Raw genomic sequence first — 71,410 nt, forward strand, 5'->3', positions numbered from 1 at the left:
ACACACCATCCCACACACACACACACCATCCCACACACACACCATCCCACACACACACACCATCCCACACACACACACACACACACCATCCCCCACACACACACCATCCCACACACACACACACACACACCATCCCCCACACACACACACCATCCCACACACACACACCATCCCACACACACACACACACCATCCCACACACACCAACCATCCCACACACACCAACCATCCCACACACACACACATCAACCATCCCACACACACAAACCATCCCCCACACACACACACGCACAACACCAACCATCCCACACATACACCAACCATCCCACAAACACACACACACACCCCAACCATCCCACGTACACACAAACCATCCTCCCACCCACACACACACCATCTCCACACCCACACACACACCATCCCCCCACCCACACACACACCATCCCACCCACACACACACCATCCCACCCACACACACACCATCCCACCCACACACACCATCCCACACACACACACACCATCCCACACACACACACACCATCCCACACACATCAACCATCCCACACACACACACACACATTCCCCCCCACACCCACACCATCCCACACACACCAACCATCCCACACACACATGCACACACCAACCATCCCACACACACATACACACACCAACCATCCCACACACACATACACACACCAACCATCCCACACACACATACACACACCAACCATCCCACACACATACACACACCAACCATCCCACACACACATACACACAAACACCAACCATCCCACACACACATACACACAAACACCAACCATCCCACACACACACACACACACAAACACCAACCATCCCACACACACCAACCATCCCACACATACATACACACAAACACCAACCATCCCACACACACAAACACCAACCATCCCACACACACACACACAAACACCAACCATCCCACACACACAAACACCAACCATCCCACACACACACACACAAACACCAACCATCCCACACACACCAACCATCCCACACACACACACACAAACCATCCCACACACACACACACAAACCATCCCACACACACACAAGCATCCCACACACACACACACAACCATCCCACACACACAAGCATCCCACACACACAACCATCCCACACACACAACCATCCCACACACACAACCATCCCACACACACAACCATCCCACACACACACACTCATCCCGGCCAGGACCTACTCCGTTAATGGTAGGGCGTTGGGGAGAGTTATAGAACAAAGAGATCTAGGAGTACAGGTTCATAGCTGCTTGAAAGTGGAGTCTCAGGTGGATAGGGTGGTGAAGAAGGCATTCGGCATGCTTGGTTTCATTGGTCAGAACATTAAATACAGGAGTTGGGATGTCTTGTTGAAGTTGTACAAGACATTAGTAAGGCCACACTTGGAATACTGTGTACAGTTCTGGTCACCCTATTATAGAAAGGATATTATTAAACTAGAACGAGTGCAGAAAAGATTTACTAGGATGCTACCGGGACTTGATGGTTTGACTTATAGGGAGAGGTTGGATAGACTGAGACTTTTTTCCCTGGAGAGTAGGAGGTTTAGGGGTGATCTTATAGAAGTCTATAAAATAATGAGGGGCATAGATAAGGTAGATCGTCAAAATCTTTTCCCAAAGGTAGGGGAGTCTATAACGAGGGGACATAGATTTAAGGTGAGAGGGGAGAGATACAAAAGGGTCCAGAGGGGCAATTTTTTCACTCAAAGGGTGGTGAGTGTCTGGAACGAGCTGCCAGAGGCAGTAGTAGAGGCGGGTACAATTTTGTCTTTTAAAAAGCATTTGGACAGTTACATGGGTAAGATGGGTATAGAGGGATATGGGCCAAGTGCAGGAAATTGGGACTAGCTTAGTGGTATAAACTGGGCGACATGGACATGTTGGGCCGAAGGGCCTGTTTCCATGTTGTAAACTTCTATGATTCTATTCTATGATTCTATAAACACCAACCATCCCACACACACACACACCAACCATCCCACACACACACACACACCATCCCCCCCCCCCACACACACACACCATCCCCCCCCCACACACACACACCATCCCCCCCCCACACACACACACCATCCCACACACACACACACACAATCCCCCCCCCCACACACACTCACCATCCCACACACACACACACCATCACCCCCCCCACACACACCAACCATCCCACACACACACACCAACCATCCCACACACACACACAAACCATCCCACACACACACACAAACCATCCCACACACACACACCAACAATCCCACACACACACACACCAACCATCCCACACACACACCAACCATCCCACACACACACCAACCATCCCACACACATACACACACCAACCATCCCACACACATACACACACCAACCATCCCACACACATACACACACCAACCATCCCACACACACACACCAACCATCCCACACACACACACACCAACAATCCCACACACACACACACCAACAATCCCACACACACACACACACCAACAATCCCACACACACACACACACCAACAATCCCACACACACACACACCAACAATCCCACACACACACACACCAACAATCCCACACACATACACACACCAACAATCCCACACACACACACACACCAACCATCCCACACACACACACACCAACCATCCCACACACACACACACCAACCATCCCACACACACACACACCAACCATGCCACACACACACACACCAACAATCCCACACACACACACACCAACAATCCCACACACACACACACCAACAATCCCACACACATACACACACCAACAATCCCACACACATACACACACCAACCATCCCACACACACACACACACACCAACCATCCCACACACACACACACCAACCATCCCACACGCACACACACCAACCATCCCACACACACACACACCAACCATCCCACACACACACCAACCATCCCACACACACACCAACAATCCCACACACACACCATCACACACACACAACACCAACCATCCCACACACACAATCCCCCCCACCACACACACAAACCATCACACACACACACACAAACCATCCCACACACACACACAAACCATCCCACAAACACACACGCACAACACCAACCATCCCACACACACACACACACCAACCATCCCACACACACAACCATCACACACACACATACAACGCCAACCATCACACACACACACACACACAACCATCACACACGCACAAACCATCCCCCACGCACACACCATCCCCCACGCACACACACCATCCCACACGCACACACACCATCGCACACACACACACACCATCCCACACACACACACAATCCCACACACACACACACACCATCCCACACACACACACACCACCCCACACACACACACCATCCCACACACACACACACACACACCATCCCACACACACACACACACACACCATCCCACACACACACACACCATCCCCCACACACACACCATCCCACACACACACACCATCCCACACACACACACCATCCCACACACACACACACCATCCCACACACACACACACACACCATCCCACACACACACACCATCCCACACACACACCATCCCACACACACCAACCATCCCACACACACACACATCAACCATCCCACACACACAAACCATCCCACACACACACACACGCACAACACCAACCATCCCACACACACACCAACCATCCCACAAACACACACACACACACCAACCATCCCACATACACACAAACCATCCTCCCACCCACACACACACCATCCCCCCACCCACACACACACCATCCCCCCACCCACACACACACCATCCCCCCACCCACACACACACCATCCCACCCACACACACACCATCCCACCCACACACACACCATCCCACCCACACACACACCATCCCACACACACACACACACATTCCCCCCCACACCCACACCATCCCACACACACCAACCATCCCACACACACATGCACACACCAACCATCCCACACACACACCAACCATCCCACACACACATACACACACCAACCATCCCACACACACACACACACAAACACCAACCATCCCACACACACACACACACAAACACCAACCATCCCACACACACCAACCATCCCACACATACATACACACAAACACCAACCATCCCACACACACAAACACCAACCATCCCACACACACACACACACAAACACCAACCATCCCACACACACACACACACACACACAAACACCAACCATCCCACACACACCAACCATCCCACACACACACACACAAACCATCCCACACACACACAAGCATCCCACACACACACAACCATCCCACACACACACAACCATCCCACACACAAGCATCCCACACACACAACCATCCCACACACACAACCATCCCACACACACAACCATCCCACACACACAACCATCCCACACACACAACCATCCCACACACACACACTCATCCCTGCCAGGACCTACTCCGTTAATGGTAGGGCGTTGGGGAGAGTTATAGAACAAAGAGATCTAGGAGTACAGGTTCATAGCTGCTTGAAAGTGGAGTCACAGGTGGATAGGGTGGTGAAGAAGGCATTCGGCATGCTTGGTTTCATTGGTCAGAACATTAAATACAGGAGTTGGGATGTCTTGTTGAAGTTGTACAAGACATTAGTAAGGCCACACTTGGAATACTGTGTACAGTTCTGGTCACCCTATTATAGAAAGGATATTATTAAACTAGAACGAGTGCAGAAAAGATTTACTAGGATGCTACCGGGACTTGATGGTTTGACTTATAGGGAGAGGTTGGATAGACTGAGACTTTTTTCCCTGGAGAGTAGGAGGTTTAGGGGTGATCTTATAGAAGTCTATAAAATAATGAGGGGCATAGATAAGGTAGATCGTCAAAATCTTTTCCCAAAGGTAGGGGAGTCTATAACGAGGGGACATAGATTTAAGGTGAGAGGGGAGAGATACAAAAGGGTCCAGAGGGGCAATTTTTTCACTCAAAGGGTGGTGAGTGTCTGGAACGAGCTGCCAGAGGCAGTAGTAGAGGCGGGTACAATTTTGTCTTTCAAAAAGCATTTGGACAGTTACATGGGTAAGATGGGTATAGAGGGATATGGGCCAAGTGCAGGAAATTGGGACTAGCTTAGTGGTATAAACTGGGCGACATGGACATGTTGGGCCGAAGGGCCTGTTTCCATGTTGTAAACTTCTATGATTCTATTCTATGATTCTATAAACACCAACCATCCCACACACACACACACCAACCATGCCACACACACACACACCAACAATCCCACACACACACACACCAACAATCCCACACACACACACACCAACAATCCCACACACATACACACACCAACAATCCCACACACATACACACACCAACCATCCCACACACACACACACACACCAACCATCCCACACACACACACACCAACCATCCCACACGCACACACACCAACCATCCCACACACACACACACCAACCATCCCACACACACACCAACCATCCCACACACACACCAACAATCCCACACACACACCATCACACACACACAACACCAACCATCCCACACACACAATCCCCCCCACCACACACACAAACCATCACACACACACACACAAACCATCCCACACACACACACAAACCATCCCACAAACACACACGCACAACACCAACCATCCCACACACACACACACACCAACCATCCCACACACACAACCATCACACACACACATACAACGCCAACCATCACACACACACACACACACAACCATCACACACGCACAAACCATCCCCCACGCACACACCATCCCCCACGCACACACACCATCCCACACGCACACACACCATCGCACACACACACACACCATCCCACACACACACACACCATCCCACACACACACACACACCATCCCACACACACACACACCACCCCACACACACACACCATCCCACACACACACACCATCCCACACACACACACACACCATCCCACACACACACACACACACACCATCCCACACACACACACACCATCCCCCACACACACACCATCCCACACACACACACACCATCCCACACACACACACACACACCATCCCACACACACACACCATCCCACACACACACCATCCCACACACACCAACCATCCCACACACACACACATCAACCATCCCACACACACAAACCATCCCACACACACACACACGCACAACACCAACCATCCCACACACACACCAACCATCCCACAAACACACACACACACACCAACCATCCCACATACACACAAACCATCCTCCCACCCACACACACACCATCCCCCCACCCACACACACACCATCCCCCCACCCACACACACACCATCCCCCCACCCACACACACACCATCCCACCCACACACACACCATCCCACCCACACACACACCATCCCACCCACACACACACCATCCCACACACACACACACACATTCCCCCCCACACCCACACCATCCCACACACACCAACCATCCCACACACACATGCACACACCAACCATCCCACACACACACCAACCATCCCACACACACATACACACACCAACCATCCCACACACACACACACACAAACACCAACCATCCCACACACACACACACACACAAACACCAACCATCCCACACACACCAACCATCCCACACATACATACACACAAACACCAACCATCCCACACACACAAACACCAACCATCCCACACACACACACACACAAACACCAACCATCCCACACACACACACACACACACACAAACACCAACCATCCCACACACACCAACCATCCCACACACACACACACAAACCATCCCACACACACACAAGCATCCCACACACACACAACCATCCCACACACACACAACCATCCCACACACAAGCATCCCACACACACAACCATCCCACACACACAACCATCCCACACACACAACCATCCCACACACACAACCATCCCACACACACAACCATCCCACACACACACACTCATCCCTGCCAGGACCTACTCCGTTAATGGTAGGGCGTTGGGGAGAGTTATAGAACAAAGAGATCTAGGAGTACAGGTTCATAGCTGCTTGAAAGTGGAGTCACAGGTGGATAGGGTGGTGAAGAAGGCATTCGGCATGCTTGGTTTCATTGGTCAGAACATTAAATACAGGAGTTGGGATGTCTTGTTGAAGTTGTACAAGACATTAGTAAGGCCACACTTGGAATACTGTGTACAGTTCTGGTCACCCTATTATAGAAAGGATATTATTAAACTAGAACGAGTGCAGAAAAGATTTACTAGGATGCTACCGGGACTTGATGGTTTGACTTATAGGGAGAGGTTGGATAGACTGAGACTTTTTTCCCTGGAGAGTAGGAGGTTAAGGGGTGATCTTATAGAAGTCTATAAAATAATGAGGGGCATAGATAAGGTAGATCGTCAAAATCTTTTCCCAAAGGTAGGGGAGTCTATAACGAGGGGACATAGATTTAAGGTGAGAGGGGAGAGATACAAAAGGGTCCAGAGGGGCAATTTTTTCACTCAAAGGGTGGTGAGTGTCTGGAACGAGCTGCCAGAGGCAGTAGTAGAGGCGGGTACAATTTTGTCTTTCAAAAAGCATTTGGACAGTTACATGGGTAAGATGGGTATAGAGGGATATGGGCCAAGTGCAGGAAATTGGGACTAGCTTAGTGGTATAAACTGGGCGACATGGACATGTTGGGCCGAAGGGCCTGTTTCCATGTTGTAAACTTCTATGATTCTATTCTATGATTCTATAAACACCAACCATCCCACACACACACACACCAACCATCCCACACACACACACACACCATCCCCCCCCCCCCCCACACACACACACCATCCCCCCCCCCACACACTCACACCATCCCACACACACACACACACAATCCCCCCCCCCACACACACTCACCATCCCACACACACACACACCATCACCCCCCCACACACACCAACCATCCCACACACACACACCAACCATCCCACACACACACACAAACCATCCCACACACACACACAAACCATCCCACACAACACACACCAACAATCCCACACACACACACACCAACCATCCCACACACACACCAACCATCCCACACACACACCAACCATCCCACACACACACCAACCATCCCACACACATACACACACCAACCATCCCACACACACACACCAACCATCCCACACACACACACACCAACAATCCCACACACATACACACACCAACAATCCCACACACACACACACACCAACAATCCCACACACACACACACCAACAATCCCACACACACACACACACCAACAATCCCACACACACACACACCAACCATCCCACAAACACACACACACACACCAACCATCCCACATACACACAAACCATCCTCCCACCCACACACACACCATCCCCCCACCCACACACACACCATCCCCCCACCCACACACACACCATCCCCCCACCCACACACACACCATCCCACCCACACACACACCATCCCACCCACACACACACCATCCCACCCACACACACACCATCCCACACACACACACACACATTCCCCCCCACACCCACACCATCCCACACACACCAACCATCCCACACACACATGCACACACCAACCATCCCACACACACACCAACCATCCCACACACACATACACACACCAACCATCCCACACACACACACACACAAACACCAACCATCCCACACACACACACACACAAACACCAACCATCCCACACACACCAACCATCCCACACATACATACACACAAACACCAACCATCCCACACACACAAACACCAACCATCCCACACACACACACACACAAACACCAACCATCCCACACACACACACACACACAAACACCAACCATCCCACACACACACACACAAACCATCCCACACACACACAAGCATCCCACACACACACAACCATCCCACACACACACAACCATCCCACACACAAGCATCCCACACACACAACCATCCCACACACACAACCATCCCACACACACAACCATCCCACACACACAACCATCCCACACACACAACCATCCCACACACACACACTCATCCCTGCCAGGACCTACTCCGTTAATGGTAGGGCGTTGGGGAGAGTTATAGAACAAAGAGATCTAGGAGTACAGGTTCATAGCTGCTTGAAAGTGGAGTCACAGGTGGATAGGGTGGTGAAGAAGGCATTCGGCATGCTTGGTTTCATTGGTCAGAACATTAAATACAGGAGTTGGGATGTCTTGTTGAAGTTGTACAAGACATTAGTAAGGCCACACTTGGAATACTGTGTACAGTTCTGGTCACCCTATTATAGAAAGGATATTATTAAACTAGAACGAGTGCAGAAAAGATTTACTAGGATGCTACCGGGACTTGATGGTTTGACTTATAGGGAGAGGTTGGATAGACTGAGACTTTTTTCCCTGGAGAGTAGGAGGTTTAGGGGTGATCTTATAGAAGTCTATAAAATAATGAGGGGCATAGATAAGGTAGATCGTCAAAATCTTTTCCCAAAGGTAGGGGAGTCTATAACGAGGGGACATAGATTTAAGGTGAGAGGGGAGAGATACAAAAGGGTCCAGAGGGGCAATTTTTTCACTCAAAGGGTGGTGAGTGTCTGGAACGAGCTGCCAGAGGCAGTAGTAGAGGCGGGTACAATTTTGTCTTTCAAAAAGCATTTGGACAGTTACATGGGTAAGATGGGTATAGAGGGATATGGGCCAAGTGCAGGAAATTGGGACTAGCTTAGTGGTATAAACTGGGCGACATGGACATGTTGGGCCGAAGGGCCTGTTTCCATGTTGTAAACTTCTATGATTCTATTCTATGATTCTATAAACACCAACCATCCCACACACACACACACCAACCATCCCACAAACACACACACACACACCAACCATCCCACATACACACAAACCATCCTCCCACCCACACACACACCATCCCCCCACCCACACACACACCATCCCCCCACCCACACACACACCATCCCCCCACCCACACACACACCATCCCACCCACACACACACCATCCCACCCACACACACACCATCCCACCCACACACACACCATCCCACACACACACACACACATTCCCCCCCACACCCACACCATCCCACACACACCAACCATCCCACACACACATGCACACACCAACCATCCCACACACACACCAACCATCCCACACACACATACACACACCAACCATCCCACACACACACACACACAAACACCAACCATCCCACACACACACACACACAAACACCAACCATCCCACACACACCAACCATCCCACACATACATACACACAAACACCAACCATCCCACACACACAAACACCAACCATCCCACACACACACACACACAAACACCAACCATCCCACACACACACACACACACACACAAACACCAACCATCCCACACACACCAACCATCCCACACACACACACACAAACCATCCCACACACACACAAGCATCCCACACACACACAACCATCCCACACACACACAACCATCCCACACACAAGCATCCCACACACACAACCATCCCACACACACAACCATCCCACACACACAACCATCCCACACACACAACCATCCCACACACACAACCATCCCACACACACACACTCATCCCTGCCAGGACCTACTCCGTTAATGGTAGGGCGTTGGGGAGAGTTATAGAACAAAGAGATCTAGGAGTACAGGTTCATAGCTGCTTGAAAGTGGAGTCACAGGTGGATAGGGTGGTGAAGAAGGCATTCGGCATGCTTGGTTTCATTGGTCAGAACATTAAATACAGGAGTTGGGATGTCTTGTTGAAGTTGTACAAGACATTAGTAAGGCCACACTTGGAATACTGTGTACAGTTCTGGTCACCCTATTATAGAAAGGATATTATTAAACTAGAACGAGTGCAGAAAAGATTTACTAGGATGCTACCGGGACTTGATGGTTTGACTTATAGGGAGAGGTTGGATAGACTGAGACTTTTTTCCCTGGAGAGTAGGAGGTTTAGGGGTGATCTTATAGAAGTCTATAAAATAATGAGGGGCATAGATAAGGTAGATCGTCAAAATCTTTTCCCAAAGGTAGGGGAGTCTATAACGAGGGGACATAGATTTAAGGTGAGAGGGGAGAGATACAAAAGGGTCCAGAGGGGCAATTTTTTCACTCAAAGGGTGGTGAGTGTCTGGAACGAGCTGCCAGAGGCAGTAGTAGAGGCGGGTACAATTTTGTCTTTCAAAAAGCATTTGGACAGTTACATGGGTAAGATGGGTATAGAGGGATATGGGCCAAGTGCAGGAAATTGGGACTAGCTTAGTGGTATAAACTGGGCGACATGGACATGTTGGGCCGAAGGGCCTGTTTCCATGTTGTAAACTTCTATGATTCTATTCTATGATTCTATAAACACCAACCATCCCACACACACACACACCAACCATCCCACACACACACACACACCATCCCCCCCCCCCACACACACACACCATCCCCCCCCCACACACACACACCATCCCACACACACACACACACAATCCCCCCCCCCACACACACTCACCATCCCACACACACACACACCATCACCCCCCCCACACACACCAACCATCCCACACACACACACCAACCATCCCACACACACACACAAACCATCCCACACACACACACAAACCATCCCACACAACACACACCAACAATCCCACACACACACACACCAACCATCCCACACACACACCAACCATCCCACACACACACCAACCATCCCACACACACACCAACCATCCCACACACACACCAACCATCCCACACACATACACACACCAACCATCCCACACACACACACCAACCATCCCACACACACACACACCAACAATCCCACACACATACACACACCAACAATCCCACACACACACACACACCAACAATCCCACACACACACACACCAACAATCCCACACACACACACACACCAACAATCCCACACACACACACACCAACAATCCCACACACATACACACACCAACAATCCCACACACACACACACCAACAATCCCACACACATACACACACCAACAATCCCACACACACACACACACACCAACCATCCCACACACACACACACCAACCATCCCACACACACACACACCAACCATCCCACACACACACCAACCATCCCACACACACACCAACAATCCCACACACACACCATCACACACACACAACACCAACCATCCCACACACACAATCCCCCCCACCACACACACAAACCATCACACACACACACACAAACCATCCCACACACACACACAAACCATCCCACAAACACACACGCACAACACCAACCATCCCACACACACACACACACCAACCATCCCACACACACAACCATCACACACACACATACAACGCCAACCATCACACACACACACACACACAACCATCACACACGCACAAACCATCCCCCACGCACACACCATCCCCCACGCACACACACCATCCCACACGCACACACACCATCCCACACACACACACACCATCCCACACACACACACACACCATCCCACACACACACACACCACCCCACATACACCCACACCATCCCACACACACACACACACACCCACACCATCCCACACACACACACACACACCATCCCACACACACACACACACACCATCCCACACACACACACCATCCCACACACACACCATCCCACACACACACACACACACACCATCCCACACACACACACACACACACCATCCCACACACACACACACCATCCCCCACACACACACCATCCCACACACACACACACCATCCCACACACACACACACACACCATCCCACACACACACACACACACCATCCCACACACACACACCATCCCACACACACACCATCCCACACACACCAACCATCCCACACACACACACATCAACCATCCCACACACACAAACCATCCCACACACACACACACGCACAACACCAACCATCCCACACACACACCAACCATCCCACAAACACACACACACACACCAACCATCCCACATACACACAAACCATCCTCCCACCCACACACACACCATCCCCCCACCCACACACACACCATCCCCCCACCCACACACACACCATCCCCCCACCCACACACACACCATCCCACCCACACACACACCATCCCACCCACACACACACCATCCCACACACACACACACACATTCCCCCCCACACCCACACCATCCCACACACACCAACCATCCCACACACACATGCACACACCAACCATCCCACACACACACCAACCATCCCACACACACATACACACACCAACCATCCCACACACACACCAACCATCCCACACACACATACACACACCAACCATCCCACACACACACACACACAAACACCAACCATCCCACACACACACACACACAAACACCAACCATCCCACACACACCAACCATCCCACACATACATACACACAAACACCAACCATCCCACACACACAAACACCAACCATCCCACACACACACACACACAAACACCAACCATCCCACACACACACACACACACACACAAACACCAACCATCCCACACACACCAACCATCCCACACACACACACACAAACCATCCCACACACACACAAGCATCCCACACACACACAACCATCCCACACACACACAACCATCCCACACACAAGCATCCCACACACACAACCATCCCACACACACAACCATCCCACACACACACACTCATCCCTGCCAGGACCTACTCCGTTAATGGTAGGGCGTTGGGGAGAGTTATAGAACAAAGAGATCTAGGAGTACAGGTTCATAGCTGCTTGAAAGTGGAGTCACAGGTGGATAGGGTGGTGAAGAAGGCATTCGGCATGCTTGGTTTCATTGGTCAGAACATTAAATACAGGAGTTGGGATGTCTTGTTGAAGTTGTACAAGACATTAGTAAGGCCACACTTGGAATACTGTGTACAGTTCTGGTCACCCTATTATAGAAAGGATATTATTAAACTAGAACGAGTGCAGAAAAGATTTACTAGGATGCTATCGGGACTTGATGGTTTGACTTATAGGGAGAGGTTGGATAGACTGAGACTTTTTTCCCTGGAGAGTAGGAGGTTTAGGGGTGATCTTATAGAAGTCTATAAAATAATGAGGGGCATAGATAAGGTAGATCGTCAAAATCTTTTCCCAAAGGTAGGGGAGTCTATAACGAGGGGACATAGATTTAAGGTGAGAGGGGAGAGATACAAAAGGGTCCAGAGGGGCAATTTTTTCACTCAAAGGGTGGTGAGTGTCTGGAACGAGCTGCCAGAGGCAGTAGTAGAGGCGGGTACAATTTTGTCTTTTAAAAAGCATTTGGACAGTTACATGGGTAAGATGGGTATAGAGGGATATGGGCCAAGTGCAGGCAATTGGGACTAGCTTAGTGGTATAAACTGGGCGACATGGACATGTTGGGCCGAAGGGCCTGTTTCCATGTTGTAAACTTCTATGATTCTATTCTATGATTCTATAAACACCAACCATCCCACACACACACACACACCAACCATCCCACACACACACACACCATCCCCCCCCCCACACACACACCATCCCCCCCACACACACACCATCCCACACACACACACAATCCCCCCCGCACACACACTCACACCATCCCACACACACACAATCCCACACACACACCATCCCCCCCCACAACCAACCATCCCACACACTCACAAACCATCCCACACACACACACACACACCAACCATCCCACACACAACCAACCATCCCACACACACACACCAACCATCCCACACACACCCCCACACTAACCACCCCACCCACACACTAACCACCCCACCACTCCAGCCCACACCTCACCCATACCAACCCCACACCTGCACTCCACCCCCACACAAATCCCACGCACATCTAAACACCTCCCCCTCACACCCACCCCCTTCACACCTACCCTTCTCACTGATCCCCTCACACCCATTAACAAACCATGAGCACCCTCCCCACACACCAGCCCTAGTTTATCGGACGGGGACGGACTCCAGTCACTTACTTGCTGCGGGACTGAGGCGGCAACAGCGAATTCGGACAATAGCCAACCGAGCGGGTCACCGAACCCAAATTATAATTAATAAAAGTAACTGATTACTCTTCTCATAAATATCCCTCTGGCTGTACTCGGGCGAATCGAAGTGTTTTTGAACGGATTTTATTTTTGGGGAGGGAAGGTGAGAGAGTGACGGTTATTTTTTAAACCTGAATTTGTATGAGCACGCGGGGAGGGGGTGGGATTAGAGCACGTGATGGGGGAGCGGGAGCGAGGTGGCGGGGTTAGGCGAGGGGCGGTTTTGGAGCACGCGAGGAGCCGGTGAGAGGGGGCGTGGTTAGGAGAGGGGTAGGGTTGGAGCGCGCGGTGAGCGGGTGGGAGGGGGCAGGGTTAGGTGAGGGGCGGGGTTAGAGCGCCCAGTGAGCGGGTGAGAGGGGGCTGGGTTAGATGAGGGGCGGGGAGCCGGTGAGAGGGGGCGGGGTTAGATGAGGGGCGGGGTTAGAGCCTGGGGAGCCGGTGAGGGGGGCGGGGTTAGGGCGCGAGGCGAGCCGGAGAGAGGGGGGGGGGTGATGTTAGGTGAGGGGCAGGGTGAGGGCGCGAGGGGAGCCGGTGAGAAGGGGCGGGGTGAGGGGACGGGGCGTGGTTAGAGCGCGCCGCGAGCCGCTGAGGGGGCGGGGTTAAGTGAGGGGCGGGTTTGGAGCACGCGGGGAGCCGGTGAGAGGGGGCGGGGTAAGGTTAGGGGCGGGATTAGGGCGAGCGGGGAGCCGGTGAGGGGCGGGTTTAGGGCGCGCGGGGAGCCGGTGAGAGGGGGCGGGGTTAGGTGAGGGGCGGGGTTAGGCACGCGGGGAGCCGGTGAGAGGGGCTAGGTATGATGGTGGTGGGGTGAGGGGGTTGGAGAGGGATATGTGCAATTGACGTCAATCGGCGGACCCCCTCCCCCTATTAAAAGCCGTGACGCAGCCGCTTTCCGCCCGTCTCCCGAGCGCGCGTGGAGCAGGTAAGGTCGGAGGGAAGCGCATCGCGTCCCGGGCCGGCCCCTAACTCGACGCGTCCTCACCCCCCGCCCCTTCCTGAGGGGTTAAACCCCCTCTTTTACCTCCTATTTCGGAGGTAGGTGAGGTATAAAAGGGAACGGTCGGTGCTGCAGCGCCCGGGTTGTGACGGTCCACGGTGACTGGAGAAGGTGCTAAGTACTGAAGGAGGCCCCGGGCTGCACCCCGTTAGATGACGGTGTGTGTGGGGGGGGGGGGGGGATATAATCTCGCCGATCCTTTTATAACCGATCCCCCTCCCCTCCGGTCTGTGCGGTGAGGAGTGTCGGACTGCAGTGTGTGGGGTGTGCTGCGTTGCGTAGCGCAGTGTGTGCGGAGAGCGCGGCCGCGATGATCGGGCGGTGGATGCGGGGCGATCGGGGGGCTTCTCCCCGCAATGCGGGACCTGCTCGCGGCCAACAGGTGGATTCGGCGGCGAGTTGCGGATTTTGTGAATATTTCCCTGAGAATTTTTCTTTTAAAGGCCGGTGGCTTTTTATTTTAATATTAATAATAAAATCTGAGCACGAGCACCTGCCCCTCCCCGCCCGACCGGAGGCGCGGGGATTGATTCCCAGGCCGGAGCCGGTCCTCGGATTTATTTGGTAGCCCGTTAGTCAAAAAATGGCCGGTGTCTCGGAGTCGGGGATGGGCGTTTTGTCCCAGTCAAAATGGAGGAGAGGGCGATAGTGGGGTGGGAGAGAGATCGATAGTGGGGTGGCGGAGAGGGAGGGAGAGATGTGGCGGAGAGATGGCAGAGAGCGGGGGAGCGATAGTGGGGTTTCAGAGAGAGAGAGAGGGGGAGCGATAGTGGGGTTTCAGAGAGAGGGGGAGCGATAGTGGGGTGGCAGAGAGAGAGAGAGAGGGGGAGCGATAGTGGGAGCGATAGTGGGGTTTCAGAGAGAGGGGGAGCGATAGTGGGGTTTCAGAGAGAGGGGGAGCGATAGTGGGGTTTCAGAGAGAGGGGGAGCGATAGTGGGGTTTCAGAGAGAGGGGGAGCGATAGTGGGGTGGCAGAGAGAGAGGGGGAGCGATAGTGGGGTTTCAGAGAGAGGGGGAGCGATAGTGGGGTTTCAGAGAGAGAGAGGGGGAGCGATAGTGGGGTTTCAGAGAGAGAGAGGGGGAGCGATAGTGGGGTGGCAGAGAGGGGGAGCGATAGTGGGGTTTCAGAGAGAGAGAGAGAGGGGGGGAGCGATAGTGGGGTTTCAGAGAGAGGGGGAGCGATAGTGGGGTTTCAGAGAGAGAGAGAGAGAGGGGGAGCGATAGTGGGGTTTGAGAGAGAGAGAGAGAGAGGGGGAGCGATAGTGGGGTTTGAGAGAGAGAGAGAGGGGGAGCGATAGTGGGGTTTCAGAGAGAGAGAGAGAGAGAGGGGGAGCGACAGTGGGGTGGCAGAGAGAGAGGGGGAGCGATACTGGGGTTTCAGAGAGAGAGAGAGAGAGAGAGGGGGAGCGATAGTGGGGTGGCAGAGAGGGGGAACGATAGTGGGGTTTCAGAGAGAGAGAGGGGGAGTGATAGTGGGGTTTCAGAGAGAGAGAGGGGGAGCGATAGTGGGGTTTTAAAAGAGAGAGAGGGGGAGCGATAGTGGGGTTTCAGAGAGAGAGAGGGGGAGCGATAGTGGGGTTTCAGAGAGAGAGGGGGAGCGATAGTGGGGTTTCAGAGAGAGAGAGGGGGAGCAATAGTGGGGTTTCAGAGAGAGAGAGAGAGAGGGGGAGCGATAGTGGGGTTTCTGAGAGAGAGAGAGAGGGGAGCGATAGTGGGGTTTCAGAGAGAGAGAGGGGGAGCGATAGTGGGGTTTCAGAGAGAGAGTGGGAGCGATAGTGGGGTTTCAGAGAGAGAGAGAGAGGGGAGCGATAGTGGGGTTTCAGAGAGAGAGAGGGGGAGCGATAGTGGGGTTTCAGAGAGAGAGAGGGGGAGCGATAGTGGGGTTTCAGAGAGAGAGAGGGGGAGCGATAGTGGGGTTTCAGAGAGAGAGGGGGAGCGATAGTGGGGTTTCAGAGAGAGAGAGAGAGAGGGGGAGCGATAGTGGGGTTTCAGAGAGAGAGAAGGGGAGCGATAGTGGGGTTTCAGAGAGAGAGAGAGAGGGGGAGCGATAGTGGGGTTTCAGAGAGAGAGAGGGGGAGCGATAGTGGGGTTTCAGAGAGAGGGGGAGCGATAGTGGGGTTTCAGAGAGAGAGAGGGAGCGATAGTGGGGTTTCAGAGAGAGAGAGGGGGAGCGATAGTGGGGTTTCAGAGAGAGAGAGGGGGAGCGATAGTGGGGTTTCAGAGAGGGGGAGCGATAGTGGGGTTTCAGAGAGGGGGAGCGATAGTGGGGTTTCAGAGAGAGAGAGAGGGGGAGCGATAGTGGGGTTTCAGAGAGAGGGGGAGCGATAGTGGGGTGGCAGAGAGAGAGAGGGGGAGCGATAGTGGGGTGGCAGAGAGGGGCAGCGATAGTGGGGTTTCAGAGAGAGAGAGGGGGAGCGATAGTGGGGTATCAGAGAGAGGGGGAGCGATAGTGGGGTTTCAGAGAGAGAGAGAGAGAGGGGGAGCGATAGTAGGGTTTCAGAGAGAGAGAGAGGGGGAGCGATAGTGGGGTTTCAGAGAGAGAGAGAGAGGGGGAGCGACAGTGGGGTGGCAGAGAGAGAGGGGGAGCGATAGTGGGGTTTCAGAGAGAGAGAGAGAGAGAGAGGGGGAGCGATAGTGGGGTGGCAGAGAGGGGGAGCGATAGTGGGGTTTCAGAGAGAGAGAGAGGGGGAGCGATAGTGGGGTTTCAAAGAGAGAGAGGGGGAGTGATAGTGGGGTTTCAGAGAGAGAGAGAGGGGGAGTGATAGTGGGGTTTCAGAGAGAGGGGGAGCAATAGTGGGGTTTCAGAGAGAGAGAGAGAGAGAGGGGGAGCGATAGTGGGGTTTCAGAGAGAGGGGGAGCGATAGTGGGGTTTCAGAGAGAGAGGGGGAGCGATAGTGGGGTTTCAGAGAGAGAGAGGGGGAGCGATAGTGGGGTTTCATAGAGAGAGAGGGGGAGCAATAGTGGGGTTTCAGAGAGAGAGGGGGAGCGATCGTGGGGTTTCAGAGAGAGAGAGGGGGAGCGATAGTGGGGTTTCAGAGAGAGAGAGGGGGAGCGATAGTGGGGTTTCAGAGAGAGAGAGGGGGAGCGATAGTGGGGTTTCAGAGAGAGGGGGAGCGATAGTGGGGTTTCAGAGAGAGAGAGAGAGAGGGGGAGCGATAGTGGGGTTTGAGAGAGAGAGAGAGAGAGAGAGGGGGAGCGATAGTGGGGTTTCAGAGAGAGAGAGAGAGGGGGAGCGACAGTGGGGTGGCAGAGAGAGAGGGGGAGCGATACTGGGGTTTCAGAGAGAGAGAGAGAGAGAGGGGGAGCGATAGTGGGGTGGCAGAGAGGGGGAACGATAGTGGGGTTTCAGAGAGAGAAAGGGGGAGCGATAGTGGGGTTTCAGAGAGAGAGAGGGGGAGCGATAGTGGGGTTTCAAAGAGAGAGAGGGGGAGCGATAGTGGGGTTTCAGAGAGAGAGAGAGAGAGGGGGAGCGATAGTGGGGTTTCAGAGAGAGAGAGGGGGAGCGATAGTGGGGTTTCAGAGAGAGAGAGGGGGAGCGATAGTGGGGTTTCAGAGAGAGAGAGGGGGAGCGATAGTGGGGTTTCAGAGAGAGAGAGGGGGAGCAATAGTGGGGTTTCAGAGAGAGAGAGAGAGGGGGAGCGATAGTGGGGTTTCAGAGAGAGGGGGAGCGATAGTGGGGTTTCAGAGAGAGAGAGAGGGGGAGCGATAGTGGGGTTTCAGAGAGAGAGAGGGGGAGCGATAGTGGGGTTTCAGAGAGAGAGAGGGGGAGCGATAGTGGGGTTTCAGAGAGAGAGAGGGGGAGCGATAGTGGGGTTTCAGAGAGAGAGAGGGGGAGCGACAGTGGGGTTTCAGAGAGAGAGGGGCAGCGATCGTGGGGTTTCAGAGAGAGAGGGGGAGCGATAGTGGGGTTTCAGAGAGAGAGAGAGGGGGAGCGATAGTGGGGTTTCAGAGAGAGAGAGAGAGGGGGAGCGATAGTGGGGTTTCAGAGAGAGAGAGAGAGGGGGAGCGATAGTGGGGTTTCAGAGAGAGAGAGGGGGAGCGATAGTGGGGTTTCAGAGAGAGAGGGGGAGCGATAGTGGGGTTTCAGAGAAAGAGAGAGCGAGCGATAGTGGGGTTTCAGAGAGAGAGAGGGGGAGCGATGGGGTTTCAGAGAGAGAGAGGGGGAGCGATAGTGGGGTTTCAGAGAGAGAGAGAGAGAGAGAGGGGGAGCGATAGTGGGGTTTCAGAGAGAGAGAGAGGGGGAGCGATAGTGGGGTTTCAGAGAGAGAGAGGGGGAGCAATAGTGGGGTTTCAGAGAGAGAGAGAGAGGGGGAGCGATAGTGGGGTTTCAGAGAGAGAGGGGGAGCGATAGTGGGGTTTCAGAGAGAGAGAGAGAGGGGGAGCGATAGTGGGGTTTCAGAGAGAGGGGGAGCGATAGTGGGGTTTCAGAGAGAGAGAGAGGGGGAGCGATAGTGGGGTTTCAGAGAGAGAGAGGGGGAGCGATAGTGGGGTTTCAGAGAGAGAGAGGGGGAGCGATAGTGGGGTTTCAGAGAGAGAGAGGGGGAGCGATAGTGGGGTTTCAGAGAGAGAGGGGGAGCGATAGTGGGGTTTCAGAGAGAGAGAGAGGGGGAGCGATAGTGGGGTTTCAGAGAGAGAGAGAGGGGGAGCGATCGTGGGGTTTCAGAGAGAGAGAGAGAGGGGGAGCGATAGTGGGGTTTCAGAGAGAGAGAGGGGGAGCGATAGTGGGGTTTCAGAGAGAGAGGGGGAGCGATAGTGGGGTTTCAGAGAAAGAGAGAGCGAGCGATAGTGGGGTTTCAGAGAGAGAGAGGGGGAGCGATGGGGTTTCAGAGAGAGAGAGGGGGAGCGATAGTGGGGTTTCAGAGAGAGAGAGAGAGGGGGAGCGATAGTGGGGTTTCAGAGAGAGAGTGGGAGCCATAGTGGGGTTTCAGAGAGAGAGTGGGAGCCATAGTGGGGTTTCAGAGAGAGAGGGAGCGATAGTGGGGTTTCAGAGAGAGAGAGGGGGAGCGATAGTGGGGTTTCAGAGAGAGAGGGGGAGCGATAGTGGGGTTTCAGAGAGAGAGAGAGAGAGGGGGAGCGATAGTGGGGTTTCAGAGAGAGAGAGAGAGGGGGAGCGATAGTGGGGTTTCAGAGAGAGAGGGGGAGCGATAGTGGGGTTTCAGAGAGAGAGGGGGGGAGCGATAGTGGGGTTTCAGAGAGAGAGAGGGGGAGCGATAGTGGGGTTTCAGAGAGAGAGAGGGGGAGCGATAGTGGGGTTTCAGAGAGAGAGGGGGAGCGATAGTGGGGTTTCAGAGAGAGAGGGGGAGCGATAGTGGGGTTTCAGAGAGAGAGAGAGGGGGAGCGATAGTGGGGTTTCAGAGAGAGAGAGAGAGGGAGCGATAGTGGGGTTTCAGAGAGAGGGGGAGCGATAGTGGGGTTTCAGAGAGAGAGAGAGGGAGCGATAGTGGGGTTTCAGAGAGAGAGAGAGGGGGAGCGATAGTGGGGTTTCAGAGAGAGAGGGGCAGCGATAGTGGGGTTTCAGAGAGAGAGAGAGGGGGAGCGATAGTGGGGTTTCAGAGAGAGAGAGAGAGAGAGGGGGAGCGATAGTGGGGTTTCAGAGAGAGAGAGAGAGAGAGGGGGAGCGATAGTGGGGTTTCAGAGAGAGAGAGAGGGGGAGCGATAGTGGGGTTTCAGAGAGAGAGAGGGGGAGCGATAGTGGGGTTTCAGAGAGAGAGGGGGAGCGATAGTGGGGTTTCAGAGAAAGAGAGAGCGAGCGATAGTGGGGTTTCAGAGAGAGAGAGGGGGAGCAATGGGGTTTCAGAGAGAGAGAGGGGGAGCGATAGTGGGGTTTCTGAGAGAGAGAGAGAGAGGGGGAGCGATAGTGGGGTTTCAGAGAGAGAGAGAGGGGGAGCGATAGTGGGGTTTCAGAGAGAGAGGGGGGGAGCGATAGTGGGGTTTCAGAGAGAGAGAGGGGGAGCGATAGTGGGGTTTCAGAGAGAGAGAGGGGGAGCGATAGTGGGGTTTCAGAGAGAGAGAGGGGGAGCGATAGTGGGGTTTCAGAGAGAGAGAGGGGGAGCGATAGTGGGGTTTCAGAGAGAGAGAGGGGGAGCGATAGTGGGGTTTCAGAGAGAGAGAGGGGGAGCGATAGTGGGGTTTCAGAGAGAGAGAGGGGGAGCGATAGTGGGGTTTCAGAGAGAGAGAGGGGGAGCGATAGTGGGGTTTCAGAGAGAGAGAGGGGGAGCGACAGTGGGGTTTCAGAGAGAGAGAGAGAGGGAGCGATAGTGGGACTTTAAAGAGAGAGAGAGAGAGGGGGAGCGATAGTGGGGTTTCAGAGAGAGAGAGGGAGAGGGGGAGCGATAGTGGGGTTTCAGAGAGAGGGGGAGCGATAGTGGGGTGGCAGAGAGGGGGAACGATAGTGGGGTTTCAGAGAGAGAAAGGGGGAGCGATAGTGGGGTTTCAGAGAGAGAGGGGGAGCGATAGTGGGGTTTCAGAGAGAGAGAGAGAGGGAGCGATAGTGGGGTTTCAGAGAGAGAGAGAGGGGGAGCGATAGTGGCGTTTCAGAGAGAGGGGGGAGCGATAGTGGGGTTTCAGAGAGAGAGGGGGAGCGATAGTGGGGTTTCAGAGAGAGAGAGAGGGGGAGCGATAGTGGGGTTTCAGAGAGAGAGGGGGAGCGATAGTGGGGTTTCAGAGAGAGAGAGGGGGAGCGATCGTGGGGTTTCAGAGAGAGAGAGAGGGGGAGCGATAGTGGGGTTTCAGAGAGAGAGGGGGAGCGATAGTGGGGTTTCAGAGAAAGAGAGAGCGAGCGATAGTGGGGTTTCAGAGAGAGAGAGGGGGAGCGATGGGGTTTCAGAGAGAGAGAGAGAGGGAGCGATAGTGGGGTTTCAGAGAGAGAGAGAGAGAGAGGGGGAGCGATAGTGGGGTTTCAGAGAGAGAGTGGGAGCCATAGTGGGGTTTCAGAGAGAGAGGGAGCGATAGTGGGGTTTCAGAGAGACAGAGGGGGAGCGATAGTGGGGTTTCAGAGAGAGAGGGGGAGCGATAGTGGGGTTTCAGAGAGAGAGGGGGAGCGATAGTGGGGTTTCAGAGAGAGAGGGGGAGCGATAGTGGGGTTTCAGAGAGAGAGAGAGAGGGGGAGCGATAGTGGGGTTTCAGAGAGAGAGAGGGGGAGCGATAGTGGGGTTTCAGAGAGAGAGAGGGGGAGCGATAGTGGGGTTTCAGAGAGAGAGAGGGGGAGCGATAGTGGGGTTTCAGAGAGAGAGAGGGGGAGCGATAGTGGGGTTTCAGAGAGAGAGAGGGGGAGCGATAGTGGGGTTTCAGAGAGAGAGAGGGGGAGCGATAGTGGGGTTTCAGAGAGAGAGAGGGGGAGCGATAGTGGGGTTTCAGAGAGAGAGAGGGGGAGCGATAGTGGGGTTTCAGAGAGAGAGAGGGGGAGCGATAGTGGGGTTTCAGAGAGAGAGAGAGAGAGGGAGCGATAGTGGGGTTTCAGAGAGAGAGAGAGAGAGGGGGAGCGATAGTGGGGTTTCAGAGAGAGAGAGGGAGAGGGGGAGCGATAGTGGGGTTTCAGAGAGAGAGAGGGGGAGCGATAGTGGGGTTTCAGAGAGAGAGAGAGGGGGAGCGATAGTGGGGTTTCAGAGAGAGAGAGGGGGAGCGATAGTGGGGTTTCAGAGAGAGAGAGGGGGAGCGATAGTGGGGTTTCAGAGAGAGAGAGGGGGAGCGATACTGGGGTTTCAGAGAGAGAGAGAGAGAGGGAGCGATAGTGGGGTTTCAGAGAGAGAGAGAGAGATGGGGAGCGATAGTGGGGTTTCAGAGAGAGAGGGGGAGCGATAGTGGGGTTTCAGAGAGAGAGAGGGGGAGCGATAGTGGGGTTTCAGAGAGAGAGAGGGGGAGCGATAGTGGGGTTTCAGAGAGAGAGAGGGGGAGCGATAGTGGGGTTTCAGAGAGAGGGGGAGCGATAGTGGGGTTTCAGAGAGAGAGAGAGAGAGGGGGAGCGATAGTGGGGTTTCAGAGAGAGAGAGAGGGGGAGCGACAGTGGGGTGGCAGAGAGAGAGGGGGAGCGACAGTGGGGTGGCAGAGAGAGAGGGGGAGCGACAGTGGGGTTTCAGAGAGAGAGAGGGGGAGCGACAGTGGGGTTTCAGAGAGAGGGGGAGCGATAGTGGGGTTTCAGAGAGAGGGGGAGCGATAGTGGGGTTTCAGAGAGAGGGGGAGCGATAGTGGGGTTTCAGAGAGAGGGGGAGCGATAGTGGGGTTTCAGAGAGAGAGAGAGAGAGAGGGGGAGCGACAGTGGGGTGGCAGAGAGAGAGGGGGAGCGATAGTGGGGTTTCAGAGAGAGAGAGAGAGAGAGGGGGAGCGATAGTGGGGTTTCAGAGAGAGAGAGGGGGAGCGATAGTGGGGTTTCAGAGAGAGAGAGGGGGAGCGATAGTGGGGTTTCAGAGAGAGAGGGGGAGCGATAGTGGGGTTTCAGAGAGAGAGAGAGAGAGGGGGAGCAATAGTGGGGTTTCAGAGAGAGAGAGAGAGGGGGAGCGATAGTGGGGTTTCAGAGAGAGAGAGGGGGAGCGATAGTGGGGTTTCAGAGAGAGAGGGGGAGCGATAGTGGGGTTTCAGAGAAAGAGAGAGCGAGCGATAGTGGGGTTTCAGAGAGAGAGAGGGGGAGCGATGGGGTTTCAGAGAGAGAGAGGGGGAGCGATAGTGGGGTTTCAGAGAGAGAGAGAGAGGGGGAGCGATAGTGGGGTTTCAGAGAGAGAGTGGGAGCCATAGTGGGGTTTCAGAGAGAGAGTGGGAGCCATAGTGGGGTTTCAGAGAGAGAGGGAGCGATAGTGGGGTTTCAGAGAGAGAGAGGGGGAGCGATAGTGGGGTTTCAGAGAGAGAGGGGGAGCGATAGTGGGGTTTCAGAGAGAGAGAGAGAGAGGGGGAGCGATAGTGGGGTTTCAGAGAGAGAGAGAGAGGGGGAGCGATAGTGGGGTTTCAGAGAGAGAGGGGGAGCGATAGTGGGGTTTCAGAGAGAGAGGGGGGGGAGCGATAGTGGGGTTTCAGAGAGAGAGAGGGGGAGCGATAGTGGGGTTTCAGAGAGAGAGAGGGGGAGCGATAGTGGGGTTTCAGAGAGAGAGGGGGAGCGATAGTGGGGTTTCAGAGAGAGAGGGGGAGCGATAGTGGGGTTTCAGAGAGAGAGAGAGGGGGAGCGATAGTGGGGTTTCAGAGAGAGAGAGAGAGGGAGCGATAGTGGGGTTTCAGAGAGAGGGGGAGCGATAGTGGGGTTTCAGAGAGAGAGAGAGGGAGCGATAGTGGGGTTTCAGAGAGAGAGAGAGGGGGAGCGATAGTGGGGTTTCAGAGAGAGAGGGGCAGCGATAGTGGGGTTTCAGAGAGAGAGAGAGGGGGAGCGATAGTGGGGTTTCAGAGAGAGAGAGAGAGAGAGGGGGAGCGATAGTGGGGTTTCAGAGAGAGAGAGAGAGAGAGGGGGAGCGATAGTGGGGTTTCAGAGAGAGAGAGAGGGGGAGCGATAGTGGGGTTTCAGAGAGAGAGAGGGGGAGCGATAGTGGGGTTTCAGAGAGAGAGGGGGAGCGATAGTGGGGTTTCAGAGAAAGAGAGAGCGAGCGATAGTGGGGTTTCAGAGAGAGAGAGGGGGAGCAATGGGGTTTCAGAGAGAGAGAGGGGGAGCGATAGTGGGGTTTCTGAGAGAGAGAGAGAGAGGGGGAGCGATAGTGGGGTTTCAGAGAGAGAGAGAGGGGGAGCGATAGTGGGGTTTCAGAGAGAGAGGGGGGGAGCGATAGTGGGGTTTCAGAGAGAGAGAGGGGGAGCGATAGTGGGGTTTCAGAGAGAGAGAGGGGGAGCGATAGTGGGGTTTCAGAGAGAGAGAGGGGGAGCGATAGTGGGGTTTCAGAGAGAGAGAGGGGGAGCGATAGTGGGGTTTCAGAGAGAGAGAGGGGGAGCGATAGTGGGGTTTCAGAGAGAGAGAGGGGGAGCGATAGTGGGGTTTCAGAGAGAGAGAGGGGGAGCGATAGTGGGGTTTCAGAGAGAGAGAGGGGGAGCGATAGTGGGGTTTCAGAGAGAGAGAGGGGGAGCGACAGTGGGGTTTCAGAGAGAGAGAGAGAGGGAGCGATAGTGGGACTTTAAAGAGAGAGAGAGAGAGGGGGAGCGATAGTGGGGTTTCAGAGAGAGAGAGGGAGAGGGGGAGCGATAGTGGGGTTTCAGAGAGAGGGGGAGCGATAGTGGGGTGGCAGAGAGGGGGAACGATAGTGGGGTTTCAGAGAGAGAAAGGGGGAGCGATAGTGGGGTTTCAGAGAGAGAGGGGGAGCGATAGTGGGGTTTCAGAGAGAGAGAGAGAGGGAGCGATAGTGGGGTTTCAGAGAGAGAGAGAGGGGGAGCGATAGTGGCGTTTCAGAGAGAGGGGGGAGCGATAGTGGGGTTTCAGAGAGAGAGGGGGAGCGATAGTGGGGTTTCAGAGAGAGAGAGAGGGGGAGCGATAGTGGGGTTTCAGAGAGAGAGGGGGAGCGATAGTGGGGTTTCAGAGAGAGAGAGGGGGAGCGTGGGAGCGATAGTGGGGTTTCAGAGAAGAGAGAGCGGAGCGATAGTGGGGTTTCAGAGAGAGAGAGGGGGAGCGATAGTGGGTTTCAGAGAGAGAGAGAGAGGGAGCGATAGTGGGGTTTCAGAGAGAGAGAGAGAGAGGGGGAGCGATAGTGGGGTTTCAGAGAGAGAGTGGGGAGCGATAGTGGGGTTTCAGAGAGAGAGGGGAGCGATAGTGGGGTTTCAGAGAGAGAGAGGGGAGCGATAGTGGGGTTTCAGAGAGAGAGAGGGGGGAGCGATAGTGGGGTTTCAGAGAGAGAGGGGGAGCGATAGTGGGGTTTCAGAGAGAGAGGAGGGAGCGATAGTGGGGTTTCAGAGAGAGAGAGAGAGGGGGAGCGATAGTGGGGTTTCAGAGAGAGAGAGGGGGAGCGATAGTGGGGTTTCAGAGAGAGAGAGGGGGAGCGATAGTGGGGTTTCAGAGAGAGAGAGGGGGAGCGATAGTGGGGTTTCAGAGAGAGAGAGGGGGAGCGATAGTGGGGTTTCAGAGAGAGAGAGGGGGAGCGATAGTGGGGTTTCAGAGAGAGAGAGGGGGAGCGATAGTGGGGTTTCAGAGAGAGAGAGGGGGAGCGATAGTGGGGTTTCAGAGAGAGAGAGGGGGAGCGATAGTGGGGTTTCAGAGAGAGAGAGAGAGAGGGGAGCGATAGTGGGGTTTCAGAGAGAGAGAGAGAGAGGGGGAGCGATAGTGGGGTTTCAGAGAGAGAGGAGAGGGGGAGCGATAGTGGGGTTTCAGAGAGAGAGAGGGGGAGCGATAGTGGGGTTTCAGAGAGAGAGAGAGGGGAGCGATAGTGGGGTTTCAGAGAGAGAGAGAGGGGAGCGATAGTGGGTTTCAGAGAGAGAGAGGGGAGCGATAGTGGGGTTCAGAGAGAGAGAGGGGGAGCGATAGTGGGGTTTCAGAGAGAGAGAGAGAGAGGGGAGCGATAGTGGGGTTTCAGAGAGAGAGAGAGAGATGGGGAGCGATAGTGGGGTTTCAGAGAGAGAGGGGGGAGCGATAGTGGGGTTTCAGAGAGAGAGAGGGGAGCGATAGTGGGGTTTCAGAGAGAGAGAGGGGGAGCGATAGTGGGGTTTCAGAGAGAGAGAGGGGGAGCGATAGTGGGGTTTCAGAGAGAGAGGGGGAGCGATAGTGGGGTTTCAGAGAGAGAGAGAGAGAGGGGGAGCGATAGTGGGGTTTCAGAGAGAGAGAGAGGGGGAGCGACAGTGGGGGTGGCAGAGAGAGAGAGGGGGAGCGACAGTGGGGTTTCAGAGAGAGAGAGGGGGAGCGATAGTGGGGTTTCAGAGAGAGAGGGGGAGCGATAGTGGGGTTTCAGAGAGAGAGGGGGAGCGATAGTGGGGTTTCAGAGAGAGAGGGGGAGCGATAGTGGGGTTTCAGAGAGAGAGGGGGGAGCGATAGTGGGGTTTTCAGAGAGAGAGAGAGAGAGAGGGGGAGCGATAGTGGGGTTTCGAGAGAGAGAGAGAGAGAGGGGGAGCGATAGTGGGGTTTCAGAGAGAGAGAGAGGGGGAGCGACTAGTGGGGTTGCAGAGAGAGAGAGGGGAGCGATAGTGGGGTTTCAGAGAGAGAGAGAGAGAGAGAGAGGGGGAGCGATAGTGGGGTTTCAGAGAGAGAGAGGGGGAGCGATAGTGGGGTTTCAGAGAGAGAGAGGGGGAGCGATAGTGGGGTTTCAGAGAGAGAGGGGGAGCGATAGTGGGGTTTCAGAGAGAGAGAGAGAGAGGGGAGCGATAGTGGGGTTTCAGAGAGAGAGAGAGAGGGGAGCGAATAGTGGGGTTTCAGAGAGAGAGAGAGAGGGGGAGCGATAGTGGGGTTTCAGAGAGAGAGAGGGGGAGCGATAGTGGGGTTTCAGAGAGAAGAGGGGGAGCGATAGTGGGGTTTCAGAGAGAGAGGGGGAGCGATAGTGGGGTTTCAGAGAGAGAGGGGGAGCGATAGTGGGGTTTCAGAGAGAGAGAGGGGGAGCGATAGTGGGGTTTCAGAGAGAGAGAGGGGGAGCGATAGTGGGGTTTCAGAGAGAGAGAGGGGGGAGCGATAGTGGGGTTTCAGAGAGAGAGAGAGGGAGCGATAGTGGGGTTTCAGAGAGAGAGGGGGAGCGATAGTGGGATTTCAGAGAGAGAGGGGGAGCGATAGTGGGGTTTCAGAGAGAGAGAGAGGGGGAGCGATAGTGGGGTTTCAGAGAGAGAGAGAGGGGGAGCGATAGTGGGGTTTCAGAGAGAGAGAGAGGGGAGCGATAGTGGGGTTTCAGAGAGAGAGAGAGGGAGCGATAGTGGGGGTTTCAGAGAGAGAGAGAGGGGGGAGCGATAGTGGGGTTTCAGAGAGAGAGAGAGGGGGAGCGATAGTGGGGTTTCAGAGAGAGAGAGAGGGGGAGCGATAGTGGGGTTTCAGAGAGAGAGAGAGGGGGAGCGATAGTGGGGTTTCAGAGAGAGAGAGAGGGGAGCGATAGTGGGGTTTCAGAGAGAGAGAGAGAGAGAGAGGGGGAGCGATAGTGGGGTTTCAGAGAGAGAGGGGGGAGCGATAGTGGGATTTCAGAGAGAGAGGGGGAGCGATAGTGGGGTTTCAGAGAGAGAGAGAGGGGGGAGCGATAGTGGGGTTTCAGAGAGAGAGAGGGGGAGCGATAGTGGGGTTTCAGAGAGAGAGAGAGAGGGGAGCGATAGTGGGGTTTCAGAGAGAGAGAGAGGGGGAGCGATGGGGGTTTCAGAGAGAGAGAGGGGGAGCGATAGTGGGGTTTCAGAGAGAGAGAGAGGGGGAGCGATAGTGGGGTTTCAGAGAGAGAGAGAGGGGGGAGCGATAGTGGGGTTTCAGAGAGAGAGAGAGGGGGAGCGATAGTGGGGTTTCAGAGAGAGAGAGGGGGGGAGCGATAGTGGGGTTTCAGAGAGAGAGAGGGGGAGCGATAGTGGGGTTTCAGAGAGAGAGAGGGGGAGCGATAGTGGGGTTTCAGAGAGAGAGAGGGGGAGCGATAGTGGGGTTTCAGAGAGAGAGGGGGAGCGATAGTGGGGTTTCAGAGAAGAGAGAGAGCGGAGCGATAGTGGGGTTTCAGAGAGAGAGAGGGGGAGCGATGGGGGTTTCAGAGAGAGAGGGGGAGCGATGTGGGTTTCAGAGAGAGAGGGGGAGCGATAGTGGGGTTTCTGAGAGAGAGAGAGAGAGGGGAACGATAGTGGGGTTTCAGAGAGAGAGAGAGGGGGAGCGATAGTGGGGTTTCAGAGAGAGAGTGGGAGCGATAGTGGGGTTTCAGAGAGAGAGAGGGGAGCGATAGTGGGGTTTCAGAGAGAGAGAGGGGGAGCGATAGTGGGGTTTCAGAGAGAGAGAGGGGGGAGCGATAGTGGGGTTTCAGAGAGAGAGAGGGGGAGCGATAGTGGGGTTTCAGAGAGAGAGAGGGGGAGCGATAGTGGGGTTTCAGAGAGAGAGGGGGGAGCGATAGTGGGGTTTCAGAGAGAGAGAGAGGGGGAGCGATAGTGGGGTTTCAGAGAGAGAGAGGGGGAGCGATAGTGGGGTTTCAGAGAGAGAGAGGGGGAGCGATAGTGGGGTTTCAGAGAGAGAGAGGGGGAGCGATAGTGGGGTTTCAGAGAGAGAGAGAGGGGGAGCGATAGTGGGGTTTCAGAGAGAGAGAGAGGGGGAGCGATAGTGGGGTTTCAGAGAGAGAGAGGGGGGAGCGATAGTGGGGTTTCAGAGAGAGAGAGGGGGAGCGATAGTGGGGTTTCAGAGAGAGAGAGAGGGGGAGCGATAGTGGGGTTTCAGAGAGAGAGAGGGGGAGCGATAGTGGGGTTTCAGAGAGAGAGGGGAGCGATAGTGGGGTTTCAGAGAGAGAGGGGGAGCGATAGTGGGGTTTCAGAGAGAGAGAGGGGGGAGCGATAGTGGGGTTTCAGAGAGAGAGAGGGGGAGCGATAGTGGGGTTTCAGAGAGAGAGAGGGGGAGCGATAGTGGGGTTTCAGAGAGAGAGAGGGGGAGCGATAGTGGGGTTTCAGAGAGAGAGAGAGAGAGAGGGGGAGCGATAGTGGGGTTTCAGAGAGAGAGAGGGAGAGGGGGAGCGATAGTGGGGTTGCAGAGAGAGAGGGGGGAGCGATAGTGGGGTTGCAGAGAGAGAGGGGGGAGCGATAGTGGGGTGTCAGAGAGAGAGGGGGAGCGATAGTGGGGTTTCAGAGAGAGAGAGGGGGAGCGATAGTGGGGTTGCAGAGAGAGGGGACGATAGTGGGGTTGCAGAGAGGGGGAGCGATAGTGGGGTTTCAGAGAGAGAGAAGGGGGAGCGATAGTGGGGTTTCAGAGAGAGAGAGGGGGAGCGATAGTGGGGTTTCAGAGAGAGAGAGGGGGAGCGATAGTGGGGTTTCAGAGAGAGAGAGGGGGAGCGATAGTGGGGTTTCAGAGAGAGAGAGGGGGGAGCGATAGTGGGGTTTCAGAGAGAGAGGGGGGAGCGATAGTGGGGTTTCAGAGAGAGAGGGGGAGCGATAGTGGGGTTTCAGAGAGAGAGGGGGAGCGATAGTGGGGTTTCAGAGAGAGAGGGGGAGCGATAGTGGGGTTTCAGAGAGAGAGAGGGGGAGCGATAGTGGGGTTTCAGAGAGAGAGAGAGAGGGGGAGCGATAGTGGGGTTTCAGAGAGAGAGAGGGGGAGCGATAGTGGGGTTTCAGAGAGAGAGGGGGAGCGATAGTGGGGTTTCAGAGAGAGGAGGGAGCGATAGTGGGGTTTCAGAGAGAGAGAGAGGGGGAGCGATAGTGGGGTTTCAGAGAGAGAGAGGGGGAGCGATAGTGGGGTTTCAGAGAGAGAGAGGGGGAGCGATAGTGGGGTTTCAGAGAGAGAGAGGGGGAGCGATAGTGGGGTTTCAGAGAGAGAGAGAGAGGGAGCGATAGTGGGGTTTCAGAGAGAGAGAGAGAGAGAGGGGGAGCGATAGTGGGGTTTCAGAGAGAGAGGAGAGGGGGAGCGATAGTGGGGTTTCAGAGAGAGAGGGGGAGCGATAGTGGGGTTTCAGAGAGAGAGAGAGAGGGGGAGCGATAGTGGGGTTTCAGAGAGAGAGAGAGGGGGAGCGATAGTGGGGTTTCAGAGAGAGAGAGGGGGAGCGATAGTGGGGTTTCAGAGAGAGAGGGGGAGCGATAGTGGGGTTTCAGAGAGAGAGAGGGGGGAGCGATAGTGGGGTTTCAGAGAGAGAGAGGGGAGCGATAGTGGGGTTTCAGAGAGAGAGAGAGGGGGAGCGATAGTGGGGTTTCAGAGAGAGAGGGGGAGCGATAGTGGGGTTTCAGAGAGAGAGAGGGGGAGCGATAGTGGGGTTTCAGAGAGAGAGAGAGAGAGGGGGAGCGATAGTGGGGTTTCAGAGAGAGAGAGAGAGGGGGAGCGATAGTGGGGTTTCAGAGAGAGAGAGAGGGGGAGCGATAGTTGGGTTTCAGAGAGAGAGAGAGGGGGAGCGATAGTGGGGTTTCAGAGAGAGAGAGAGGGGGAGCGATAGTGGGGTTTCAGAGAGAGAGAGAGGGGGAGCGATAGTGGGGTTTCAGAGAGAGAGAGAGGGGGAGCGATAGTGGGGTTTCAGAGAGAGAGAGAGGGGGAGCGATAGTGGGGTTTCAGAGAGAGAGAGAGGGGGAGCGATAGTGGGGTTTCAGAGAGAGAGAGAGGGGGAGCGATAGTGGGGTTTCAGAGAGAGAGAGAGAGGGGGAGCGATAGTGGGGTTTCAGAGAGAGAGAGAGGGGGAGCGATAGTGGGGTTTCAGAGAGAGAGAGAGAGGGGGAGCGATAGTGGGGTTTCAGAGAGAGAGAGGGGGAGCGATAGTGGGATTTCAGAGAGAGGGGGAGCGATAGTGGGGTTTCAGAGAAGAGAGAGCGAGCGATAGTGGGGTTTCAGAGAGAGAGAGGGGGGAGCGATAGGGGGTTTCAGAGAGAGAGCGGGAGCGATAGTGGGGTTTCAGAGAGAGAGGGGGAGCGATAGTGGGGTTTCAGAGAGAGAGAGAGAGAGGGGGAGCGATAGTGGGGTTTCAGAGAGAGAGAGAGGGGGGGAGCGATAGTGGGGTTTCAGAGAGAGAGAGAGGGGGAGCGATAGTGGGGTTTCAGAGAGAGAGGGGGAGCGATAGTGGGGTTTCAGAGAGAGAGAGAGTGAGAGAGGGGAGCCATAGTGGCGTTTCAGAGAGAGAGAGGGGGAGCGATAGTGGGGTTTCAGAGAGAGAGAGGTCGGAGCGATAGTGGGGTTTCAGAGAGAGAGAGGGGGAGCGATAGTGGGGTTTCAGAGAGAGAGAGGGGGAGCGATAGTGGGGTTTCAGAGAGAGAGAGAGAGAGGGAGCGATAGTGGGGTTTCAAGAGAGAGAGAGGGGGAGCGATAGTGGGGTTTCAGAGAGGAGAGGGGGAGCGATAGTGGGGTTTCAGAGAGAGGGGGAGCGATAGTGGGGTGCAGAGAGAGAGGGGGAGCGATAGTGGGGTTTCAGAGAGAGAGAGAGTGAGAGAGGGGGAGCGATAGTGGGGTTTCAGAGAGAGAGAGGGGGAGCGATAGTGGGGTTTCAGAGAGAGAGAGGGGGAGCGATAGTGGGGTTTCAGAGAGAGAGAGGGGGAGCGATAGTGGGGTTTCAGAGAGAGAGAGGGGGAGCGATAGTGGGGTTTCAGAGAGAGAGAGGGGGAGCGATAGTGGGGTTTCAGAGAGAGAGAGAGAGGGAGCGATAGTGGGACTTTAAGAGAGAGAGAGGGGGAGCGATAGTGGGGTTTCAGAGAGGAGAGGGGGAGCGATAGTGGGGTTTCAGAGAGAGGGGGAGCGATAGTGGGGGTGGCAGAGAGAGAGGGGGGAGCGATAGTGGGGTTTCAGAGAGAGAGAGAGAGGGGGGAGCGATAGTGGGGTTTCAGAGAGAGAGAGGGGGAGCGATAGTGGGGTTTCAGGGAGAGAGAGGGGGAGCGATAGTGGGGTTTCAGAGAGAGAGAGGGGAGCGATAGTGGGGTTTCAGAGAGAGAGAGGGGGGAGCGATAGTGGGGTTTCAGAGAGAGAGAGGGGGAGCGATAGTGGGGTTTCAGAGAGAGAGAGAGGGGGAGCGATAGTGGGGTTTCAGAGAGAGAGGAGGAGCGATAGTGGGGTTTTCAGAGAGAGAGAGGGGGAGCGATAGTGGGGTTTCAGAGAGAGAGAGGGGGAGCGATAGTGGGGTTTCAGAGAGAGAGGAGGGAGCGATAGTGGGGTTCAGAGAGAGAGAGGGGGAGCGATAGTGGGGTGGCAGAGGGAGAGGGAGCGATAGTGGGGTTTCAGAGAGAGGGGGGGGAGCGATAGTGGGGTTTCAGAGAGAGAGGGGGGAGCGATAGTGGGGTTTCAGAGAGAGAGGGAGGGAGCGATAGTGGGGTTTCAGAGAGAGAGGGGGGGAGCGATAGTGGGGTTTCAGAGAGAGGGGGAGCGATAGTGGGGTTTCAGAGAGAGGGGGAGCGATAGTGGGGTTTCAGAGAGAGAGAGAGAGAGGGGGAGCGATAGTGGGGTTTCAGAGAGAGAGAGAGAGAGAGAGAGAGGGGGAGCGATAGTGGGGTGGCAGAGAGAGGGGAGCGATAGTGGGGTTGGCAGAGAGAGAGAGGGGGAGCGATAGTGGGGTTTCAGAGAGAGAGAGAGGGGGAGCGATAGTGGGGTTTCAGAGAGAGAGAGGGGGAGCGATAGTGGGGTTTCAGAGAGAGAGAGGGGGGAGCGATAGTGGGGTTTCAGAGAGAGAGGAGGGGAGCGATAGTGGGGTTTCAGAGAGAGAGGGAGGGGGAGCGATAGTGGGGTTCAGAGAGAGAGGGGGAGCGATAGTGGGGTTTCAGAGAGAGAGAGAGAGAGAGGGGGAGCGATAGTGGGGTTTCAGAGAGAGAGAGGGGGAGCGATAGTGGGGTTTCAGAGAGAGAGAGGGGGAGCGATAGTGGGGTTTCAGAGAGAGAGAGGGGGAGCGATAGTGGGGTTTCAGAGAGAGGGGGGAGCGATAGTGGGGTTTCAGAGAGAGAGAGGGGGAGCGATAGTGGGGTTTCAGAGAGAGAGAGGGGGAGCGATAGTGGGGTTTCAGAGAGAGAGAGGGGGAGCGATAGTGGGGTTTCAGAGAGAGAGAGGGGGAGCGATAGTGGGGTTTCAGAGAGAGAGAGGGGGAGCGATAGTGGGGTTTCAGAGAGAGAGAGGGGGAGCGATAGTGGGGTTTCAGAGAGAGAGAGGGGGGAGCGATAGTGGGGTTTCAGAGAGAGAGAGGGAGAGGGGGAGCGATAGTGGGGTTTCAGAGAGAGGGGGAGCGATAGTGGGGTGTCAGAGAGAGAGGGGGAGCGATAGTGGGGTTTCAGAGAGAGAGAGAGAGAGGGGGAGCGATAGTGGGGTTTCAGAGAGAGAGAGAGAGAGGGGGAGCGATAGTGGGGTTTCAGAGAGAGGGGGAGCGATAGTGGGGTTGCAGAGAGAGAGGGGGAGCGATAGTGGGGTTTCAGAGAGAGAGAGAGAGAGGGGAGCGATAGTGGGGTTTCAGAGAGAGAGAGAGAGAGAGAGGGGAGCGATAGTGGGGTTTCAGAGAGAGGGGGGGAGCGATAGTGGGGTTTCAGAGAGAGAGAGGGGGGAGCGATAGTGGGGTTTCAGAGAGAGAGGGGGGAGCGATAGTGGGGTTTCAGAGAGAGGGGGGAGCGATAGTGGGGTTTCAGAGAGAGGGGGAGCGATAGTGGGGTTTCAGAGAGAGGGGGAGCGATAGTGGGGTTTCAGAGAGAGAGAGAGAGGGGGAGCGATAGTGGGGTTTCAGAGAGAGAGAGAGAGGGGGAGCGATAGTGGGGTTTCAGAGAGAGGGGGAGCGATAGTGGGGTTTCAGAGAGAGGGGGAGCGATAGTGGGGTTTCAGAGAGAGGGGGAGCGATAGTGGGGTTTCAGAGAGAGGGGGAGCGATAGTGGGGTTTCAGAGAGAGAGAGGGGAGCGATAGTGGGGTTTCAGAGAGAGAGGGGGAGCGATAGTGGGGTTTCAGAGAGAGGGGGAGCGATAGTGGGGTTTCAGAGAGAGAGGGGAGCGATAGTGGGGTTTCAGAGAGAGGGGGGAGCGATAGTGGGGTTTCAGAGAGAGGGGGGAGCGATAGTGGGGTTTCAGAGAGAGGGGGGAGCGATAGTGGGGTTTCAGAGAGAGGGGGGAGCGATAGTGGGGTTTCAGAGAGAGGGGGGGAGCGATAGTGGGGTTTCAGAGAGAGGGGGGAGCGATAGTGGGGTTTCAGAGAGAGAGGGGGAGCGATAGTGGGGTTTCAGAGAGAGAGGGGTGGAGCGATAGTGGGGTTTCAGAGAGAGGGGGAGCGATAGTGGAGTTTCAGAGAGAGGGGGAGCGATAGTGGGGTTTCAGAGAGAGGGGGAGCGATAGTGGGGTTTCAGAGAGAGGGGGAGCGATAGTGGGGTTTCAGAGAGAGGGGGAGCGATAGTGGGGTTTCAGAGAGAGGGGGAGCGATAGTGGGGTTTCAGAGAGAGGGGGAGCGATAGTGGGGTTTCAGAGAGAGGGGGAGCGATAGTGGGGTTTCAGAGAGAGGGGGAGCGATAGTGGGGTTTCAGAGAGAGGGGGAGCGATAGTGGGGTTTCAGAGAGAGGGGGAGCGATAGTGGGGTTTCAGAGAGAGGGGGAGCGATAGTGGGGTTTCAGAGAGAGGGGGAGCGATAGTGGGGTTTCAGAGAGAGGGGGAGCGATAGTGGGGTTTCAGAGAGAGGGGGAGCGATAGTGGGGTTTCAGAGAGAGGGGGAGCGATAGTGGGGTTTCAGAGAGAGGGGGAGCGATAGTGGGGTTTCAGAGAGAGGGGGGAGCGATAGTGGGGTTTCAGAGAGAGGGGGGAGCGATAGTGGGGTTTCAGAGAGAGGGGGGAGCGATAGTGGGGTTTCAGAGAGAGGGGGAGCGATAGTGGGGTTTCAGAGAGAGGGGGGAGCGATAGTGGGGTTTCAGAGAGAGGGGGAGCGATAGTGGGGTTTCAGAGAGAGGGGGAGCGAGAGGGGGAGCGATGGTGGGGTTTCTGAGAGAGAGAGAGGGGGAGCGATAGTGGGGTTTCAGAGAGAGAGAGGGGGAGCGATAGTGGGGTTTGAGAGAGAGAGAGAGAGGGGGGGAGCGATGGTGGGGTTTCTGAGAGAGAGAGAGGAGGAGCGATCGTGGGGTTTCAGAGAGAGAGAGGGGGAGCGATAGTGGGGTTTCAGAGAGAGAGAGGGGGAGCGATAGTGGGGTTTCAGAGAGAGAGAGGGGGAGCGATAGTGGGGTTTCAGAGAGAGAGAGGGGGAGCGATAGTGGGGTTTCAGAGAGAGAGAGGGGGAGCGATAGTGGGGTTTCAGAGAGAGAGAGTGGGAGCGATAGTGGGGTTTCAGAGAGAGAGAGGGGGAGCGATAGTGGGGTTTCAGAGAGAGAGAGGGATAGTGGGGTTTCAGAGAGAGAGAGGGGGAGCGATAGTGGGGTTTCAGAGAGAGAGAGTGGGAGCGATAGTGGGGTTTCAGAGAGAGAGGGGGAGCGATAGTGGGGTTTGAGAGAGGGGGAGCGATAGTGGGGTTTCAGAGAGAGAGAGGGGGAGCGATAGTGGGGTTTCAGAGAGAGAGAGGGGGAGCGATAGTGGGGTTTCAGAGAGAGAGAGAGAGAGAGGGTGGAGCGATGGTGGGGTTTCAGAGAGAGAGGGTGGAGCAATGGTGGGGTTTCAGAGAGAGAGAGGGGGAGCGATAGTGGGGTTTCAGAGAGAGAGAGGGGGAGCGATAGTGGGGTTTCAGAGAGAGAGAGGGGGAGCGATAGTGGGGTTTCAGAGAGAGAGAGGGGGAGCGATAGTGGGGTTTCAGAGAGAGAGAGGGGGAGCGATAGTGGGGTTTCAGAGAGAGAGAGGGGGAGCGATAGTGGGGTTTCAGAGAGAGAGAGAGAGGGGGAGCGATAGCGGGGTTTCAGAGAGAGAGGGGGGGCGACAGCGGGGTTTCAGAGCGGGGGGGGGGGCGACAGCGGGGTTTCAGAGCAGGGCGGGGGGGCGACAGCGGGGTTTCAGAGCAGGGGGGGGGCGACAGCGGGGTTTCAGAGCAGGGGGGGGGCGACAGCGGGGTTTCAGAGCAGGGGGGGGCGACAGCGGGGTTTCAGAGCAGGGGGGGGCGACAGCGGGGTTTCAGAGCAGGGGGGGGGCGACAGCGGGGTTTCAGAGCAGGGGGGGGCGACAGCGGGGTTTCAGAGCAGGGGGGGGCGACAGCGGGTTTCAGAGCAGGGGGGGGCGACAGCGGGGTTTCAGAGCAGGGGGGGGCGACAGCGGGGTTTCAGAGCGGGGGGGCGACAGCGGGGTTTCAGAGCAGGGGGGGGCGACAGCGGGGTTTCAGAGCGGGGGGGGCGACAGCGGGATGGCGGAGAGGGAGGGTGACAGCGTGGTGGTAGGGAGAGAGAGAGAGAGGGCGACGGTGGCGGGGGGGGGCGACGGTGGGGTGGGGGGCGGTGGGGTGGGTGGCGGGGGGGTGGCAGAGAAAGAAAGGGGGGCAACAATGAGGTGGCAGAGAAGGGGAGCGATAATGGGGTTTCAGAGAGGGGGAGGCGACAGTGGGGTTTCAGAGAGAGAGAGAGAGAGGGGTGGGCGACAGTGGGGTTTCAGAGAGAGAGAGCGGGGGGGAGGGCAATAGTGGGACGGGAGAGAGGGCGACAGTCTGGTGGCAGGGCGGGAGAGAGGGCGACAGTCTGGTGGCGGGGCGGGGAGAGAGGGCGACAGTCTGGTGGCGGGGCGGGAGAGAGGGCGACAGTCTGGTGGCGGGGCGGGAGAGAGGGCGACAGTCTGGTGGCGGGGCGGGAGAGAGGGCGACAGTCTGGTGGCGGGGCGGGAGAGAGGGCGACAGTCTGGTGGCGGGGCGGGAGAGAGGGCGACAGTCTGGTGGCGGGGCGGGAGAGAGGGCGACAGTCTGGTGGCGGGGGCGGGAGAGAGGGCGACAGTCTGGTGGCGGGGCGGGGGAGAGGGCGACAGTCTGGTGGCGGGGCGGGGGAGAGGGCGACAGTCTGGTGGCGGGGCGGGGGAGAGGGCGACAGTCTGGTGGCGGGGCGGGGGAGAGGGCGACAGTCTGGTGGCGGGGCGGGAGAGAGGGCGACAGTCTGGTGGCGGGGCGGGAGAGAGGGCGACAGTCTGGTGGCGGGGCGGGAGAGAGGGCGACAGTCTGGTGGCGGGGCGGGAGAGAGGGCGACAGTCTGGTGGCGGGGCGGGAGAGAGGGGCGACAGTCTGGTGGCGGGGCGGGAGAGAGGGCGACAGTCTGGTGGCGGGGCGATAGTGGGGAGGGAGGGGGGGGGGGCGATAGTGGGGAGGGAGGGGGGGGGCGATAGTGGGGAGGGAGGGGGGGGGCGATAGTGGGGAGGGAGGGGGGGGGCGATAGTGGGGAGGGGGGGGGGCGATAGTGGGGAGGGGGGGGGGGGCGATAGTGGGGAGGGAGGGGGGGGGGGGCGATAGTGGGGAGGGAGGGGGGGGGGCGATAGTGGGGAGGGAGGGGGGGGGGCGATAGTGGGGAGGGAGGGGGGGGGGGCGATAGTGGGGAGGGAGGGGGGGGGCGATAGTGGGGAGGGAGGGGGGGGGGCGATAGTGGGGAGGGAGGGGGGGGGGCGATAGTGGGGAGGGAGGGGGGGGGGCGATAGTGGGGAGGGAGGGGGGGGGGCGATAGTGGGGAGGGAGGGGGGGGGCGATAGTGGGGAGGGAGGGGGGGGGCGATAGTGGGGAGGGAGGGGGGGGGGCGATAGTGGGGAGGGAGGGGGGGGGCGATAGTGGGGAGGGAGGGGGGGGGGCGATAGTGGGGAGGGAGGGGGGGGGGGCGATAGTGGGGAGGGAGGGGGGGGGGCGATAGTGGGGAGGGAGGGGGGGGGGCGATAGTGGGGAGGGAGGGGGGGGGGCGATAGTGGGGAGGGAGGGGGGGGGGCGATAGGTTGGCCGAGGTGGAGGGAGGGGGTGAGGCCGAGGTGGGGGGAGGGGGTTTGGCCGAGGTGGAGGGAGGGCGTTTGGCCGAGGTGGAGAGGGAGGGCGTTTGGCCGAGGTGGAGAGGGAGGGCGTTTGGCCGAGGTGGAGAGGGAGGGCGTTTGGCAGAGGTGGAGAGAGGGGGGTTTGGCAGAGGGGGAGAGAGGGGGGTTTGGCAGAGGGGGAGAGAGGGGGGTTTGGCAGAGGGGGAGAGAGGGGGGTTTGGCAGAGGGGGAGAGAGGGGGGTTTGGCAGAGGGGGAGAGAGGGGGGTTTGGCAGAGGGGGAGAGAGGGGGGTTTGGCAGAGGGGGAGAGAGGGGGGTTTGGCAGAGGGGGAGAGAGGGGGGTTTGGCAGAGGGGGAGAGAGGGGGGTTTGGCAGAGGGGGAGAGAGGGGGGTTTGGCAGAGGGGGAGAGAGGGGGGGTTTGGCAGAGGGGGAGAGAGGGGGGTTTGGCAGAGGGGGGAGAGAGGGGGGTTTGGCAGAGGGGAGAGAGGGGGGTTTGGCAGAGGGGGAGAGAGGGGGGTTTGGCAGAGGGGGAGAGAGGGGGGTTTGGCAGAGGGGGAGAGAGGGGGGTTTGGCAGAGGGGGAGAGAGGGGGGTTTGGCAGAGGGGGAGAGAGGGGGGTTTGGCAGAGGGGGAGAGAGGGGGGTTTGGCAGAGGGGGAGAGAGGGGGGTTTGGCAGAGGGGGAGAGAGGGGGGTTTGGCAGAGGGGGAGAGAGGGGGGTTTGGCAGAGGGGGAGAGAGGGGGGTTTGGCAGAGGGGGAGAGAGGGGGGTTTGGCAGAGGGGGAGAGAGGGGGGTTTGGCAGAGGGGGAGAGAGGGGGGTTTGGCAGAGGGGGAGAGAGGGGGGTTTGGCAGAGGGGGAGAGAGGGGGGTTTGGCAGAGGGGGAGAGAGGGGGGTTGGCAGAGGGGGAGAGAGGGGGGTTTGGCAGAGGGGGAGAGAGGGGGGTTTGGCAGAGGGGGAGAGAGGGGGGTTTGGCAGAGGGGGAGAGAGGGGGGTTTGGCAGAGGGGGAGAGAGGGGGGTTTGGCAGAGGGGGAGAGAGGGGGGTTTGGCAGAGGGGGAGAGAGGGGGGTTTGGCAGAGGGGGAGAGAGGGGGGTTTGGCAGAGGGGAGAGAGAGGGGGGGTTTGGCAGAGGGGGAGAGAGGGGGGTTTGGCAGAGGGGGAGAGAGGGGGGTTTGGCAGAGGGGGAGAGAGGGGGGTTTGGCAGAGGGGGAGAGAGGGGGGTTTGGCAGAGGGGGAGAGAGGGGGGGTTTGGCAGAGGGGGAGAGAGGGGGGTTTGGCAGAGGGGGAGAGAGGGGGGTTTGGCAGAGGGGGAGAGAGGGGGGTTTGGCAGAGGGGGAGAGAGGGGGGTTTGGCAGAGGGGGAGAGAGGGGGGTTTGGCAGAGGGGGAGAGAGGGGGGTTTGGCAGAGGGGGAGAGAGGGGGGGTTTGGCAGAGGGGGAGAGAGGGGGGTTTGGCAGAGGGGGAGAGAGGGGGGTTTGGCAGAGGGGGAGAGAGGGGGGTTTGGCAGAGGGGGAGAGAGGGGGGTTTGGCAGAGGGGGAGAGAGGGGGGTTTGGCAGAGGGGGAGAGAGGGGGGTTTGGCAGAGGGGGAGAGAGGGGGGTTTGGCAGAGGGGGAGAGAGGGGGGTTTGGCAGAGGGGGAGAGAGGGGGGTTTGGCAGAGGGGGGAGAGAGGGGGGTTTGGCAGAGGGGGAGAGAGGGGGGTTTGGCAGAGGGGGAGAGAGGGGGGTTTGGCAGAGGGGGAGAGAGGGGGGGTTTGGCAGAGGGGGAGAGAGGGGGGTTTGGCAGAGGGGGAGAGAGGGGGGTTTGGCAGAGGGGGAGAGAGGGGGGTTTGGCAGAGGGGGAGAGAGGGGGGTTTGGCAGAGGGGGAGAGAGGGGGGTTTGGCAGAGGGGGAGAGAGGGGGGTTTGGCAGAGGGGGAGAGAGGGGGGTTTGGCAGAGGGGGAGAGAGGGGGGTTTGGCAGAGGGGGAGAGAGGGGGGTTTGGCAGAGGGGGAGAGAGGGGGGTTTGGCAGAGGGGGAGAGAGGGGGGTTTGGCAGAGGGGGAGAGAGGGGGGTTTGGCAGAGGGGGAGAGAGGGGGGGTTTGGCAGAGGGGGAGAGAGGGGGGTTTGGCAGAGGGGGAGAGAGGGGGGTTTGGCAGAGGGGGAGAGAGGGGGGTTTGGCAGAGGGGGAGAGAGGGGGGTTTGGCAGAGGGGGAGAGAGGGGGGTTTGGCAGAGGGGGAGAGAGGGGGGTTTGGCAGAGGGGGAGGGAGGGGGGTTTGGCAGAGGGGGAGGGAGGGGGGTTTGGCAGAGGGGGAGGGAGGGGGGTTTGGCAGAGGGGGAGGGAGGGGGGTTGCAGAGGGGGAGGGAGGGGGGTTTGGCAGAGGGGGAGGGAGGGGGGTTTGGCAGAGGGGGAGGGAGGGGGGTTTGGCAGAGGGGGAGGGAGGGGGGGGTTTGGCAGAGGGGGGAGGGGAGGGAGGGGGGTTTGGCAGAGGGGGAGGGAGGGGGGGTTTGGCAGAGGGGGAGGGAGGGGGGTTTGGCAGAGGGGGAGGGAGGGGGGTTTGGCAGAGGGGGAGGGAGGGGGGTTTGGCAGAGGGGGAGGAGGGGGGTTTGGCAGAGGGGGAGGGAGGGGGGTTTGGCAGAGGGGGAGGGAGGGGGGTTTGGCAGAGGGGGAGGGAGGGGGGTTTGGCAGAGGGGGAGGGAGGGGGGTTTGGCAGAGGGGGAGGGAGGGGGGTTTGGCAGAGGGGGAGGGAGGGGGGTTTGGCAGAGGGGGAGGGAGGGGGGTTTGGCAGAGGGGGAGGGAGGGGGGGTTTGGCAGAGGGGGAGGGAGGGGGGTTTGGCAGAGGGGGAGGGAGGGGGGTTTGGCAGAGGGGGAGGGAGGGGGGGTTTGGCAGAGGGGGAGGGAGGGGGGTTTGGCAGAGGGGGAGGGAGGGGGGTTTGGCAGAGGGGGAGGGAGGGGGGTTTGGCAGAGGGGGGAGGGAGGGGGGTTTGGCAGAGGGGGAGGGAGGGGGGGTTTGGCAGAGGGGGAGGGAGGGGGGTTTGGCAGAGGGGGAGGGAGGGGGGTTTGGCAGAGGGGGAGGGAGGGGGGTTTGGCAGAGGGGGAGGGAGGGGGGTTTGGCAGAGGGGGAGGGAGGGGGTTTGGCAGAGGGGGAGGGAGGGGGGTTTGGCAGAGGGGGAGGGAGGGGGGTTTGGCAGAGGGGGAGGGAGGGGGGTTTGGCAGAGGGGGAGGGAGGGGGGTTTGGCAGAGGGGGAGGGAGGGGGGTTTGGCAGAGGGGGAGGGAGGGGGGTTTGGCAGAGGGGGAGGGAGGGGGGGTTTGGCAGAGGGGGAGGGAGGGGGGTTTGGCAGAGGGGGAGGGAGGGGGGTTTGGCAGAGGGGGAGGGAGGGGGGTTTGGCAGAGGGGGAGGGAGGGGGGTTTGGCAGAGGGGGAGGGAGGGGGGGTTTGGCAGAGGGGGAGGGAGGGGGTTTGGCAGAGGGGGGAGGGAGGGGGGGTTTGGCAGAGGGGGAGGGAGGGGGGTTTGGCAGAGGGGGAGGGAGGGGGGGTTTGGCAGAGGGGGAGGGAGGGGGGTTTGGCAGAGGGGGAGGGAGGGGGGTTTGGCAGAGGGGGAGGGAGGGGGTTTGGCAGAGGGGGAGGGAGGGGGGTTTGGCAGAGGGGGAGGGAGGGGGGGTTTGGCAGAGGGGGAGGGAGGGGGGTTTGGCAGAGGGGGAGGGAGGGGGGTTTGGCAGAGGGGGAGGGAGGGGGGTTTGGCAGAGGGGGAGGGAGGGGGGTTTGGCAGAGGGGGAGGGAGGGGGGTTTGGCAGAGGGGGGAGGGAGGGGGGTTTGGCAGAGGGGAGGGAGGGGGGTTTGGCAGAGGGGGAGGGAGGGGGTTTGGCAGAGGGGGAGGGAGGGGGGTTTGGCAGAGGGGGAGGGAGGGGGGTTTGGCAGAGGGGGGAGGGAGGGGGGGTTTGGCAGAGGGGGGAGGGAGGGGGGTTTGGCAGAGGGGGAGGGAGGGGGGTTTGGCAGAGGGGGAGGGAGGGGGGTTTGGCAGAGGGGGAGGGAGGGGGGTTTGGCAGAGGGGGAGGGAGGGGGGTTTGGCAGAGGGGGAGGGAGGGGGGTTTGGCAGAGGGGGAGGGTGGGGGGTTTGGCAGAGGGGGAGGGAGGGGGGTTTGGCAGAGGGGGAGGGTGGGGGGTTTGGCAGAGGGGAGGGTGGGGGTTTGGCAGAGGGGGGAGGGTGGGGGGTTTGGCAGAGGGGGAGGGTGGGGGGTTTGGCAGAGGGGGAGGGTGGGGGGTTTGGCAGAGGGGGAGGGTGGGGGGTTTGGCAGAGGGGGAGGGTGGGGGGTTTGGCAGAGGGGGAGGGTGGGGGGTTTGGCAGAGGGGGAGGGTGGGGGGTTTGGCAGAGGGGGAGGGTGGGGGGTTTGGCAGAGGGGGAGGGTGGGGGGTTTGGCAGAGGGGGAGGGTGGGGGGTTTGGCAGAGGGGGAGGGTGGGGGGTTTGGCAGAGGGGGAGGGTGGGGGGTTTGGCAGAGGGGGAGGGTGGGGGGTTTGGCAGAGGGGGAGGGTGGGGGGTTTGGCAGAGGGGGAGGGTGGGGGGTTTGGCAGAGGGGGAGGGTGGGGGGTTTGGCAGAGGGGGAGGGTGGGGGGTTTGGCAGAGGGGGAGGGTGGGGGGTTTGGCAGAGGGGGAGGGTGGGGGGTTTGGCAGAGGGGGAGGGTGGGGGGTTTGGCAGAGGGGGAGGGTGGGGGGTTTGGCAGAGGGGGAGGGTGGGGGGTTTGGCAGAGGGGGAGGGTGGGGGGTTTGGCAGAGGGGGAGGGTGGGGGGTTTGGCAGAGGGGGAGGGTGGGGGGTTTGGCAGAGGGGGAGGGTGGGGGGTTTGGCAGAGGGGGAGGGTGGGGGGTTTGGCAGAGGGGGAGGGTGGGGGGTTTGGCAGAGGGGGAGGGTGGGGGGTTTGCAGAGGGGGAGGGTGGGGGGTTTGGCAGAGGGGGAGGGTGGGGGGTTTGGCAGAGGGGGAGGGTGGGGGGTTTGGCAGAGGGGGAGGGTGGGGGGTTTGGCAGAGGGGGAGGGTGGGGGGTTTGGCAGAGGGGGAGGGTGGGGGGTTTGGCAGAGGGGGAGGGTGGGGGGTTTGGCAGAGGGGGAGGGTGGGGGGTTTGGCAGAGGGGGAGGGTGGGGGGTTTGGCAGAGGGGGAGGGTGGGGGGTTTGGCAGAGGGGAGGGTGGGGGGTTTGGCAGAGGGGGAGGGTGGGGGGTTTGGCAGAGGGGGAGGGTGGGGGGTTTGGCAGAGGGGGAGGGTGGGGGGTTTGGCAGAGGGGGAGGGTGGGGGGTTTGGCAGAGGGGGAGGGTGGGGGGTTTGGCAGAGGGGGAGGGTGGGGGGTTTGGCAGAGGGGGAGGGTGGGGGGTTTGGCAGAGGGGGAGGGTGGGGGGTTGGCAGAGGGGGAGGGTGGGGGTTTGGCAGAGGGGGAGGGTGGGGGGTTTGGCAGAGGGGGAGGGTGGGGGGTTTGGCAGAGGGGGAGGGTGGGGGGTTTGGCAGAGGGGGAGGGTGGGGGGTTTGGCAGAGGGGGAGGGTGGGGGGTTTGGCAGAGGGGGAGGGTGGGGGGTTTGGCAGAGGGGGGAGGGTGGGGGGTTTGGCAGAGGGGGAGGGTGGGGGGTTTGGCAGAGGGGGAGGGTGGGGGGTTTGGCAGAGGGGGAGGGTGGGGGGTTTGGCAGAGGGGGAGGGTGGGGGGTTTGGCAGAGGGGGAGGGTGGGGGGTTTGGCAGAGGGGGAGGGTGGGGGGTTTGGCAGAGGGGGAGGGTGGGGGGTTTGGCAGAGGGGGAGGGTGGGGGGTTTGGCAGAGGGGGAGGGTGGGGGGTTTGGCAGAGGGGGAGGGTGGGGGGTTTGGCAGAGGGGGAGGGTGGGGGGTTTGGCAGAGGGGGAGGGTGGGGGGTTTGGCAGAGGGGGAGGGTGGGGGGTTTGGCAGAGGGGGAGGGTGGGGGGTTTGGCAGAGGGGGGAGGGTGGGGGGGTTTGGCAGAGGGGGAGGGTGGGGGGTTTGGCAGAGGGGGAGGGTGGGGGGTTTGGCAGAGGGGGAGGGTGGGGGGTTTGGCAGAGGGGGAGGGTGGGGGGTTTGGCAGAGGGGGAGGGTGGGGGGTTTGGCAGAGGGGGAGGGTGGGGGGTTTGGCAGAGGGGGAGGGTGGGGGGTTTGGCAGAGGGGGAGGGTGGGGGGTTTGGCAGAGGGGGAGGGTGGGGGGTTTGGCAGAGGGGGAGGGTGGGGGTTTGGCAGAGGGGGAGGGTGGGGGGTTTGGCAGAGGGGGAGGGTGGGGGGTTTGGCAGAGGGGGAGGGTGGGGGGTTTGGCAGAGGGGGAGGGTGGGGGGTTTGGCAGAGGGGGAGGGTGGGGGGTTTGGCAGAGGGGGAGGGTGGGGGGTTTGGCAGAGGGGGAGGGTGGGGGGGTTTGGCAGAGGGGGAGGGTGGGGGGTTTGGCAGAGGGGGAGGGTGGGGGGTTTGGCAGAGGGGGAGGGTGGGGGGTTTGGCAGAGGGGGAGGGTGGGGGGTTTGGCAGAGGGGGAGGGTGGGGGGTTTGGCAGAGGGGGAGGGTGGGGGGTTTGGCAGAGGGGGAGGGTGGGGGGTTTGGCAGAGGGGGAGGGTGGGGGGTTTGGCAGAGGGGGAGGGTGGGGGGTTTGGCAGAGGGGGAGGGTGGGGGGTTTGGCAGAGGGGGAGGGTGGGGGGTTTGGCAGAGGGGGAGGGTGGGGGGTTTGGCAGAGGGGGGAGGGTGGGGGGTTTGGCAGAGGGGGAGGGTGGGGGGTTTGGCAGAGGGGGAGGGTGGGGGGTTTGGCAGAGGGGGAGGGTGGGGGGTTTGGCAGAGGGGGAGGGTGGGGGGTTTGGCAGAGGGGGAGGGTGGGGGGTTTGGCAGAGGGGGAGGGTGGGGGGTTTGGCAGAGGGGGAGGGTGGGGGGTTTGGCAGAGGGGGAGGGTGGGGGGTTTGGCAGAGGGGGAGGGTGGGGGGTTTGGCAGAGGGGGAGGGTGGGGGGTTTGGCAGAGGGGGAGGGTGGGGGGTTTGGCAGAGGGGGAGGGTGGGGGGTTTGGCAGAGGGGGAGGGTGGGGGGTTTGGCAGAGGGGGAGGGTGGGGGTTTGGCAGAGGGGGAGGGTGGGGGGTTTGGCAGAGGGGGAGGGTGGGGGGTTTGGCAGAGGGGGAGGGTGGGGGGTTTGGCAGAGGGGAGGGTGGGGGGTTTGGCAGAGGGGGAGGGTGGGGGGTTTGGCAGAGGGGGAGGGTGGGGGGTTTGGCAGAGGGGGAGGGTGGGGGTTTGGCAGAGGGGGAGGGTGGGGGGTTTGGCAGAGGGGGAGGGTGGGGGGTTTGGCAGAGGGGGAGGGTGGGGGGTTTGGCAGAGGGGGAGGGTGGGGGGTTTGGCAGAGGGGGAGGGTGGGGGGTTTGGCAGAGGGGGAGGGTGGGGGGTTTGGCAGAGGGGGAGGGTGGGGGGTTTGGCAGAGGGGGAGGGTGGGGGGTTTGGCAGAGGGGGAGGGTGGGGGGTTTGGCAGAGGGGGAGGGTGGGGGGTTTGGCAGAGGGGGAGGGTGGGGGGTTTGGCAGAGGGGGAGGGTGGGGGGTTTGGCAGAGGGGGAGGGTGGGGGGTTTGGCAGAGGGGGAGGGTGGGGGGTTTGGCAGAGGGGGAGGGTGGGGGGTTTGGCAGAGGGGGAGGGTGGGGGGTTTGGCAGAGGGGAGGGTGGGGGGTTTGGCAGAGGGGGAGGGTGGGGGGTTTGGCAGAGGGGGAGGGTGGGGGGTTTGGCAGAGGGGGAGGGTGGGGGGTTTGGCAGAGGGGAGGGTGGGGGGTTTGGCAGAGGGGGAGGGTGGGGGGTTTGGCAGAGGGGGAGGGTGGGGGGTTTGGCAGAGGGGGAGGGTGGGGGGTTTGGCAGAGGGGGAGGGTGGGGGGTTTGGCAGAGGGGGAGGGTGGGGGGTTTGGCAGAGGGGGAGGGTGGGGGGTTTGGCAGAGGGGGAGGGTGGGGGGTTTGGCAGAGGGGGAGGGTGGGGGGTTTGGCAGAGGGGGAGGGTGGGGGGTTTGGCAGAGGGGGAGGGTGGGGGGTTTGGCAGAGGGGGAGGGTGGGGGGTTTGGCAGAGGGGGAGGGTGGGGGGTTTGGCAGAGGGGGAGGGTGGGTGAGGGTGGGGGGTTTGGCAGAGGGGGAGGGTGGGGGGTTTGGCAGAGGGGGAGGGTGGGGGGTTTGGCAGAGGGGGAGGGTGGGGGGTTTGGCAGAGGGGGAGGGTGGGGGGTTTGGCAGAGGGGGAGGGTGGGGGGTTTGGCAGAGGGGGAGGGTGGGGGGTTTGGCAGAGGGGAGGGTGGGGGTTTGGCAGAGGGGGAGGGTGGGGGGTTTGGCAGAGGGGGAGGGTGGGGGGTTTGGCAGAGGGGGAGGGTGGGGGGTTTGGCAGAGGGGGAGGGTGGGGGTTTGGCAGAGGGGGAGGGTGGGGGGTTTGGCAGAGGGGGAGGGTGGGGGGTTTGGCAGAGGGGGTTGTCGGGGGGGTTTGGCAGAGGGGGTTGTCGGGGAGGGTGGGGAGAGGGAGAGGGAGAGGGAGGGTTGGCAGGGGAGAGAGTGGGGGGGAGAGGGGGTTGTCGGGGAGAGAGTGGGGGGGAGAGAGGGGGTTGTCGGGGAGAGAGTGGGGGGAGAGAGGGGGTTGTCGGGGAGAGAGTGGGGGGGAGAGAGGGGGTTGTCGGGGAGAGAGTGGGGGGGAGAGAGGGGGTTGTCGGGGAGAGAGTGGGGGAGAGAGAGGGGGTTGTCGGGGAGAGAGTGGGGGAGAGAGAGGGGGTTGTCGGGGAGAGAGTGGGGGAGAGAGAGGGGGTTGTCGGGGAGAGAGTGGGGGAGAGAGAGGGGGTTGTCGGGGAGAGAGTGGGGGAGAGAGAGGGGGTTGTCGGGGAGAGAGTGGGGGAGAGAGAGGGGGTTGTCGGGGAGAGAGTGGGGGAGAGAGAGGGGGTTGTCGGGGAGAGAGTGGGGGAGAGAGAGGGGGTTGTCGGGGAGAGAGTGGGGGAGAGAGAGGGGGTTGTCGGGGAGAGAGTGGGGGAGAGAGAGGGGGTTGTCGGGGAGAGAGTGGGGGGAGAGAGAGGGGGTTGTCGGGGAGAGAGTGGGGGAGAGAGAGGGGGTTGTCGGGAGAGAGTGGGGGAGAGAGAGGGGGTTGTCGGGGAGAGAGTGGGGGAGAGAGAGGGGGTTGTCGGGGAGAGAGTGGGGGAGAGAGAGGGGGTTGTCGGGGAGAGAGTGGGGGAGAGAGAGGGGGTTGTCGGGGAGAGAGTGGGGGAGAGAGAGGGGGTTGTCGGGGAGAGAGTGGGGGAGAGAGAGGGGGTTGTCGGGGAGAGAGTGGGGGAGAGAGAGGGGGTTGTCGGGGAGAGAGTGGGGGAGAGAGAGGGGGTTGTCGGGGAGAGAGTGGGGGAGAGAGAGGGGGTTGTCGGGGAGAGAGTGGGGGAGAGAGAGGGGGTTGTCGGGGAGAGAGTGGGGGAGAGAGAGGGGGTTGTCGGGGAGAGAGTGGGGGAGAGAGAGGGGGTTGTCGGGGAGAGAGTGGGGGAGAGAGAGGGGGTTGTCGGGGAGAGAGTGGGGGAGAGAGAGGGTTTGTCAGGGAGAGTGGGGGAGGGAGTGGGGGAGAGAGGGAGGGTTGACTGAGTGGGAGGGACGGGAGTGGCAGAGTGGGCGTATGGGTGGGAGGGAGGTGGGATTGTGGTGAGAGGGAGGAAGTGGGCGGCAACTCCATTAAAGGTGCAAACCCTGAGTGATTAGTCATCGTCTATAGTAGCAATGGAATGGTTAGAATAAACCCAATGAGTCTGACGGGTGGAGGGTGGGCTCTGCATTGATCGTGACTTTTTAAACAGCATTCACTTCTTTTCTCTCGTTGACCAATTGACCTCCTACTTCCCCCCCCCCCCCCCCAACTTGGCCCTTAGGCTGAGTAGGACTGTGGCAATATCCTCCAGCAAACGCAATGGGTAAGGAGAAGATCCACATCAACATTGTCGTGATTGGACACGTAGATTCTGGCAAGTCCACCACCACTGGACACTTGATCTACAAATGTGGCGGCATCGACAAGCGAACCATCGAGAAGTTTGAGAAGGAAGCTGCCGAGGTGAGAAAACAAGGAAGATCAACTTTCCATGGTTGTTACTGATGTGCCTCTGGAAGGTTGGCTTGTACAGTTCTGTAATTAAAGACCCGATGAGCATGACTGAATGTTGTAAATGCCATGTAGGATACTTAACAAACTGTATCGTAATGAAACTTGTCTTTTTTTTAACCCTCCCGCTTCAGTTGTATTCATCACTGCAACTAGACACGAAGTTACTGTTCTGTTTTTGTGGACCCAAGCTCTTGAAAAATGAGAATGAAACTACCAAAGTGAATGGTAGGCTAAATTCTGAAGAGCATTCAAGATGTTGCATCTATGCTGTAGATTCAGCAGGATTTGCGCTTAACTATCTCCCTTTCTCCACTCATTCCTACTAAGCTTTATTAAACAGCAAGCAGTTAATGTGGCTCAGATTTTTCTGGCTTTTGGGTGGGAAGAAAATAATCCTTTGAGTACAACAAAGCTTTTATCCTATGACCTGCAAAATAGGTATCGTTTGATGATCAAAATTAATTTCCTTTTGTTGTAAAAGTCATAACTAGAATGAGAAGTGTATCCATACCCATGTTAAATTTGGGCTTAGAAATGCTAGAGTGCTCAAAGGGTTAAATTGCTTATTGGTTTTGCATGGTTGGAGCATTGAATTACCAGGATCCCTACATCAGCATGTTACTATGGTTGTCCTGTTTGTGCATTTGCTTTCTCTAGAGAAGTGTCTGAATAGAATATCGTGGAGTAGGTTGTACTTCAAGGGTAGTAATTGGGTTAAACTTTGACTGACATTGTAGTAGTGTGGCCTTCAAATTATTTAGACTTTTATATTAAAAAAATTGCATTGTTGCTAAGCAAATTTGAGAATTAGGGCAGCTGCACTGTTTTGAACAGTAGGAAAACTATGAAAGCATATTATTGCTAGCCTTATTTAAAAATGGTGTTACTTAATGATTATGCATGGCTGGGCTTTTTAATGGTATACATAGCACCTTCAAACTGGTCCCTGAAACATTTATGCTGTCTCAGGTTAGGTACAATAGTAGGTATTGTTATGTGCTGACTGCTGCCAAGGAAATAGCCTGGGTACTGCAGCTGCTTTGAAAATAATAACCAGCAAAGTTAAAAAAAATCAACATGACTGGCAATTTTAATATGATCATAAAATTGCATTATTAGTACTTTTTCACAGGAGTCACCGATCCTGTGATTTTCATTCTCTTCAGTTATAACTTGCGTCCTTGAGGCTGATCTGGAATAAAGAATTTAAAAGTACACTTCAAATGCTTGAGGTGCATTTATAATTTGGATCCTCTCAGAATTTCAGTGTTCAACTCATGTACATGATATTCAATATAAATTGCAAAGCCTCACCTAAACACTGCAAATGGCATACGCACAGCTCTATAAACAACTGATAGCTAGGCTTTACAAGCTGAATGCATCCATTTGCAGTACTCACCAGGAGCTTTGTAACTCATTAAAAGTACTTGTATATGGCTTGAATGTGAAAATTGAGTCACTCTAAATTATAAATGCAGGTTTAATTTACTTCACATCTGAATCAATTAGTGCACTTCTTGTGAAAGAAGGAAGCCATTTTAGATCACCCAGGCAGCAAAGCAAAACTGGCATCTACAATGGAAATGCATTTGGCATAGTTGCAGTTCTTGGCTCCTGCTGTCATTCTCCTCTTGCCTAACCTCCCCCATGCCCAAAAACCAAATTCCTTGGGACACCAATACATCTGCTGAACTTGGTTCCCGGAGTACCTTCTTGCCAAAATTCACAAGGGACAAATGAACCAAACCAAGAGAAAGGACACGCTATTTCCAGTAACCCTGCCCATCGAGCCCCAGATACAACAACCCGTGCAACTCCCAGATGGCAGCTAGACCAAATGCAAAATCCTCAGCATGAGCATTGGTACCAATGATTACATCCCCATGATTGGTTCCTGATTTTTATTTAAAAAATTGTGACCACCATTGCCAATTATTACTGACTACACATTGTATAACAGCTTATGCCAGTAAAGGATATCTTTCCTACCTGGTGAGCGAGAGCGAGAGCGAGAGAGAGAGAGAGAGAGAGAGAGAGGAAGAAAGATAAATAGGAACAAATCTTAACCTGTATTTCCCAGCAGCTAGAAGTGTCATTGGAGACCTGTGAAGAGGTAATGTGTACACACAACCTCCTCACTAATCTACTCTTGTATTCTGCAGAAAGGGAACGGGAAAGGAAGGTGTTTTAGTGTGAGTCACCAATGCAAAAATGCTTGGCTTTGTGGTCTGATGAGTCTGTTTGAGAAAACAACTATTTGTTGTGGCTTCAGCACATGAAATATTGTGACCAGTGCTGATGTAGAAATCTACTATTAAAATACTGGAATGCACTGCCTGAAAGGGTGGTGGAAACGGATTCAGTCGTGGCTTTCAAAAAATAATTGGATAAATACTTGAAGGGAAAAAATTTGCAGGGCTACGGGGAAAGAGCGGGGGAATGGGACTAATTGGATTGCTAACAAGGAGCCAGTGTAGGCACGATGGGCCGAATGGCCTCCCGTGCTGTCACCATTCTATTAAGCGTTTAACGTGCAGCATTGATTGATCTGCACAAATAAGGCTTGCTTTACAATGTTGACTTCAAAACATGTTTTCTTTTTAACAGAACTCATAAGTATGCTGGAATTATGTCCCCATATAGTTTCAGCATTCTGTATTAGCTTGTAGTAACTATATGTTTAGTATTGCACAATTAATTGCATTTTATTCTTGTAGATGGGCAAGGGTTCCTTCAAGTACGCCTGGGTGTTGGACAAGTTGAAGGCTGAACGTGAACGTGGTATTACTATTGACATTTCTCTCTGGAAATTTGAAACCAGCAAGTATTACATTACCATTATTGATGCCCCTGGACACAGGGATTTCATTAAGAACATGATTACAGGTACTTCTCAGGTAGGTACAGGTGAAGTCAGAGTTGCCGAAGTAACATTTTGGAAAAACATGGCAATAAGTGAATAAATGAATCTTAACCTGTATTTGTAGGCTGACTGTGCTGTACTGATAGTTGCTGCTGGTGTCGGTGAGTTCGAAGCTGGCATATCTAAGAACGGCCAGACTCGGGAGCATGCCCTGCTGGCCTACACTCTGGGTGTGAAGCAGCTAATCGTTGGAGTGAATAAGATGGACTCCACTGAACCACCATATAGCCAAAAGAGATATGAAGAGATCGTCAAGGAAGTTAGTACTTACATCAAGAAAATTGGTTACAATCCAGACACTGTGGGATTCGTACCAATCTCTGGCTGGCATGGTGATAACATGCTGGAGGCTAGTGCTAATGTAAGTAACTTCGGGGTCTGTCGGGTTTTCTGTACTTTGTTTATTGGTTTGTAGCAATCTTGTGCATCCTCTACAGTGCTGCCAGTAATGGTCATCCTGACTTTGGCAGTGTTAAAGTAAGTGAGGAGATTGTCCCTTCCAAGATGCAGGTATGTACCTAATTTGGCCACTTTGTTCCTATGGAATCTGCTGCAATATAAAAGGGACATTCCATGGACTACGTTGCAATTTTTCAATAGGAAGAAAACATTTGCGATGTGTTTTTTTACACAGATGACTTGGTTTAAAGGTTGGAAGATCAACCGTAAGGAGGGTAATGCTAATGGAGTTACTCTGCTGGAGGCTCTGGATTCTATCTTGCCACCACAGCGACCAACAGAAAAGCCCCTTCGTCTCCCTTTGCAAGATGTCTACAAAATTGGTGGTAAGTGTCTGAGTTTGGAATATTGTCAAATGAAGGATGAAAGTAAAATTTATTCATTAAAATCCAGTTTTTTGATAGAGAAATGAATGGTGGATTTTTCCTTGTACAAAAAAAATGAAATCCCTCAAGGAGGTGGCCAGAAAGCTAGAAATGACCATCGGACATTAAAGGCTTGGATGCCCTTATTAAAAATGGGAGGGTGCCCAGTCACTCTTTTATATATACGGTATACTATTTTAAGCCTGGGCGAATTAGTTTGTTTCACATAAACATTGCATTCTCTAATTGTAGAACTATGAGATTCACCAAAACGGCAACTCAAATCAATTAAAGTTGATTAAGTATAAAAGTAGCTTATCTTTTATAAAAGGCAGTCAGCAAACCTGTAATTGTGACAATAATTAGTCTTGTGGCTGCCCGATGGGTCAAAGTAAGTAAGATGTATACCACATTCTTGCATTGTATTACGGGTAGTGGCGGAGAGGAGGTAACAACCTTTAGAAGCAATATATTTGATCTGTATGATCACTGACTCATGATTGCATATCTAACCACTTACTAAGTAAAAGTGCGGCCTTTGGGTCTATGGTCACTATTCGATGTACGTTTGTTCAGAAACAATTTGTACGCAGTGGTGCTGATAAACTTTGATCTTGCTGGGTGCTAATCTGGGTTGGCAAACTTGGAATACTGATCTTGTTCTCTCTAGAATGTAAACTAAATGAATTTTTTTTTCTTGCAGGTATTGGTACTGTACCAGTGGGTCGCATTGAAACTGGTGTTCTGAAACCTGGAATGGTAGTTACCTTTGCACCTGTTAATGTAACAACGGAAGTAAAGTCCGTTGAAATGCATCACGAAGCCCTGACTGAAGCTATGCCTGGTGACAATGTTGGGTTCAACGTCAAAAATGTGTCTGTAAAAGATGTCCGTCGTGGCAATGTTGCTGGGGACAGCAAGAATGATCCACCAATGGAAGCTGCCAACTTCACCTCGCAAGTTAGTGATTGTCATTTATTGTCAATTATCTCGGGGTTGATACTGTTTGTTATTTGTCTAGATTAGTGGTGGGACTAATGGCTTTGGTCCCGATAAAGGAAAACTGTTCTGTAGTTTCTTTTTAGAGTTTTTTTCTTAAATTTTTTAATAAGTTTGAATCAAGGTGCTGCTTAAGATAGCAATTGTATGCTTTCTGGAAAATGCTTCAGTCCTAAAATTGTATTACACTCACAGACTACAAATTCACAGTCAGAATTGTGCATATGAAAGCAAAAGATTACTTGGTAATTTATATATAAAACTTAAATTGTAGATATATGCTAGTGTATTTGTATAGCACCTTTAACAGAAAAATATCCCAGTACAGTAACTTTGAAACCCAATTTCATGGTTTATTACAGGTAATCATCTTGAACCACCCAGGCCAAATTGCTTCTGGCTATGCTCCTGTCTTGGATTGCCACACTGCTCACATTGCTTGCAAGTTTGCTGAGTTGAAGGAGAAGATTGACCGCCGGTCTGGAAAGAAGCTGGAAGACAACCCCAAGTTCCTGAAGTCTGGGGATGCCGCCATTGTTGAAATGATTCCTGGCAAGCCCATGTGTGTTGAGAGCTTCTCTGAGTACCCACCTCTGGGTAAGTAAAACCACACCCTGGATGAATAGATATTTCACTTGATATCCCTGCTGTTGCATCAACCTTGAAATTAACAAGTACTCTTTAAATATTGCAGGCCGTTTTGCAGTTCGTGACATGAGGCAGACTGTGGCTGTTGGAGTCATTAAGGCTGTTGAGAGGAAGGCGACTGGTGCTGGCAAAGTCACCAAGTCTGCCCAGAAGGCTCAGAAAAGCAGATGAATTCTATATCTGTCAGCTGCCACTTCAGTCTCCTCAGTTGGAAGCGCAGTTTTAGAACGGATGATCACAGTTTACCATTTAAGCTCCATAATAAAAGACTGGTTAATGATTAAAATGCATCGTAAATACTTCAGAAGGAAAGGATTGTGGACCATTTTATTAATCTTATGTTGTGGCAGTTTTAAGTTATTAGTTTTAAAAGCTGTACTTTTAAAAGGAAACCAATGCCTTGACCAATAATTCTGTCACAGAAATTAAAGCTGTTAAAAACATATATGGAATCAGTTCTTTTTCTCAATAGAATAAACATTAGTTTTCCTAAGAACTTTTTACACCAGTTATAACTTCTGAAAGTGCCTTAGGTTTTACTTTGAAACATAGGAACAGGAGGAGGCCATTCAGTCAGATGCTGGCTGATCTGTATCTCAACTCCATTTACCAGCCTTGCTCCATATCCCTTGATACCTTTACCCACAAAAATCTATCCATCTAAGTCTTGAAAAACCTTGTACTTGTATGACTATTAATTTGTCACAAGATAAATGTCTCATTTGGTGCTAAAACTAATACTTCTGAATAACTTTGGTTGCATTGTGAAACGCTTCAAATTGGCTGGTTGGAAACCATTAAGTAAAAGCCCTTTTATATGTGTTGCATTCATCTTGCGGGACAAGCTTATCTTTTCAGAGGTTTTGGCTGTTCCAAAATATTGCTAATTTACATGGGCCTTGGTCTGTTTGATTTGATCTTAACTGTTTTTGATACAACTGGGTATATCCTAATGTAGGTGGAGCATACATGTATAAAGACTGTAGGATTCCATTGTACCTCCTTTTAATGCGGCGATGTCTCTATTTTCCATGGCGGGTAGAGTAGAGGTCAAATATTTTGACTCCCTTCACTTATGGGGTCAGCTGAAAAAAAAATGGTGACATGAAGCTCAATAAGCTTTCAAGGCAATGGAGGAGTTTATGTTGATGTATCCTGCTTACTATCAAGTCCAAAGAAAGAAGTTCTTTGCACTAATGAGTCAAAACTGCCTGATCCTTGAAGGAGTGCAGAGGGCGATCGACAATTGGATGTCGATCTTTTTTCGGGTACAGTGGATGAACTTTGTACACCAGCAGATCCACAGATTGGTGATGGAGTCTCCCATCAAATCAACTGATGAGTCTCTGTTGCGGTTACGCTGATGGGAGAAATCAGATCCTGGATGCACAAAAGGTGTTGAAAGTCGGATCCTGGATGTACAGGGGGCATTGAAAGCCAGATGAGACAGATAGGGGAATAGCCTCGTGTGCCAGGAGTTTAGCAGCCAGACCCTTGCAGCCTCAAATTGATTCAAACCGACCTGGCAGACGTGCTGCCGTCATGGTCTGTCGGTGGCTGTATCGTGCCAGGTGTTGAGATTAAGATTCCAAGGTGGCCATTAGTGTCTTTGCTGTTTCTTGTGCCTGCGTTTGTTGCGATATCCAGACTGCAGCTGGCTATAGAAGACACTTTGGGGAATTCGATAATCCTGCATATGAACGATGTAATGCGACCAACGCAACTGGACCTTTTTGATTGTGGCCTCTATTCCAGTTACAGTGCAGTGCTCGAGGACATCAGTGTTAGACACTCCGTGCTGCAGTTTGATGTCAAAGTCTCCACTGAATCCACAGATGGGTGCAGCTATAGCAGAGGATATGTGTATATTTTATGGTGGTAGATATTCTCTTGGTAGGCTGTAGGAATAAAAATGAGGAAATGTTATTTATCTCACTGATACTATTCCACTCTCCCATTGCCCATGTAAAATGTGCCCTATCACAAACTCAACCCAATCCACTAATTTTTCAAGGTAAGCCTCCAAGAAGACCGAGATTGGACATTTCTCTTTGCTTCTTGAGAGTAATAATGGAAACAATCCAGTATCTCAACCTGCATACAATTCCACTGGTCGGATTAACAGGTGACTTTTCCATTGGTGTACACTGGGTTCCATTTTATCATCTGTATCTTGTAACATTCAATCATAGAATCATACAGCACAGAAAGAGCTATCCAATTAGTCCCACAAATTTTCCCCTTCAAGTATTTATCCAATTCCCTTTTGAAAGTTATTATTGAATCTGCTTCCACCACCCTTTCAGGCAAAGCACTCCAGACTATAACTTGCTGCGTTTAAAAAAAAATTCTCGTAGCCTCTGGTTCTTTTGCTAATTACCTTAAATCTGTGTCCTCGACCCTTCTGCAACTGGAAATGGTCTCTCCTTATTTACTCTATCAAAACCCTTCATGATTTTGAACACGTGCAGTTGGGGGTAAGGGTGGGTAGTTCATTGGCTGTAAAGTGCTTTGGATCACCTGTACAAATGCAAGCTTGCTCTTTTAGTTTCTTCTAAATTGGGTCGGATTTTAAAGTTTGCTAATCAGCTCTCTGATTTTGGGACCTCAATGCATCAGCTGCCTACATATGGCAACAGTCATCCTAACGTCCTGAGTTGCAGCCTCTCGATTTTCTTTTCTACAGTGAAAAACCACTTCAGTTTAAAGAGTTCATCTTCATAACTAGATCTCCTAATTTCAAGTTGGTCCTTTCTGAACTGTCGACAATGCATCAATGTCCTTTTGAAAATGGGCGGAGTGCAAAATTGTGCACAATAATCTAAATGTAATATTTCAAATGGATGATACAGGGTGTCAGCCTTGGCTCAGTGCTCGCGCACTTGCCTCTGAGTCAGAAGGTCGTGGGTTCAAGTCCCACTCTATAGATTGGTGCACAAATTCTAGGCTGATAGTCCAGTGCAGAACTGAGGGAGTGCAGCACTGTCGGAGGTGCTGTCTTTTGGATGAGATGTTAAACCGACGTCCCGTCTTCTCCTTCAGCTGAACATAAAAGATCCCACAGCATTATTTCAAAGAGGAGCAGGGGAGTTCTGGCCAATATTTATCCCTCAACCAATATCACTAAAACATATCTGGTCATTATCTCATTTCTGTTTGTGGGAGCTTGCTGTGCGCAAATTGGCTGCCGTGTTTCCTACATTACGTTAGTGACTACCCTTCAAAAGTACTTAATTGGCTGTAAAGCACTTTGGGACTTCCTGAGGTCTTGAAAGGCACCAAATGAATGCAAGTTCTTTCTTTTAATCAAATGCCCTCGAGCTGAATCCTTGTATTTCATTCACTCTATTGATAGCTTCCCACTGATTGGAAATGTTCAGTGAACCTTCAAAAATGTTTCACCTGTGAAGTTTTATGTCTTCTGCAAATGTAAATTAAATTCACTGTATAGTCCACATACCCTATTCTTTACTTCCTCAAAGACCTGCAGTAGAGTCATGAATTATTGCTTCGAAGCCTCTGCTGAGCACTTATCATGGGCTTTGTATTCTTTAGATAAATGGTGATAACCTGCTGCAGAATGCTCTTGAGCATTTTCCTCCTGTGGATGGGAGGTTAACCTGTCCAAAGTGTCCAGATTCAGGCAAACTTTTAGATATTGGGAAAATATTTGCCAGCCCACAGTCCTTAGGTACAACGGAATCTGTAAAAATATTAACGATAGCCTGACCTACTCTTATTTTGTTGTTCATTCCATTCTAGGTATCCTATAGATATAGTTAAAACCTCATTAGGGTGAGACTCTGCTACTGGTGCAGTCTCACTCGCTGTGACCCACACACAGGTCAAAGAATTGGGAGCAGAGCCTTAACGGCTGCGAAATGAGTGCCACAAATTGCTGCACTGACCTTCGCAGCCAATTCTCCGATCTGCTCCCACCAAATGAGACTGCACTGGAAGCACAGCTACACAATTTTGCGGCATTCATTTCTTGTTTTAAAAATAACGGGGAGATGAGTGAGATGGGAAAGAAATCATTTGTATGGGTTATGTATGCAAGAGGAAAAAAGAAGGTAGTAGAAAGCTTACGGCTAAGGTGAAGGAACATGCAGGACTGGGGATAAATACCTCTTCAAATCACATTTAAAAAAACAAAGTAACTTCAAGGCTGAAATCTAATCCTGGGGGCACTAAATTGGACGTGCAGCGCCTGTTGTTTTGGCGCGACAAGGCCTCTTCAACATCCAAGATGGCGTCTTGGATGCGCATGCATGTTTCCAGCGTGACGTGCGCCAGATGCCATCTTGGTATAGGAGTTAGCGCAAGCACAGATAACGAACACTGAAATCATGTAAAGTAGGGAGAAAATGGCTTCAATCAGTGTGCAACGCTGATTTAAAGTGATAGACACCATTTTGGGACTTAACGCTCAACTCAACGCACAGTCTTAACCCCGACCATCTGAACGTGTCTTAGGGTGCCTGAAGAACATCCACCAGGGCTATTCAAAGGGACCGTGCAGGATTTACCAGTTAGTGGCTGGATTATTACTTCTGGCTGCCGAGACATTTGTAACTGTTTTTGGAGGTCTTCTACACTTAAATACTAGGACACGGGGACACAGCCTAACATTTAGAGACAGGACATGCAGGAGTGAAGTTACGAAATGCTTCTACACGCAAAGGGTGGGAGAAGTTTGGAACACTCTTCTGCAAACGGCAGTTGATGCTGGTTCAATTGAGAATTCTAAATCTGAGATTGATAGATTTCTGTGAACCAAGGGTATTAAGGGATATGGGGCTAAGGCGGGTATATGGAATTGGGTCACAGGTCCACCCTGATCTGATCAAATGGTGGAACAGGCTCGAGGGGCAAAATGCCACCGCCACTTACTACCTCCTGATATGTACCAGCTTCTCCTGCAAGAAAGCGGGACATGTGTCTGGTTGAATAGTTGCCAGTGTTTGTGGCCTGTGAGTTGTGGGTGGACGGCTTGCAACGGTGGTAATGTGTAAGGGTGAGAGGGTTGAGTAAGGATTGAAAGAGTTTGTTGGTATGTGGGTGATGGGGGGGTGTAGTGCGTGGAGCAATGGATGCGGCTAGTTGGTAGGAGACGCCACTTGACAGTTGACCTCATTTACCTTGACCACTCATATCAAAGCATTGAACTTCTTCCTGTACTGCATCCATGTTCATGATGCTGTGTCCCTGGCATTGACTTCATCCCCTACTGCCTCCCACTACCTTTTGGGTGTATGTCTGGAGGGCTCCTTGCTCCGCCCCCCACCCTACGGATATAGGATGCCCCTCCTTCTGTCCACCTCTTGCACCAAGGCCTCTGGTGCATCACCTTGGTGCACGGAGTCTCAGATCGGCAGATTGGTGAGGTCAGGCATGCAGATTGGAGGATGTGGAATTTAGTGGTGCACAACCTTTATTCAATGTTTTAAGATAACTCATTAGTATGTAAAAAGAGGGATGGGACCCACATCTGTGCTTTACGTGTGCGATGTCTGATCTCCGTTCAGACTCCGTGCAGATAGCAGGCTGTTGTATTCAGCAAATAACAGTTGTATTCAGCAAATAACCAGCTACCTTTAAGAGATTTCTAACAGACAGCCTGCCTTTAAGAGATTGGAGCTTCCCCCTGCTGGTGGAAAGTGCGAATTGCATGGAATCCTCATTCAACGCTGACTTCCAACGCAGATTGTAGGTAAGTCCTCAGGCCTGACAAAAATCTCGTCCTGCCTGCGCAGGGGCCATCGGGTGCGGGGTAAAAGCGGATCGTGCTGCTCCCGCCCAAAAACAGGCCCTATCCAATTTTTCCCCGGGTCTCTGATGATAGTTGTTAACTGTTAAATCTTTATTATCATGGTTTATAATATGACATGAGCCCTTCAAGACTGGTGCCTTGGAATCATCCCCAGGTATCTATTGTATTCTCTATAAAATCAATTGCTTTAGCAGAGCTAGTTTACATGAGGGCATGTTGCCTGCTGGTTACTGTACTGGAGTAGTAACCCAGAGGTCATAAGGTGAAGCCCCACTATGGTCAGTTGTGAAGTTTTGGTGATTTGTGGACTCGCACCAGGAAATGACCACAACAGTTGTTCAAAAAAATTCAACTGGTTCACTGATTCCCATTGGGGAAAGGAACCCGCCAACCTGGTCTGACCTGCACGTGACTCCCGTCCCACTACATGGTTGACTGTTATGCCTTCAGGGCAACTAGGGATGGGTAAGAAATACTGGCTTGCCATTTCGCACAAACAGATGGTTGGTACATTCACCAAGTGGCGCAGCATCAATACTGTGACCTGAGAATAACGAGTTGGGATCCTATCCATCGGTATTAGATTATCTCTGGTGTCTGCCGTGTACATTGAGTCTGTCGAGCCTGTTGTTTACTTTGCAACCCTTGAGCAGTCAATTTTTTTCCACATTGGTTCAGGCTCATGTTTCTTCACTATTCACCAATCATTTGCAAGATATTTCTCCCCAATAACTCCCTATTCAAAAAAGTATTCAACACAATCACCACTATACTGCTCGCTCCCAGTACCTTTTAATATCCCACCTAGCCTAAACCTAAAGATTTACAAGGATGATACCAGAACTGGGAGGTTATAACTATCAGGAAAGATTGAACAGGCTTGGGGCTCTTTTCCCTAGAAAAGAGAAGACTGAGGGGTGACCTGATAGAGGTCTTCAAGATTATGAAAGGATTTGATAGGGTAGACACAGAGAAGATGTTTCCACTTGCGGGGGAGACCAGAACTAGGGGCCATAAATCTAAGATAGTCACTAATAAATATTCAATTCAGAAGAAACTTCTTTACCCAGAGAGTGGTTAGAATGTGGAACTCATTATTATAAGGAGTAGTTGAGGTGACTTGCATAGATGTATTTAAGGGGAAGCTAGATGAACACATGAGGGAGAAAGGAATAGAAGGAAATGCTGATAGGGTGAGATCTCTTGCTCACAATACCGTTTAATATCCTGCCTGATCTATATCTACCTATACCTACTCTTCAAAAGTACTTAATTGGCTGTGAAGCAGTTTGAGGCATCCTGAAATCACGTAAGGCTCGGTATATATGCAAGTTCTTCCTTTGTGGCTCAGTGCCCTCTTCCAACACTAAGCCTAGTTACAGACCCTTTCCTCACTGGATGAGGAGCCCATCAGGTTGAAAGTGGGAGGGGGCTAAATTCAGGGACTGTGGAATCCTCCTCACAACTCAACGTGTACCAACAGCCTTGAACTAAGAAAGGTTTGACTGGTACTGAACAATTTCAGGGATCGAGTGCACAGCGGAGCTCTCAAGGTCTGGACTGGCTTGCCATTTCGCACAAACAGATGGTTGGTACATTCACCAAGTGGCGCAGCATCAATACTGTGACCTGAGAATAACGAGTTGGGATCCTATCCATCGGTATTAGATTATCTCTGGTGTCTGCCGTGTACATTGAGTCTGTCGAGCCTGTTGTTTACTTTGCAACCCTTGAGCAGTCAATTTTTTTCCACATTGGTTCAGGCTCATGTTTCTTCACTATTCACCAATCATTTGCAAGATATTTCTCCCCAATAACTCCCTATTCAAAAAAGTATTCAACACAATCACCACTATACTGCTCGCTCCCAGTACCTTTTAATATCCCACCTAGCCTAAACCTAAAGATTTACAAGGATGATACCAGAACTGGGAGGTTATAACTATCAGGAAAGATTGAACAGGCTTGGGGCTCTTTTCCCTAGAAAAGAGAAGACTGAGGGGTGACCTGATAGAGGTCTTCAAGATTATGAAAGGATTTGATAGGGTAGACACAGAGAAGATGTTTCCACTTGCGGGGGAGACCAGAACTAGGGGCCATAAATCTAAGATAGTCACTAATAAATATTCAATTCAGAAGAAACTTCTTTACCCAGAGAGTGGTTAGAATGTGGAACTCATTATTATAAGGAGTAGTTGAGGTGACTTGCATAGATGTATTTAAGGGGAAGCTAGATGAACACATGAGGGAGAAAGGAATAGAAGGAAATGCTGATAGGGTGAGATCTCTTGCTCACAATACCGTTTAATATCCTGCCTGATCTATATCTACCTATACCTACTCTTCAAAAGTACTTAATTGGCTGTGAAGCAGTTTGAGGCATCCTGAAATCACGTAAGGCTCGGTATATATGCAAGTTCTTCCTTTGTGGCTCAGTGCCCTCTTCCAACACTAAGCCTAGTTACAGACCCTTTCCTCACTGGATGAGGAGCCCATCAGGTTGAAAGTGGGAGGGGGCTAAATTCAGGGACTGTGGAATCCTCCTCACAACTCAACGTGTACCAACAGCCTTGAACTAAGAAAGGTTTGACTGGTACTGAACAATTTCAGGGATCGAGTGCACAGCGGAGCTCTCAAGGTCTGGACTGATAACGTGAATAGCCAGGGCTCCATCAATTGGTAGTGACATTACTGATCTCAGTGATGTGTCCTAAGTTTACAACGCCAAATAGAAGCAGTTGTAAATTGTCTGAAGACTGCAGCTTGAATCCTCTGGAATGTGGTGCCCCGGTGATCACATTGTAGCTGCAAATTCTGCTGGATAAGGGACCCTTTCCAATCGCCTACATAATCCACATCAAGGCTTCCATGGCTATTGTCAGCATTTGCTACTCTTACTGTGATGGTTGGTGCTCTCCATGGTCCTGCAGATCTTGCTTCTGCCTTCAGAGGCCTGACTGAGACTGAGTGAGGCTATAATGCAGCAGGGTGGGGAAGGACGGTGCAAGGCAGTGCCCCTTGTCACTTTTCCCTGTTGGATGACAGCAGTTGTTCCCATGGACTGGACAGAGGCCCATGCAGGGCAACAAGTCACAATTGTTAACTATATGACTATATGAGCAAGGTACTCACAGAGCCCAGCACCGCACCCTCCCCCCCAACCTTGGGTGAATGTCATCCCTTATTCTAGACAGCACTATATTTGCATCCACTTTGACACTTTCAGCTTGGGTATGTGTATTTGTTAGTATGTATGGGTGTGTGTCTGATCTGTTTTGATGTCCCTGAGATAGAAAGCATGGCCCTGTGTGTCCTGGTGTGTTTTTTTTTATTCGTTCATGAGATGTGGGCGTCGCTGGCAAGGCCGGCATTTATTGCCCATCCTTAATTGCCCTTGAAAAGGTGGTGGTGAGCCGTCTTCTTAAACCGTTGCAGTCCATGTGGTGAAGGTTCTCCCACAGTACTGTTAGGAAGGCAGTTCCAGGATTTTGACCCAGTGACGATGAAGGAACGGCGATATATTTCCAAGTCGGGATGGTGTGTGACATGGAGGGGAATGTGCAGGTGGTGTTGTTCCCATGTACCTGCTGCCATTGTCCTTCTAGGTGGTAGAGGTCGCAGGTTTGGGAGGTGCTGTCGAAGAAGCCTTGGCAAGTTGCTGCAGTGCATCCTGTGAATGGTACACACTGCAGCCACAGTGCGCCGGTGGTGAAGGGAGTGAATGTTTAGGTGGTGGATGAGGTGCCAATCAAGCGGGCTGCTTTGTCCTGGATGGTGTCGAGCTTCTTGAGTGTCGTTGGAGCTGCACTCATCCAGGCAAGTGGAGAGTATTCCATCACACTCCTGTCTTGTGCCTTGTAGATGGTGGAAAGGCTTTGGGGAGTCAGGAGGTGGTCACTCGCCGCAGAATACCCAGCCTCTGACCTGCTCTTGTAGCCAAAGTATTTATATGGCTGGTCCAGTTAAGTTTCTGGTCAATGGTGACCCCCAGGATGTTGATGGTAGGGGATTCGGCGATGGTAATGCCGTTGAATGTCAAGGGGAGGTGGTTAGACTCTCTCTTGTTGGAGATGGTCATTGCCTGGCACTTGTCTGGCGCAAATGTTACTTGTCACTTATGAGCCCAAGCCTGGATGTTGTCCAGGTCTTGCTGCATGCTGGCTCGGACTGCTTCATTATTTGAGGGGTTGCGAATGGAACTGAACACTGTGCAATCATCAGCAAACATCCACATTTCTGACCTTATGATGGAGGGAAGGTCATTGATGAAGCAGCTGAAGATGGTTGGGCCTCGGACACTGCCCTGAGGAACTCCTGCAGCAATGCCCTGGGGCTGAGATGATTGGCCTCCAATAACCACTACCATCTTCCTTTGTGCTAGGTATGACTCCAGCCACTGGAGAGTTTTCCCCCTGATTCCCATTGACATCAATTTTACTAGGGCTCCTTGGTGCCACACTCGGTCAAATGCTGCCTTGCTGTCAAGGGCAGTCACTCCCACCTCACCTCTGGAATTCAGATCTTTTGTCCATGTTTAGACCAAGGCTGTAATGAGGTCTGGAGCCGGGTGGTCCTGGTGGAACACGAACTCAGCATCGGTGAGCAGGTTATTGGTGAGTAAGTGCCACTTGATAGCACTGTCGACGACACCTTCCATCACTTTGCTGATGATTGAGAGTAGACTGATGGGGCGGTAATTGGCCGGATTGGATTTGTCCTGCTTTTTGTGGACAGGACATACCTGGGCAATTTTCCACATTGTCGGGTAGATGCCAGTGTTGTAGCTGCACTGGAACAGCTTGGCTAGAGACGCAGCTAGTTCTGGAGTACAAGTCTTCAGCACTACAGCTGGGATGTTGCCAGGGCCCATAGCCTTTGCTGTATCCAGTGCACTCAGCCGTTTCTTGATATCACGTGGAGTGAATCAAATTGGCTGAAGACTGGCTTCTGTGATGGTGGGGATATCGGGCAGAGGTCGAGATGGATCATCCACTCGGCACTTCTGGCTGAAGATGGTTGCAAATGCTTCAGCCTTGTCTTTTGCACTCACGTGCTGGACTCTGCCATCATTGAGGATGGGGATGTTTGCAGAGCCTCCTCCTCCCGTTAGTTGTTTAATTGTCCACCACCATTCACAACTGGATGTGGCAGGACTGCAGAGCTTTGATCTGATCCGTTGATTGTGGAATCGCTTAGCTCTGTCTATAGCATGTTGCTTCCGCTGTTTAGTGTGCATGTAGTCCTGAGTTGTAACTTCACCAGGTTGGCACCTCATTTTTAGGTACGCCTGGTGCTGCTCCTGGCATACTCTTCTACACTCCACATTGAACCAAAGTTGGTCCCCTGGCTTGTTGGTAATGGTAGAGTGAGGAATATGCCGGGCCATGAAATTACAGATTGTGCTGGAATACAATTCTGCTGCTGCTGATGGCCCACAGCGCCTCATGGATGCCCAGTTTTGAGCTGCTGGATCTGTTCTGAATCTATCCCATTTAGCACGGTGGTTTTTTAAAATTCGTTCACGGGATGTGGGCGTCGCTGGCGAGGCCAGCATTTATTGCCCATCCCTAATTGCCCTTGAGAAGGTGGTGGTGAGCCGCCTTCTTGAACCGCTGCAGTCCGTGTGGTGACGGTTCTCCCACAGTGCTGTTAGGAAGGGAGTTCCAGGATTTTGACCCAGCGACGATGAAGGAACGGCGATATATTTCCAAGTCGGGATGGTGTGTAACTTGGAGGAGAACGTGCAGGTGGTGTTGTTCCCATGTACCTGCTGCCCTTGTCCTTCTAGGTGGTAGAGGTCGCGGGTTTGGGAGGTGCTGTCGAAGAAGCCTTGGCGAGTTGCTGCAGTGCATCCTGTGGATGGTACACACTGCAGCCACAGTGCACCGGTGGTGAAGGAAGTGAATGTTTAGGGTGGTGGATGGGGTGCCAATCAAGTGGGCTGCTTTATCTTGGATGGTGTCGAGCTGCTTGAGTGTTGTTGGAGCTGCATTCATCCAAGCAAGTGGAGAATATTCCATCACACTCCTGACTTGTGCCTTGTAGATGGTGGAAAGGCTTTGGGGAGTCAGGAGGTGAGTCACTCGCTGCAGAATACCCAGCCTCTGACCTGCTCTTGTAGCCACAGTATTTATATGGCTGGTCCAGTTAAGTTTCTGGTCAATGGTGGCCCCCAGGATGTTGATGGTGGGGGATTCGGCGATGGTAATGCCGTTGAATGTCAAGGGGAGGTGGTTAGACTCTCTCTTGTTGGAGATGGTCATTGCCTGGTACTTATCTGGCGTGAATGTTACTTGCCACTTATGAGCCCATGCCTGGATGTTGTCCAGGTCTTGCTGCATGCGGGCTCGGACTGCTTCATTATTTGAGGGGTTGCGAATGGAACTGAACACTGTGCAGTCATCAGCGAACATCCCCATTTCTGACCTTGGAGGGAAGGTCATTGATGAAGCAGCTGAAGATGGTTGGGCCAAGGACACTGCCCTGAGGAACTCCTGCAGCAATGTCCTGGGGCTGAGATGATTGGCCTCCAACAACTGTGGCCAGTGGGGTACCACAGGGATCTGTGCTGGGGCCCTTGCTGTTTGTGGTCTACATTAACGACTTGGATATGAATGTAAAAGGTATGATCAGTAAGTTCGCTGATGATACAAAAATTGGTAGGGTGGTAAATAGCGAGGAGGATAGCCTCAGTCTGCAGGACGATATAGATGGGTTGGTCAGATGGGCGGAACAGTGGCAAATGGAATTTAACCCGGAAAAGTGCGAGGTGATGCACTTTGGAGGGACTAACAAGGCAAGGGAATACACAATGAATGGGAGGACCCTAGGCAAGACAGAGGGTCAGAGGGATCTTGGTGTGCAAGTTCACAGATCCCTGAAGGTGGCGGAACAGGTAGATAAGGTGGTAAAGAAGGCATATGGGATACTTGCCTTTATTAGCCAAGGCATAGAATATAAGAGCAAGGAGGTTATGATGGAGCTGTATAAAACACTGGTTAGGCCACAGCTGGAGTACTGTGTGCAGTTCTGGTCGCCACACTACAGGAAGGATGTGATCGCTTTGGAGAGGGTGCAGAGGAGATTCACCAGGATGTTACCAGGGCTGGAGCGCTTCAGCTATGAAGAGAGACTGGGAAGGTTGGGTTTGTTTTCCTTGGAGCAGAGGAGGCTGAGGGGGGACATGATTGAGGTGTACAAAATTATGAGGGGCATAGATAGGATGGATACTAAGGAGCTTTTTCCCTTCGTTGAGGGTTCTATAACAAGGGGGCATAGGTTCAAGGTAAAAGGCGGGAGGTTTAGAGGGGATTTGAGAAAGAACTTTTTCACCCAGAGGGTGGTTGGAGTCTGGAACTCACTGCCTGAGAGGGTTGTGGAGGCAGGAACCCTCACAACATTCAAGAAGCATTTGGATGAGCACTTGAAATGCCATAGCATACAAGGCTACGGACCAAATGCTGGCATATGGGATTAGATTAGACTGGGCTTGATGGCCGGCGCGGACACGATGGGCCGAAGGGCCTCTATCCGTGCTGTATAACTCTATGACTCTATGACCATCTTCCTTTGTGCTCGGTATGACTCCAGCCACTGGAGAGTTTTCCCCCTGATTCCCATTGACTTCAATTTTACTGGGGCTCCTTGGTGCCACACTCGGTCAAATGAGCACTGATTGAATAAGAGCAGTGAGTTCCTCACCCATGTTCCAGTAAATTCTCTTCCCTCAACCAAGAGCAGAATAAATGCTCATACATACATTGAATGTTTGTGGGATCTTGCTGTGTACAGATTAGCTGCCATGGTTGTCTAGATTAACCAGACTGCATTTTAAGATAATTCTTTGCAAGTTAAGTGCTTTGGGACATTTCTGAGGGATGTGATAAGTTATTAGAAAAATGCACGTCCTTATAGTGACTGTTACAGTCAGTGTAGTGGCTCAGTACTCTCCATGGTCCTGAACACCTTACCACTGTCAATATGTGGCATAAAATAGGATTATAAACTAGCAACTCAGACTTTAATGATTCTCCGACACAATCACAGGGGATCGGTGATGTCACCAGATCTTTGTCCTGTCACCAGATTCTGTACAAATTGAATTACTAGCATATTATTCCTGTTGTTGTGTATAAATCGGCACATTTTGTGTGATGATATCACTGTATTCCCATGGCAGCAGGGACTCGCTTTCAGAAGTTAGGACATGGGATGCCTGGGAGTGTTCTAATATTTACAGGGGGTTTCCAGGAGTGTGCCAATATTTACAGGGGAACCCTGGGATGTGTTAATGTTTATAGGGGGTCCCTGGGAGTGTGTCAATATTTACAGGGGTCTCTGGGAGTACGTCAGTATTTACAGGGGGTCACTGGGAGTGTGTCAGTATTTACAGGGGGTCCCTGGGAGTGTGTCAGTATTTATAGGGGATCCCTGGGAGGGTGCCAGTATTTATAGGGGATCCCAGGGAGTGTGTCAGTATTTATAGGGGATCCCTGGGAGTGTGTCAGTATTTATAGGGGTTCCCAGGGAGTGTATCAGTATTTATAGGGGTTCCCAGGGAGTGTGTCAGTATTTATAGGGGATCCCTGGGAGTGTGTCAGTATTTATAGGGGGTCCCTGGGTGTGTGTCAGTATTTACAGGGGATCCCAGGGAGTGTGTCAGTATTTATAGGGGATCCCAGGGAGTGTGTCAGTATTTACAGGGGATCCCCGGGAGTGTGTCAGTATTTATAGGGGATCCCAGGGAGTGTGTCAGTATTTATAGGGGATCCCTGGGAGTGTGTCAGTATTTATAGGAGATCCCAGGGAGTGTGTCAGTATTTATAGGGGATCCCTGGGAGTGTGTCAGTATTTATAGGGGATCCCAGGGAGTGTGTCAGTATTTACAGGGGATCCCCGGGAGTGTGTCAGTATTTACAGGGGGTCCCTGGGTGTGTGTCAGTATTTATAGGGGATCCCTGGGAGTGTGTCAGTATTTATAGGGGATCCCTGGGAGTGTGTCAGTATTTATAGGGGATCCCAGGGAGTGTGTCAGTATTTATAGGGGCTCCCAGGGAGTGTGTCAGTGTTTATAGGGGATCCCTGGGAGTGTGTCAGTATTTATAGGGGATCCCTGGGAGTGTGTCAGTTTTTATAGGGGATCTCTGGGAGTGTGTCAGTATTTATAGGGGATCCCTGGGAGTGTGTCAGTATTTACAAGGTGTCCCTGGGAGTGCGTCAGTATTTACAGAGGGTCTTCAGGAGTGTGTCAATATTTACAGGGGTCTCTGGGAGTACGTCAGTAATTACAGGGTGTTCCTGAGAGTGTGTCAGTATTTACAGGGGGTCCCTGAGAGTGTGTCAGTATTTACAGGGTGTCCCTGAGAGTGTGTCAGTATTTACAGGGTGTTCCCGGGAGTGTGTCAGTATTTACAGGGTGTCCCTGAGAGTGTGTCAGTATTTACAGGGTGTTCCCGGGAGTGTGTCAGTATTTACAGGGTATCCCTGAGAGTGTGTCAGTATTTACAGGGGGTCCCTGGGAGTGTGTCAGTATTTGCAGGGTGTCCCTGAGAGTGTGTCAGTATTTACAGGGGGTCCCTGAGAGTATGTCAGTATTTACAGGGTGTGCCTGGGAGTACGTCAGTATTTATAGGGGGACCCTGGAAGTGTGTTAATATTTACTAGGGTCCCCGGGCCTGTGTCAGTATTTACAGGGGTTCTACAGTGTGTGTCAATATTTACAGGGGTCCCCGGGAGTACGTCAGTGTTTAGAGGAGGTCCCTGGGAGTGTGTCAATATTTATAGGGTGTCCCCGGGAGTATGTCAGTATTTACAGGGGGGGCGGTCCCTATGGGTGTGTCAGTATTCACAGGGGGATCCCAGGGATCGTGTTAATATTTATCGGCGGTCCCTAGGAGTGTGTTAATATTTACAGGGGGTCCCCGGGAATGTGTCAGTATTTATAGGATTTCCCTGGGAGTGTGTCAGTATTTATGGGGGATCCCCAGGAGTGTGTCAGTATTTATAGACGGTCCTTGGGATTGTTTGACTATTTACAGGGGAACCCTGGGAGTGTGTCTGTATTTACAGGGGGTTGCCAGGAATATGTCAGTATTTATAGAGTCACCGGGAGTTCGTCAGTATTTATAGGGTTTCCCTGGGAGTGTGTCACTTTTTATAGAGGGTCCCTGGGAGTGTGTCAGTATTTACAGGGGTCCCCATTGTTTCGGCGCTACACGGCCTCTCCGACATCCAAGATGGCATCTTGGATGCGCACGCACGTCTTCTGCGTGACGTGCGCCAGACGCCATCTTGGTATAGGAGTTTGCACAGGCGCAGATAACGAATGCTGGAATCATGTAAAGTAGGGAGAAAATGGCTTCAATCAGTGTGCAACGCTGATTTAAAGTGATAGACACCATTTTGGAACTTAACCCTCAACTCAACGCACAGACTTAACCATGACCATCTGAACGTGTCTTAGATTGCCTGGAGGACCCCCACCAGCGCTATTTAAAGGGACCATGCAGGATTTACAGGTTAGTGACTGGATTATTGCTTCTGGCTGCCGAGACATTTGTAACTGTTTTTGGAGGTCTCCTAGACCTGA

At 54.5% G+C, this 71,410-nt stretch overlaps 1 protein-coding gene across 2 annotated transcripts; it reads left to right on the forward strand.

Moving 5' to 3' along the window:
• Positions 1 to 16,098: 16,098 nt before the first annotated feature.
• Positions 16,099 to 55,492, forward strand: LOC137321664 (elongation factor 1-alpha 1). Of its 2 annotated transcripts, none has more exons than XM_067984166.1 (8): positions 16,099 to 16,194; positions 49,420 to 49,601; positions 52,373 to 52,552; positions 52,643 to 52,939; positions 53,213 to 53,363; positions 54,106 to 54,362; positions 54,764 to 54,998; positions 55,096 to 55,492. In XM_067984166.1, exons 2-8 carry the CDS (start codon positions 49,458 to 49,460, stop codon positions 55,218 to 55,220), a joined length of 1,389 nt encoding a protein of 462 aa, XP_067840267.1. In that variant the 5' UTR covers positions 16,099 to 16,194; positions 49,420 to 49,457; the 3' UTR covers positions 55,221 to 55,492. The 2 variants fall into 2 exon arrangements, with proteins under 2 accessions (XP_067840267.1, XP_067840269.1); XM_067984168.1 differs by lacking the exon at positions 16,099 to 16,194 and adding an exon at positions 16,379 to 16,427.
• Positions 55,493 to 71,410: the final 15,918 nt, after the last annotated feature.

Source organism: Heptranchias perlo, chromosome 5 (genome assembly GCF_035084215.1).
Source record: "Heptranchias perlo isolate sHepPer1 chromosome 5, sHepPer1.hap1, whole genome shotgun sequence".
NCBI lineage: Eukaryota > Metazoa > Chordata > Chondrichthyes > Hexanchiformes > Hexanchidae > Heptranchias > Heptranchias perlo.

What these genes read in the sequence shown, in the direction of transcription:
- LOC137321664 (XM_067984166.1), top strand. Translation starts at nt 49,458, where the DNA reads ATGGGTAAGGAGAAGATCCACATCAACATTGTCGTGATTGGACACGTA. An exon ending in TGCTGGAGGCTAGTGCTAAT is followed by an intron (nt 52,940 to 53,212) that starts GTAAGTAACTTC and finishes TTTTTTACACAG; the next exon opens with ATGACTTGGTTTAAAGGTTG. An exon ending in CTGCCAACTTCACCTCGCAA is followed by an intron (nt 54,363 to 54,763) that starts GTTAGTGATTGT and finishes GGTTTATTACAG; the next exon opens with GTAATCATCTTGAACCACCC.